This window comes from Saccoglossus kowalevskii, chromosome 21 (assembly GCF_978046115.1).
Source record: "Saccoglossus kowalevskii chromosome 21, keSacKowa6.1, whole genome shotgun sequence".
NCBI lineage: Eukaryota > Metazoa > Hemichordata > Enteropneusta > Harrimaniidae > Saccoglossus > Saccoglossus kowalevskii.
In genome coordinates, this window is record NC_140661.1 from 17,128,557 (window position 1) to 17,200,645 (window position 72,089).

Here is a 72,089-nt window from a genome sequence, read left to right on the forward strand (position 1 = left end):
AAATTTACGTTTTTTATTATTTATTTAAATTACATTACGAAAATAAAATAATTGGATAAAAAAAAAAATAAAAACCTTGCCGATCCCCACTACATTACAACGAATGTTACGTAAATGAATTGCGCCCTTGGACGGCGAGGCAGATCAAAGCCGTGCGTACCAGTCAGTAGAGGGCGATGTCATCAGTCAGATTCTCTCGTTCTGATTCTGAATATTTCAGAGTATTAGGCTATCACTCGCTGATATTTTGTATTTTATGAGCATGGAGTTACTTTTCTTCTGCAAATAATTCAACTAAATTCCTTAATTATGACGCGTTCTCAAATTTTCAAAGTGGGCACCTATTAAAAGAGAACACCGATACTCTCGTCACGTTCGCAGCGCAAGTACAACATTTGTGTTGATAAACATTGATTTTGCTACAATCCAATTCGCTTTTCTAATTAAATCACAACTTGCACTAATTATCGCCGGTGGCACTTAGATACCTTCCAATCATTTTTTTTGGACTTACAAGTCAGTGGGCGTGAGAAATTACGCTGAAATAAAATTTTATTTTTATTTCATTTTCGGCTCCTGTTCATTCGTCGGGTTCGCGAAACAAGGGATAATAAAAGTCTGGCCTTAGCAGTAATATATAACTATGTATTTTAAGTATTCAATAAACCAAAGTGCCACAATGCACCAATGAAAGAAAAAGACCTCATACTTTATAGTCATATAAAAAATATATTTTATTTCAGAACTTACAAATCAAAACGATTAAATATTAAAATTTAAGAAGCATACTAATTAAAGGCATTGACAATATCACATATGTATAACTGCATGAGCTGAAAATAACTGCACTGAACAAAGTACAACTGCAGGCAACTGTGCATAATTGAAACTGGGTTTCGATTGACACAGAATTTCATATGCAATACTGAAGATAGCATATGATTGACCCATTTATGGAGTGCTCTTGAATATAACTGACAACTTTGATGGCTGGTTCTAACATACAAGCCTTCACAGGTACAAAGAATATGGTATTTGTATGTAGGGCCTGAATTTCAGATTTGCGGATAAGACCCAACAAAATGTTGGAAGCAGTAGAATCTGATTATTAACCATAACCTAGGAATAATAACAATTTGTATTATTTAAATGAAGACTCCTACAGTAATGAGGCAATTATTGATATCTCCATAAGTTCAAGCTCTGTATGTGTGCATGTATGCATGTAGTAAATAGACCATTCCTAAAAGTTGCATCGCTCTATGGATGAAGCAGCTGCTGTGATATGACAGAGTTAGTGATGTGTCAATACTGTTTTAACCTGTAGTTGTCTACATTTTTCAAGATTTGTGTATTCTAATTAACAAACAACTACACATTTGCATCGTTTACACTTGCCTTCATCAGAGAAGCACTTCATTACTAGGCACAAACTATTAAAAAGATCTGTTCAGCAACATTGAACTATGACCTCAAAATTCCGATTTAAAAAAGATTGAAACAGACAAGCTTTAATGATATTACACATTGAAATTAACAGTAAAAGTGAGCACATTTAAAATAAACTACTACCTAAGGTAATTTTGTAATTCTGATATGCTGTTTGTAAACTATTCTTTTATTTTTGAAAATCTGGTTAAGGCCTGGGAAACTTTCAGCAAAAAGAAAACATTCTTGCATTAAAAAATCAAAATAAGTATTAACTAAGTAAAATAGCAACTGCAGCTTCTCATCTCGATTGTGGGGCTATAGAGTGCTTTCTCTGCATTCAAAACAAACACTATCATTTTCAAATACAACTTCATACCGATTAGATAACTTAAAACTCAAAATATTGGGGCAAATGTATTTTTTTTTATGGAAATCATGTTAGCCACCTCTATTATAGTATGATTGCAGCTATTAAAAATTGATCATACAACAGTGCTCCAATCTCCTAAATCCTTGCCAGTCACCTATATTTTACATTCTGTTTTGTTTCAAACCATGTGTTTTTTGAAGGAGATAATTATATGTACTATTGAATAAAAATGAAAAAATCATCACCCACAGGCACATGCTAACATGAATCTGAACAAATTATGATTTGTTCATAATGCTATCTTATCAGTTTGTGAAGTGGCTAAACACGTTACCAGTATTATTTAGCTTACAAAAACAATGTATTCGAATCACAGGCAATGAAGTAAAATTGATCCACTTCTAGCATCAGTTGCAATACTACTGAATTTCACAAAGAAAGTGTTTTTTCTGACATGATTGACTGGTGCGTGTTATTATGTGAAAATTGCCAGAAGCTGGTTTGACATTCAGAGTGTTCAACTATATTTTCATGAGGTCAACCAGTTTTCAGAGCGGTTTACAGACAAAAACCATTTTTATTTTTCATCTCTAAGTGGTGAACTGAACATGTACCATTGCGATTGATGTACTGTTACACAGGTTTTCAAACCTTTTATGGACTTTATAAAACCAATTTGTTTATGAATTTAAGAGCTGATTTAGTGACAAACGTATAAAAAGAAACATTTATCAGAAACCACACTGCACATCACATTTAATCGATATGGCACAATTGGTTTCAATCAAAGCCAGATGAAATAATTAGAAATTGCTGAGATTACTAGTTTTCAGACTTTTTCAAATTAAATTAATATTTCTCGTATATCAGACTTTTTCAGATTTTAAAAATTGCAAGAAAGTTAGATTATGACATTTTTAAGACAAGTAAGACTTTCAGTAAAATATAAAACATCTGTACATTAGACCTAGTTAGCTGTTCAAATTGTAGTAATTTTTACAAGTAAAGGAAGCAAGAACTCTTGGATACATCACTGATCACGTGCTGTTAAACACCCCACACAAATGATTTTGTTATTACGTCCACTGATTAATGTGTTGATCAAACCTGGCGAGTAAACACCGGGTACAGTTTAAAACAATATTGCACACAATTTAGTTGACAGTTGATTACATAGTATCTTCTGCACTGTCAGATGTCATAGGTGCTTCCATCTCTTCCTCCTCCTCGTCATCTTGTGGTAGATCAAATGAAATATCAGACTCCACTACATGCGCTGCATACTCGTTGTCTGTGATATGCAGCTCATCACCACTTACAAATTTAGCAAACCTGAAATTAAATTGTCAATTTGCAGGGCTTGGTTGAAAAAGAATTGAAAGATGGTTTACTTTCTGATTAACAAATACAAACTGTATAATTCAGGAAATAATAATTGTGTGGGCAAGGGTATATTTAGCTCAGACAATGTCTTTTCACTATTTTGATAACTGCAACACCAGAAGTTTTCCAGGAGTTTATTGCCTTAGTGTCAAAACTCTTATGACAAGTCATTGTTAGAATTAGTCCCTGTTGGAATTAGGGGAAATTAATTCATGTCAAAATTAATATTATAGACCAAAATCATAGTTAGTAATTGAGAATAAATAAATGGCTGGGTATCATGGACATGTATCTCAACATGTATAATGTTTGCATTAAATTTGAACAAAAACCAATAAATCACTATTTTAAAAAAACAAGGTCATCTTTGATCAGATTATGGAACAAACTGACATGAGCATGTATTACAATATGATGTATATGCCCAATATGAATGAAAATGGTCCCTAAGCTTTGGAGATACTGTAAAGGGGGTAATTATTCACTGTGTTTTAATTTAGCTTATTTCGCTGACTGGAAAAATGCGCTAAATTAAAACACAGTGAATATGTAAAATTTAGCATAGAACACATTATCTAAATGACAAAACCGTGAATTTAAAACCCACTGAATATGCCTGAAATGGTAAATCAGTGAAATTTAAACCCAGTGAAAATTAGTCATTTTACAGTACATTGTATATTAGAATGGCCAAAAAGCAAGACGGCCGCCAGTCGGTCATCTTTGATCCAATTGTAAAATAAATCGTCGCGGACATGTAATCTAAAATGTACAATGTACATACCAAATTTGAAGAAAAATTGACAAAGTATGCATGAGATAAAACGTTTTCAAAAAAGAAAATGGCTATTTTGGATTGTGCATATGTCCCAGATAAAGTACTAGGCACATGAACAGATTTGGTACACAGGATTCATAAATGGACGGACGGACGGACGGACGGACGGCTGGCTGGACAGAGACCAAATTATAAGTACCTAATGGTGATTTCAATAAACTTTGCAGCAGTGATGGCTTTCTATGCTATGCTCATTTTGCGGGACTCGCAGGCATTTTTCCACCTTACAAATTCCAGAACTTTTCAAGCATAGATCCCCTGACAGTATGAACCCCGATACCAACAAATCCCAAATTATGAACATTAAGAAAATCTAAATTTGTACCTTGATGGAGAATCCAACCTTGATATTACTTTCCAAGCATCACAGTCTGGACTTCTGCAATATTGCTTTAATTCTCTTAGAGCTTTTTGTGTTTCTCTGTGAGCTTGAATCATGTACTCCTCTTCTGTGAGCAGCCTGACTCGAGGAGGAAACCAGACTCTCCTTGAGAAAAGAAAAAAACGAATACAAGTTTGAAAAGATGGTGGGCACATTTAAATTTCAGGATCATGGTAAATAAATGCACAATTATTAAAGTGAAAGTCAATATTCAGTATGTGGAAATTAGTGATCAAGGTTGATAAATGGCTTAATAATTGACAAACATGTTATTTGACAGTGCACGGCCAACGGAATGATTTTAAAACACAATATACATCACCTGTTTCACATGCAAGTACTCATGTTTGTTTATGGAAATGTACTGTGCACACCATTTGCACTGTATGTGCACCACGTGTTAACAATAGCATATTTTGTGTGTGGCATCAAGATTTATTTATAAACTTTGCTGTCTAACACAGCAATAATTAATTTCCATTTGATCTGATGCTAAGTGTAAGAGGTCATGAGCTTATTTCACATTACACTCCTAAGCTCATTCATTGGTCAGATTCAATATGAATTGGCAGACATTTTTAGTTTGTGGCTAGATGTAGAGGGGACACAGATTTTTCATGCAGTTGTAAGCACTTGAAATAGTGTATGTAATATCAAAGCAATTGGAATTACGGTTTTTAACAAGAAGTCGAAAATATCACTTTTTACCAAAAATGACAAAAATATTCACCAAAATTAGAGAATTAAAGATATCATTACAAAATGAACAAATCTGAGAGAGATCCACATGTAGTACCTATATATGTAATATCAATGCAATAGGACTTGCGGTTTTTAACAAGAAGTCGAAAATATCACTTTTTACCAAAAATGACAAAAATATTCACCAAAATTAGAGAATTGAAGATATCATCATACAAATGAACAAATTTGAGAGTGGTCCACATGTAGTACCTATATATGTAATATCAAAGCAATTGGATTTGCCGTTTTTAACAAGAAGTCGAAAATATCACTTTTTACCAAAAATATTCACCAAAAATAGAGAATTTGAGATTTTGACATGTAATGAACCAATCTGAGAAAGAACCATCCAAGGTACTTGCATATCGAATTTGAAAACATTCTGACTTGTGGTTTTGAAGAAGAAGTTGAAATTGTAAAGTTGACAACGACGGATGACGACGACAGACGACGGTGGACAATCAGTAATATGAACAGCTCCGCTGTTTCGACTTTGTAGACAGTGAAGCTAAAAATTGCTGTATGCAAATATGTAAGATTATTGGTTTACAAATTACATATAATATATGAATAATTACATATAATTGAACGAGTTTGTTTTAGGCTCATAATCAAATTTATTTTTGCTGTCTTTTACAGAGTTATCAATGTATGTCTGCAATCATTTGAAAATTTGAAGCTGCAGTCAGTGAGCAGAAGTTGCCTTGTCTGACTTTGTCTTGATTTTACTGCAACAATCAGATCTTTTCTTATTTTAATGCGATATTCAATTTATTATGAAATTATATCCAAATCTACCAGTCTGCACCCCCCTGTTGATGAGGTCGGATTTCCAGCACTGTATGATGGGGAAAATACCCCGGAATTCCAACTGTATATGGAGAAACAGAATCTGGAAATCCAGACGAGTATGTAAAAAAAATTCCTGGAAATCCAGGCAGTTATGGCTACTAAATAAAATATGGCCTAGTTTATCTCGCCACATACCGGTTGATGAGGTTGGATTTCCAACAGTATGACTAAAAAAACTTGAAATTCTGACTGTATATGGTAGAAAAATTGGGCCAGTATGAAATAGTTATTACTGAAATTAGATAAGGATGGTGGGACGAATGAGCTCATCAACACCGTGAATCAGGACTAGTTTGGATTTCTATTATCAAATGGCCCATTATATACGACTAAGAATGTGGTGTATATGCGACAGAGTGCATGGCATGATCTTCTTTGCATGTGAAACAAGTGCATGCCCGGAAGAATTACAAGAGTTTGCTGGATGTGTGCCACACAAGTGTGTGACAGGGCCTAAATTTCTGTAAGGGAATACATACTGATTGCTTTCTTGATTCTCTTGAAATAATTCTCTCTCACATAAAATAATAATCATGTTGGTTTCAGGAGCAAAGCCAAACCATTGTTTAAGTCGGAATTCTCAAAGTTGAATTTGAAATCTAATATTGGTTCATCAAATGGAGATGAAAACCTAAACAAACTATCTGTATATTTTCATACAAGTCATTAATACTGTATTTACCCTATATATTTTTTTTTTGCTTAGAACATGTGTCAGTGCTGACCAATCAGCAATATAGGTTATTAATGGTCAATAGTGAAATGAAACTTACCATCGCCGATGGATAGCATGCATAAATGATTTCTTAGGTAGAATTGTCCAGAGCCACAGAGCAATAATAACACTCACTGAGACTTCTGGAATCTGAGTTCCATTGAATATCAGCAACCAAGAACACAGCCATATACTCCATTGTATCAAATTCAACGTCCTTCGCTCTTTTACGGGGCCGTATCGATAACATACCGCAAAACTGATCAGTGCTGCTAATGCTATGTATGCAAATATAACCCTCATGTATGTACTTTCTGGCAGCACTCTGTCAATAATTATCTTTTTCCAAAGCCATGAGAAGAAATAAGCGGAGAATGACCATCCAAATGTAACAAAAACAACAGAAGCCTTCCTCTGTGAAGAGAAGAGTAATATAGTCATGCATAATTTATTTATTATGAATCTAGAAAGAGAGAAAATTGTTTCATTTTATGCGCAATTCTTGTTTAGTGTAACATTTTGTAAATTGTTATGTATCAGGTGATAATCTTTATAAGACATGAGCAACTCCAACTGTCAAAACAAAACCAAATTGTGATTTTACAGAATTACTCTTACGAATCATTAGCTAATTTATGCTAATTATGTGTTGCGTTTAAGTGTGTTGATGAACACGCATTTACAACTGCTGATGGTTTTCAAAATTTTTGGAAATATCATTCTTTTTACTGATATTTTTTTTCAACATAAACTTTATAAGTTACTGTTATTGCACCATGCAAGTAATTTAGTCAGAGGGTTCTCCGAACCCGCCTATTCACATAGTTCATACCCACCATGGACTCCGGTCTGTCAAAATGACTATTTTGAACTATAGGCATTAATCAGCGATTCTGCCAATGATGGAGAGATAAAATCTAGGTCAGGGGAAGTCCTATGACCCCAAGATTTTTTTCTCTTACGACACGAAACACGTGACCAAGGTAATGTGGCGGTGCCATCATCTCCTGATATTCACTCTGGTTCCTTTCTCTCCACACCAAGGACTGAACCAATGCTACGGAAAGAGTGGGTTGGTTGGTTGGGGGGGGGGGGGGGCTAGAGTCTATAGTGGGTATGAACTATGTGAATAGGCGGGTTTGAAGAACCCTCTGCCTAAATTCACTACGTTCAGTTACCCACCATAGACTTCAGTCAGTCAAAATGACTATTTTGAACTGTAGGCCGATAGGTGGTGGGTTTTCCGAGCAAACAGAAAATGATGAAAGTCTTTTTTCCCAATCCGGGATGATACACTCTACAACTACCACTCATCACCTAGCTAAGACCCCAAAAGAGGGTGTTGTCTTATCTTGCCTGTGCTGTCCCCGGAGCAAAAAGCCAAAAATGCTGCTATGGTGACAGGGTTTGGTGTGCCCAGGAAATCTAAATACCGAAACAGTTCTGCATGAGGACATAGGCCGAAAAGCGAGACATGGAAACTTCCAAGGAGTGTTGACGGTAGAGAAATCTGTCCGCAAAGATGCTGAGACCGACTTATAGCCCAGGGACCCTTGTGGTCATTCAGGCTGAGTCAGCAACCAGACTCTGACCCACTATGACGGGACCCAACCTAAAGAGGCCCTCCTCAATGGATTGGGTGTCTCTTAGGTAGTAGTAGTTGATAAAGACATTTTGCGTTCTCCAGAAGCCGGCCCTCAGTATATGTTAGAGGGGGGCGGCTGACGCTAGCGCTGGTAATCGCACACCTCATACTTGGTGTTTCTGCAAGCTCTGTGTTGAGGAAGTTAAAGTATTATAGAGCTCTAATACAGTTGCAGTAATCCACCTGGCGATGGAAGTTGGGGAGGACAGCCTATCCTGCCTGCCTGGAACGTAACACAAAAACATGTACTTGGCACCCCGTCTCGAATCCCTAGTACGGTTTTAGTAACAACTCGAACCGGGCAGAGAAGCAATTCCTCTTGATCCTCCGGGCCGACAATATTTGACAGCCAGGGGAGAACGATCGACTGAGGATCGTGTCCTGGGATTTGGTTCTTGGTAAGAAACCCGATTCGTGTCTTTAGCACAACTTGATTGTCCATAATGGGGGCACACTCGTTCGAGAAAGACAATGCCCCTCGTTCTGACCAACACCTACCTGAGGCGAGGGCCTTCCACGTCAAAAAAATTTAGTGGTGCTGATCGGAGAGGCTCAATACAACTAACAAATCCCAGTTGGGGCTTTCCCTTGTTCGGGGTCTCGGCCTCTGATTATGGAAAGCAGTAAATAGTCTCCCAATCGGCTAGTCCATGGAACGCAGCCGTCCCCCTTTACCCGGTTTGCAAAACAGAAATTTGTGGTACCGGGATCTGGGGAAGCAGCTTTGGGATCAGGTTGGAGGCATTTGGTCTTATCCCTCACACTTTGGGGTCTGATCCCGAAACGACACCGACCAGGTAGCGTTTAGTCCAGCGAATAGTGTTGCATAAGATTTACTCCACCCACCAACGTCCGCCCATCAACACCGTCCGCCCATCAACACCATCCGCGCATCCTGTGCCCCACTCAACACTCGGCTGGACAGGGAGAGACGTGCCAACAGGGTTGCTTTGGATCCAGGCGCCTGTGATCCCATAAGAGTTGAAGCAACTGTAAGTGGTTGCCTTAGGATCGAGGGTGGGGGTATATACATTGTATCACTAGGATCGATGATACTCAGCATCACCCCAACGACGTGGCTCACCGAGGCGCAACGTGTGCCCTGACCTGAGAGCCCTGCCCCGAAATCGGAGGCTTGGCTGCCAGCATCCCCATTGGCATTCAGTGCCTGAGGTCCCAGAGAAGACCCGGTGCAACTAGCCTGAGCCTAGCAACTCACTTTAACAGATTTTTACTGGACGCGCGACCTTGCTATGAAAATACGAGCGACACGGTCAGTCTCAGCAATTTTGCATGGCTCTGAAAAACATCCCAGGCCTCAGAACTCTAGTGAATACTTACGCAAGGCAAAAACCCAAACCTTGCACGCAGTCATGGCAAAATAGCATTTCAGATGCGGGTTATATGCTGGTAAATTCTGATTAAAACCACTGCACAGTTGCCTCGAAAAACGAGGAGACAAAACTGGCGGCGAGCCTCTGGTGCTGTCATTACATCTATCTATTTCTAAATACATTGGTAAAACTTAAAAATGAACACGACATGCAGGAGGGAAGCGAAATACAGTTGGAAAAGGTGACGCAAAGAAACCAACAACGTGGATAAATTGTGTCGCAGTGTTTGTTTTTCTTTGTTACACATGTACATACAATGGGGGAAATCGACATGGGGGTGAAAATAATAAAAAAAACTTATCCTACCAGCCACAGTGTCGGCTACCGTGGCGGCGGTAGCAACTCAAGCCAAAAACTTGGACAGGAAAATGCAGGCTTTCCAGGCAGAGCTGCTAGACTTCATCCCCGTCGGTGAAGAGATAAAGAAAGAGTGAATATGAGGGGATGACGGTCACGTAGTTTGTGGCGTAAGGGAAAAAAATCTTGGGGTCATGGGGCTTCCCCTGACCTAGATTTTATCTCTCCGTCATTGGCAGAATACCAGATTAATGCCTACAGTTCAAAATAGTCATTTTGACTGACCGGAGTCTATGGTGGGTAATTGAACGTAGTGAATTTTTGTAATCCAGTCTGAAATTCTCAGATTACAGTAATAAAAACACTATTGCTGTACAACTTGTTTTTTTCGTGTACCATTTGAACACACACAGAATAATCACATTTAATACACCATAGACCTTACCACAATACCAAATTGTAGCGCATTATGAGATAGCTTTGACCGAATCAAACACAACCTACATTAACTATCCCACAATGCACTAAAATTTAGAATTGGTATATGGCCTATGGTCATGTGATAAAATGTAAAACACATTGTTTGTCTACCTTAAATTCCAATGTGTGCTGAGCACAGACTGTAATTTAAGTATTTTGTGTTTACTTACTGCAGGTACAAACTTTCCAAGGACATAAACAACTATAAGTAGAGAGAGAACAACACCAGCTGACACCCCCGTACTATAGTAGAATAGAGCACTCCTGCATGGAAACATTAAAGATTCGTGTGATTTAAAGGCAATCTAGTGCAAACACCATTAATCCAAGATAGAAAGACAGTGCTACTCTATACCATATTTGCTCTATTTGAGGTGCATCTTAAAAAGAAACACTTATCAGTTGCATTTATTGTATACTTAATTTGAACATAGACACAGCTCTTTTATTTACAGAAGTGCATGTGCTATCTACAAACGAAAGACAGCATTTTTCCTAGTACTCCACCACTTAAACAAGCAGATGAACTACAAATATAGCAAATATGATGAACACATTTTGATTCATTTTACATTTAGAGATAAAGAGACCATTCAAAAAAATGTAATTATTATATAATTTAAATTAAAGGCAGGGTGGAACAGACAGGAAACGCATGCATATATTTTTATACTCACTTGCTAAGCCGGTTTGCTTGAAAAAACAAGATTAACCCTAAAATGAAGAGACCAAGGTACCTTGGATCAATCACTGTGAACAAATAAGAACAAAATAAAATAAGAACAGTGCATGGAAGCAAATGTCACTATGGTGTCCATAAAACTTAGTGATTTTCCACACAAATATAAGTAGATCCCAAATACACGTATATCTCCATACAAAAATAATGTAAACATTATACGCAAGTGTTCCAAATATAGACATCTGTACAGCATTCCATTCACTAAGTGCCTAGGTGCATTGCTAGTAATATCTCATTCCCCATTCAGATTTATAAAACATCCCATAATATGGGATGTCATAGACATCTATGTATCATTCCTCACTAAAAGTATATATGCCTAGATACACTGCTAGTAATATCTTATTATCGATTTAGATTTATGCAAACATCACATACTGGTACCATGGGATGTGATTGACATCTATGTGGTATTTCACTTTCTATAATCTAGGTACAGTGCTAGTAATATCTCTGATTTATGTAGTGTCACATACTGAGATGTCATAAGGCATCTTTTTTCGAAATAAAATGTATTTATTAGCCAGTTTGAAAGGTGCATGCAGGTAATAACTGCAATAAGTAATTGCTAAAGTTATGACATTTTCAAAAAATCAATCAAAGTTATGCTCAAATAAATGACCACAGAGGAAAATTCCAAAGATTGTACACAAGTATTGGTAGGTCTCATACTTATAAATAAATAGAATTCCATACAACATTCCAAGAGTAAATGCAGAAGTTCACACATAACAAATTTAATAAAGTCTGAATGTCCTATCGCATCTATAGAAAATAATCAGAGTGGACAATTTCACAACAAGTTTTTTATCCTAGCTGTTTTGAAAAAAACATTGCCTATTTAAATAACCAGTTGCAGTTGCATGTCATTTGATCCAAATACTCTTGAAACCTATTTCCAAATTATTGTGATATTATAACTATCATATTTCAATGCTTCAAACCTAGTGTTTTAGCAAACTTCTGTTTCAGAACATCAACTATTTTGGCTACACGAGAAATTAATTCACCAAGAAAATATAGTGCTACATTCATTCCATAATCGTGGAAAGTAGTAGGACTCACTTTTATTTACAGGTATCAATATAGATTCAATATGTACAGAAGAAAAGTAAAATAAACATACTTCGTAACTTTGTCTTGATAGTTGTGTTACTGCCCTCCAGTCCAAAGCAGGTCTTGGTAAAAGGGGAGAGTTTCAAGTGTTCTGTTGATGGATGGTACGACGAAACACTTAGCCATAATTGTTTCCACGCTTGTGTCAATGGGTTAGGTGTTCCTTTTAAAATATGTACCATGGTTTCATTCTCGGCTACAATTAGATTATAATTATTGACCCCTGACACTGGGTTGAATGACACCTGTGATATAAAAAAAATGGGTGGCAAAAACTGAACAAAAACAAGTCATTGTCAATGACATAGTCCCTGTATTGATAAATATAGATGCAAAATATATGTATGACCTAATGTGTGACATATGTGCAAAGTTTAAACTTGAACTCAATGGAACTGCATTTGTTTTAGAGAAGATGCTTGCCAGTCAGCCAAAGCATATGTGAGATATGGCTGGATGCATGCATGCATGCTCACACATTGAGGTCAATCCATAAGTTTTCGGACTTTGTTTGAACAGGGATAAACAAGATGGTTTTAAGAAGCTTTCAACCAAATAGAAAAAAAAATATTAATTTTGGTATACTAAATTTCTTCCAATTATTTTTACATGAATAAAATTTTAATTGTCAAAGGAAAAATTAATGAAAAAGACTGGCAAAACATATTACATGTATGCTCCAAGATGTAAAAGCTCCACAAATGTAGGAGAATGCAATTTAGGTTTTTTTTATAAACAGTTCCAGTGTTCTCCCCAGAAAAATGTCTCAGAATAAGGACAGGCTTGCATGGATAAAATTGTGTCTTTATTTTTCAACAAATTTATGTACAAGATTACATAAATCTGCTGCTGTGTGCTTTCTATGTAATGTTGATTCTTCTGACTTTCATGGAAGCCTAGTGGTCTGCAGCATTTGAGAACGCCGTGATTTTCTTTGCTTCCCACTTCTAATGACACATGGCCTTCTTGTGCATCTCCGAGTGTGCGCGTTTATCGATAGCATATTTCGTAATAATTATACATGGCATAGAATTCCACACCAAAGAACTATTTCTGGATGATTTTAAGTTGAATTTTCCATGTATGTGACACAGCATTTCTAAAATATAAGAAATAGTGGCGAATCAATACATGTATTTAAAACATATCATCACGATCAACACGAAAATAAACAAATTGCTGCCATTTTGAAAAGTCGCTAAACTTTATTAAAATCTAAAAAATTGCCACGATAAAATTTACCCAACTATTTCAAAACACAATACTAGTATCAGTTATTTTGATAAATTATCGCCAACAATTTTTGAACTTCCAGAAAGAAAAGGCATTTCCAAAAAAAATGTTTTGATGATCATCAAAAAATGAAGCCATACAAAAGTTCACTAAACTAGGTCAAAATACGCTAAGTAAAACGCTACAAATAAATACTTTTTTTACCTTTGCTATCAGATGTTTCTCTTAGCCACGTATATTTTGTTGTCCATTGTGCATCAAATCCAGACTTTCTTTTCTTTGCACCTTTTGTTGTAACATCATCTTGGACACGTTTAGTACCACAGCCGACAGGGGTACCGGCGATCGCATTGCTGGTGGGTTTATCGCTTGGAACCTGGGGCCCAGCAGAGCGTTCTACGTGGAACCACAATGTAATATATTTCTGCTGCTTGACATCGTTGCTTCTTCCAGCCAAATATGCTACTGAGAAAATGCTCGCGATTACCCCCATTAAATAGGGCGAAAGTGTTTATTGTCAAAGTACAAAGCTGTATTAGTCCATTGTCTTTGCGAAATCACAGTTTCCATTCACACCCGATTTGGCTCACAGTACCGGACGCTGATGACGCTGACTAACAGGTTCGCACATGTATTTACAAGCTAAAACAAAGAGTAACAGAAAATGCCATAGAGTAGCAGGCAATCTCTCAGAGAAGCTGCATAAATAATAGAGTAGCCGCCCCGCTACGCTAAATCGCTTTGGGGAGAACACTGCTATTTTCATTCACTTGATATCAGTATTATGTAGACCACCATCTTGATTCTCCCGCAAAGGATTATGGGTAAAGTACTGTAAAAGGGTTAATTATTCACTGGGTCAACAAGACTGTTGAACACAAGCACCTGTGGACCTTAACCAAGGTTTCCCAAAGTCACTTTCTTTTTTCTTTTTCTTTTTCGCTTTCTTTTTTTTTCATCGTCATTTCGTTAGCAAAATAGAATAAGTTTGGAAAAATAAAATAATTGAAAAGAAAGTTGCGTAAAGTTATCATGGAAGGTAAAAAGAGAGGAGATAGGACGCTACTGTTCTCCCTTGTTCGATGATCGTTTCGAGTTATTTACTTGGTAAACAATTCCGTAATGCGATTATGTGAATAATTAATATTCGGGTCGGCTCAATTCGAACATAACAAATCTTGCTGCACCAGTAAAACTATCAAGCAAGACAGCAACATAACCATAACCCAACATCTTTCCCTATTTGAGTATTTCAATCGCGGACAATAACTGTAAAAATCTTTAAAATAAAATGAAAAATATGTATTTATATGCTCATATCAGAAAACCGACACAACAATAACTGTTCGTGATCACACCAGGGTTCTAACATCGCACCACCTTCCATATGATCACACACACAAGGTATTTATAAGTATATTTGTTGTGTCGAGGCGGTAACAAAATGGCGAAACTATTGCGAAAAAATCTCGTTTTTTTCACCATTGCATATCACCGCATACAAACAAGACAAAGCTTACCTGAAAGTGCCTGACATAAAGTCCCACTTGAGCTTTTTAAATACCTGGGAGACAACCGGGTGTGTAGTTTTTTTGTCTTTAAAAATGGAACAAGTTTACGTGCAGAGATCGAGCAGTGTATCATCCGCTCACGCTGGAAAACAACTGACGAGTGTTTCGTTTCTGGTGTCAGACCTTGTCAATAACCTATGACGTCACGTGAACCTTTCTGCGCATACACTCTTCCGTCTCATCGATGATGCGCAGTGCCACTCGTGGCGGTGATTTTTTTTTTCCAGTCACGAAAAATGTGACTTCATCCCATTTCGCTGAGTAAATAAGCGGTACTGGTGACGGGGTAAAACGAAATATATACAATAGCAATAAGGCGATATTGTCAGCTTGAAACAAAAGAAATAAATCGGATTAAAAGTCATCCTATCTCCTCTCTTTTTACCTTCCATGACAGTTATGACTCATGTTTTTCCGACTAACGCTTGACTGACAATAATGCTGACATGGAACGTAGGATAAACACACATTGTTTGCGACAGGAAGCTTATCACCCTTTATGGTAGAATCGTCAACAACAGATAAACATTATGCAAATATCCATGAAACGGAAGTTGCAGTTATTTGTGTTACATGTAGCATTTAAAACACTAATTTGAGCAGCGTCTTTCCGAAATTTTGATCTTTTGAAAAGCCGGGATGATGTATCAGGGTGAAAAGTAACCGTTTTATGAATTTTTGAAAAATCTAGAAAAAAATGAAAATTTCTCTTTTGGCTACCTTAAATGCTGTCCAAAAGTTTCGTGAAGCATACTGACATGTAGTTGAAACACCCTCTGCTACGAAACACCGGGCAAGACCTAGCAATCATTGCTGAAGCTGAATTCAAATTTATTTAGTAAGTAAAATTAAATACCTACATACATACCTCCACACTACCAAAAATATAAGCATATTTGGAGAGTGTACTAGTATCACCCGGATAGCAGTATACAACAAATTCATTATCACCAACAGTGATTTCTTTATTCAGCTCAAGTACTTTAACTACGGATTAGATAGAAAGTTATTTACAATAAACCGTAAAATTATGTATGTTACACAGATATCATTCGAATATCGTTTGAAATAAATAGAACACGTGACACCTCTCACCAGCTCCTTGTACTCACGCAAACACACACATGTGCTATTTCCGTGTATTGAATACGTTGGCAATGATTGAAAACACCAGAAAGGGACAAGTTTAAATGTTTGTATTAACACAACATAAACGGAACAATCTCACAGTGAATATATGTTTATAGACGACTTGGGCCACACCCACATCGGGGTGTCGTACTTAGCAGAGCAGTCGCTTCGCTGCTATCTATTGAAAGTAAGCCTCAAAGACCCGTTGGATTCATGTATGATTTATCACGTGAAACTTTTTTCGTTTACAAAAGTAATTCAAATACAGGTTCTACGTTATATTTCGGCGTACCAGGCTCTGGTAATGACCATTTAAATACTCACACTTTTTCCCGTTATGTTGAAATTCGGCAAACGAATTGTAAAAACTGCAAAGTATGACGGAAACAGACAGCAGCCTGCAGACAGCTAGCGCCATCTTTGTTGTGTGTTGGCTGGTTATTTCTTAGCTCCTAAACCGCAATTGAAAACAAAATCAACGTTGTAGGTCATCGTTGGCGGTGTTTAAGGAATTGAAAAATGTTACAAAAAGGCCAATAATAACATCCAACATTCCTGTGTTGTATTTATTAATTCTACATGTATTTACTTTCTGGGGGGAAATCACTGGCAGCTCTCAGATAGTATGGCGTTATAATTACTGGGCGTCTGATGATACCTTATAATAAAATAAAAAAGTCACGTTTTCTGGTTTGTAATATCATCATGCGTTCACTGTGATATGTGCTTCTGTTTACCACGGCGACCTTGACAATTTTCTATACCCAATCTGATTAAAATAAGTTCCTGTTTTTTTATATAATTATAGTTATTTTTGACGTTAAGTAAGTATTAACATAAATAATAATAAATCAAATAAAATAAATAATAAAAATTATTAATAATAATAATAAATATTGTTTTTAAGTTGCCGGAAATGACCAAACCTTGACAAAATTGCGATTTTTGAAACCTTTTTTCATTTGTTCCTATGGTAAATTGGTTTCGTTGTATCCCAAAATGTTACGTATGGTCAACAAATTATATGTTGTTACAGAATGGGTGCTTATAGTTGTTCTAAATTCTGTAACGATTACATTTTGTTATAAATGAATGCTTCAAAGTGAATTATGATAAAAAGCGTTCCTAAAGGAATTAAATTGTTACCTGTTCTCTGACACTGATTCTTCAAAAAAATATTTCATAATGGGTAACACCTATAAACAGAAAAATAATCATAATTACTTAAAGCGAACCTAAATGCGGCCTTAATTTATAGTTGTGTATATTCTAAACTGTATTCGAAATAATATTGCAGTGGTTTAATTTTGTTTTAATTATAACTGTAGCTTGGATAGGCATTTGAAGTGCTTGCAATTAAACACCATGGAGGCCATTCATGGAGGGGAATAAATAAGGCACGAACATATTTAACATCCGGGTACTTTTCAAAGCTATGACGTTTTAGTATCTGATCGCATTCGTATACGCTATTGTACATAGCCGTTCATGCTGCCAAGCACTGTGTACTACTAGTATAAACTCAACTTGTATATGCACAATGTGCTTTTTAAAACTTGGGTTAGAGCCTTATGCGTTTGAACCACAGTATTCTGAGAGTGAAAGCCCAATTACGTTGAAGTACCGTACTTCCCCGATCGTAAGCCCCTCCCGAGTATGAAGCCCATCCCTATATTTTTACTTGGTATTTATCGAGTTGAGAGCATTCACGATTATAAGAGTGTTTTTACTGGGCGTCGACGATATTCTTTAAAATATGTGTGTAAAAGGTGTGTTTCATTTCATAATAATCGTGATTGGCATGGTAGTTTGGTTCATGCTTTTAGTTTTATGAGAAAACTCGCATTAAATTCAGAGTGTATGGCGAACGTACACAACGTGGTTCGCATCCTTTCTATTCTGTCATTTACTCAGGATGAACCCCGATGTTGCAATTCTGGAGTAATCCATATTTCTTTGAGAGTAGCTTTCGAAAAGACAAAAATGTGATCGTTAAGTCGTGTACCTGGTTATTGGGCATGGTTTACTTTGAGACTACCATGAAAGGCCTAGGGTTTGAACGATGAGACATGTTGGCGACCGAGAAAGGTGTTTAAATTCTTCCTCCACACTCAGTTTACCCACGGTTACTATTAACCGTCGTTTATATTTCGGAAATTGCGAATCGCCAGTTTTTATGGAAAAAATCATCGTTTTTTCGTTGCAATCAGTGCTACAGATCGCATTTTAACATTGCGGTAATTCACTTCCGCATTGCGTTAAAAAATCATCGTCAATAATCGGAAAATTTCATCATTACGACACATCATTTTGATTGGTTAATGAAATTGAAGACATGACCTGTTATGTCAAAGGAAGTTGTTCCAGGTCAAATCGTGCTAAAAAACCTCATGGTGGAAAATTGCTTTACGTCGAGAGTTTGGGTACGATCGAAAACATACCAAAACGAAGATAATGATAAATGCCTTCGTCCACTGTTTTCTCACAGACCCTACTCATTATTTCACCGTAAATTCAGACGCTATGTAAATCGTATTGTAATAAAATGTGTGTGTTTTTTATGAACATGTTTGTTTCTTCATTGTAAGTGTCGTTCAAATCAATGACGCATTTTTTTTTCAAAAATAAGTATTATTTTCCCGAGCCCGGCGTGGTGAACGAATAATTTTTTTGGATAATATTTCGTTGTTTGCAAGATGGTTACAGTGTTTAACTCCAAAACAAAATCATCATGTTTTCTGAGTTGGTCCTCGAGTACAAGCTCACCCCTTACTTTTCCCTTACGCGTTCATGCCTCCGGGCTTATGATCAGGGAAGTACGGTATACTGTGAAGATTCAGATCAGTCCAGTGTGAGTGATGAGAGTATAGCGTCGACGATGCCCCTTGTTCGGATGATAGTTTTATTTCAAATTACACGGAAGTCTGTGAACAATCTGCTTGGTGTTCCTGTGACAATTGTCCCATGATTTGCCAGTGCAGCCCCGTGAATACATGGACGAAAATGTTTCCACCACCACCTACGAACTCAAGATTGCATACTCCAGCATCCATACTTTGAATAATTTGCACGTCGCACAGTGCAGTACTGGAAACAGCATTTATTAGACAGTTAGACAAAAAACAAAACAAAATGCCTGTCTCGATCAATCGCACATCTATAATGTTTGTATGTTGATACGCTTGTAAATAACATTAACGTAAAAGTCGAAACAACCTAGACTATAAGTCAATTCACCTGTCCAGCCAACTATGGCTCCCTAAGTTGCTTATATTTAATCAGATACTATTTCGTCATCATGCTTTGTTACCTTACCTGTTTAGACCTCATGAGGGCGTTTTTATTATGGCAAGATGGCGCAAACGGAAGTCCTTCGCAGGTTTATGGTTTCTCATATTTAAATCATCATAACTCTGAAGATAATCATTTTTTTTTATCATTTTTTTCAAATTTATAATCAATATACATAACTTGATAAATACAAACACCAAAATAGGCTCTATTTAGTTCCCCTTTAACTTTGTTTAATTGCTACTACTATCTTTATTACTCTACCCACTAATGGTGATTTAAGAATCAATGAAAGCAGCAACATCTTTATTCGAGCCACGTTTTCTTCTAGTAAAACTGAAATATTATAAAAGTATTTATTAAATTGTTCGACAATTAAAAACTATTATTACAATTGTCTTTCAACATTGCCATATGAACCATTTGTTTTGGCTATCAAATAATATTCGATTGAATATGAGGTTATTACGAGTATACCTCAAAGTATGCACGAAGACAGTACTGTGTACCAGCTGGAGTATCGACCGACGCGCAGCAGCGTTCTGTCTGAGTGCATACTTTGAGGTATTCTCGGGATAACCTTATTATTATACATCTTTTTCCTTCCAAAGATACATAGGAATGCCGAAATAAAAAGTTTAGAACAGAATTAGGGAACTTCTTTGTGTGGAGTACAGTTAAACCCGATGGCAGCCATGTTTGTTTGTGTTATGAGAGGACTCTTACGCGAGTAATGATTCCATATTTGGAATTCGCATTTCCTTATATGGTAGGATGAAAATACCCGTAAAATACCACAAAATTACGGCATGCTGTAACTTATGGCGTTACGTTGACAGTTGTATAATAATAATTATTACTAGTAAATTCTGTCTCTCAGTATGCTATTTCTAATTTAGGTTGTAGGCATAGTGAAAGAAAATGTCATTGTTAAGTAGTGATATTATTGATTATCACGTTACTTGCTCTATACTCAGGCTGGTTGCCGTATTCGGCGGATATTACGAACGCGTATTGATATGTATATTAGATAAATGAAGGTGATTATGTGTATTATGTGACGTCCGTTCTTAATTATTCACAATCCGTGCGCGGCCATGGATTTATTCCTTATATGCCAGCCTACATGAAATCGACTACAGTTGTAATCTTGTGGGGGGGGGGTAATCGTTGTTTTGTTAAAACTTTATCATCCAAATTCAGTTAAGTCTATGTGCATATATTATCTCTTTTAAATTGATGTCATAAATCATGCATTTGTCGTGTTTGAGAGAAAAGTACAATATCCTGGTAATATGTCTATTTTTGAAACAGGTGGATGAACATCAATGAGACATGTTTGTGATGAATAAAATACTGGTTGTTTTATATCTATTATTGTCTCATCTATCTGAGTGTTTACAATAATTAAAGACATATATAATTATATTAAAAAAAAGGATAACAACCGCTTGTTTGTTGGGTGAGCAACTTTCATAATTCGTACCATCACAAATGTGTGTTTTTTAAACAATCGCTTTGTTGACTAGATGATGTTTAGGTCTATCCAATTGTAAGAGTTTACAAAACAAGAACAAATAAAAACAATAAATGTGCCAGTCTATTTAAACAAGAGGTTTGTCTTCAATTGTTAATTTCTGATACCTACATGCGTCGATGATAATGCCGGATATGCAAATGTCGGTGAATAGTGTAGTTCAGATGCGACTTGGCGTCTTTTTAGCAAACTACCGGAGTAACATAAACATTTTGTTTTCAATAAACAATAAAAGTCAAATTATATATAAAAGTTCTCGTCATGTCTGAAAATATGTTTGCTCATGAAATACAGTGAAAAAATAGTATGTTGTTATTAAGAGATTATTTTTCATTCGACATTCTTTATCTCTTGACACTGATTACTCAGAATCCAGGACCACACCCGATTTACGATACCATTGATTTAAATATCTGAAAATTGTTTAGACCACCAAAAATATCTATTTAAATAATAGAGCGCAGTGATTCAAACAAGTGTATTTTTTTAAATATATTGAACATTTTCCCTGGGCTACGCATGTAAGTCGAAGGCCGTAAAATTATTTCTTCAGTCAAACACTTTTACACAATGAAATGTAAATACATTGATGGCTGAGACAGTAAATTTATCATGTTAGCCAGCCATTGTTAAACAAAAGAATTTCAACACATAGATTCGCAATGTGAGCCGAGTTATATTCTACAATGTAACACGTCCATGGCAGTGTTAGTAATAAAAAAATGAAGCATAATTGCAATGTTTTGGAGAAAGCATACTCACTAGTGGGGTAGATTGCACGTGGCACAGCGCTTGGCAGTTACGTCAAGTAAAAACTGCGTTGTTTAACACTATCAGGGGATTTTTGTGTAAATATTTGTATAGCATGTTCAATCAAAATGTGTAATTTTAAATAGAGCTGGCATTAAATGGGAAGACATTGTACGTTTCCACCTGACAAGGCGGCTATGTGAATACGTGACACGGAAGTTGTCGTGAACTTGCATCACAGTGATTCGGTTAAGCAAATGAACTTCAGAAATACTTGACGTACGCACAAAAACAAAACACTCAACGAGATTGAAATTAAATCTAATATTTATTTTAAAACATTAGTTGTATTAGATATAAACACTTCTTTTCATTATTATCACCGTATCACATTTCTTTCTATTTTTCTTCATAGTTCTTCATTTTTAAATTTGCTTATTTAATTTTTCAAAGTGAATTAATTTTGCGCTAGTGTGCAAGCCTTCTATGAAACTACTAGTTCAAATATAAATTCATAATACAATGTAATCATATTATTTCAATTTAATTACATCTTATATGCTGCAAGATAACAGACAATGAAGAACTTTAGGGGATAATGAATGTGCTCATCACATAAAGTCCACCACAGTGTATTTGGCGTATTTACGAATTACCACCCACAATATATTAATAAATGAATATTAAAACAGGTGGGTCGATGAACGCCTATCAAACTGAGTTGTTTATGACTAACAGGAAATACAGGTACTTATTTTTATCACGTTGTATATATTGCATATCTTTTCGAGTGAGTACATAATTATATTCATCTTTATTGTATAGCGTTATTCTAAAGTATTGTGTTGTTATCCTGATACCCATATGTTTCCAATCATCTGATAGAAACCCATTGTATTTTATATGAAGTGAGATTGAATGTGATAATTTACCTAACTGTTTATAAAAACAAGGAATGTGTCTTTAATTGTGTATGTTCTATTTTATAATTCACCTATAAAGATGGCGGGTATGAAAGTACAACTGTTGGAAAAAATAGACTCCCATAATTTCAGTGGTATTTTTCAGAAGGGTGTTATTAATATAGTACCACGCTTACGTTTTGGGTTCACTTAGATTTTTTTACAAAACCGCTGCACCACACGTACAAGGTCAAAGTTGAGTATATCACCTCACATGAAATGCAAATGTTCGCAACTGCCCACTATTGTGTGGGCGCAACTTCTTGAGTATAACAATGTGCTAGAGGAAAATACGCAAATGTTGAACGAAACGTTCACGTATCGGTTTATAATGGGATGGCCTGTTAACACACGGTTGCCAAACATTAACCGCCTCACGCCAATAGATAAATTATTAGTTGATTATTTAAGTAATATAATCTTTTGTTATCATTTCAGATTTTGCATCATCAAGGTAGCTGGGCTACTGATTGTCTGTATAGGCATCATTTGTGTAAGTACCCGGTTTGTTTAACATAATTCATCGATATTGTAATGTTATATATAGCTTTCTAATTTCTGATAATTCTGTAAAATTGGAAACACAATTCTCCGTCACGGCCATAGATGCAAAATACGTATCTTAATTAGTATAATCAATTAGTATCAACAATAACTGTTATAACGATGTTCTTATTGTTTAGTACATTTTCAAAAGTTGTGAATACACCAAGATGCGGTAAATTGGTTACATTTGAACTGCCCGAGTAGTCTAGCGTGGGTTTGTTGTTACTATGTCAGCCGTATTCAGAACTTTGGTAAATTATAATCGTGTGTTCTTGTGTGATTCCCCGTAGTAAATTATAATAAGTCGCCCCTGAACTTTTGAGTTATCAATTTTCCAAATTTCCATTGCAACCAGATCAAGTATTTTTCCCATTCTTTACACTCTGAATTTTGTCTTTTCATAGTTCAAAACTTTCGTTGACTATTACAATTTCGGAACTCTGTCTAATGGCTACTTACTAAAAAAATCATATTAAAACGTTTTTTCTTTGTTTTTATTGAAACAACTACCTGGATGATTAATCGTTCATATTCTAATTCTGTTTTCCTTACATACCAGCACCAGTTCTATAGTTGCTGCAGAAACTGGTGAGTTTGCATTTTCAAATATTGATATATTAAGCATGTAATCACATTATATTTTTCAACCCTTATGATTATAACTGTAAGGCCGTCGCTGATTGGCTCATGAAAGTATTCTTCGTGTAATTAGGTGTTCTTATGCTGATTCGTGGGAATCTGAAAAACGCATATGCTGTATATTTAAAATCACATGATTTTAAGGTTTATTTAAAAAAAAAAGAATTGCATTTTTACGTATCGAATAATATTATAAAATCGTGCTAATATATAACATTGTACAGTGTACATTGTTCTGTTCGATATGGACTCATAGCGACGTATACAACGCGTGTGAAATACATTGTTTATTTACATGAAATTAGAACACGCGCTGCGCGACGACCACCGCGCTTTAACATGTTATTAATATACATCTGTCTCCGTAACGCCATAACGTTACATCGTGTCGTAATTTTGCGGTATTGTACTGTTTTTTTGCAATTCCAAATATGGAACGATTACGCGCGTAAGCGTCTCTAATAATAAAAACAAACATGGCAGCCACAAGGGTGTGACAGTACCCATACAAAGAAGTTTGCTGATTCTGTTCTAAACTTATTGGATTTCGGTATTCCCATGATGTATCCTTGAGATGAAAAGTCGTACAATAATAATGTTATCACGAGGATACCGCAAAGTTGAACGATACTCCCGCTGTTACAGTACTGTCTTCGTGCATACTTTGCGTAATAATTTCATAGTCTTACATTATTTTTACAGTAGTGTGTATGTCCATCAAGGCGTAAACATGTTCCTCCGTTGAATAACAGAGAGTTTTATGAAACAATACGCAATGTACATAATGTGCCACATGTAAACATACTATTAACTTTTTTTTATAAATTATTGCCAACCACAAATTCAAATAAAGAATCTATCGTGATTCGAGTCAATACATGAGCTTTGCAAATTAGCAACATCGAAAGAATGTTACCCATGAATAAAAAAAATAATTGCTTGGAAGGAAAACATAAAATTTGTTTGTTCCTTAGCATGTAAAAATGTTAAAGCGCGGTGGTCGTCGCGCATCGCGTGTTCGAATTTCATGTAAATAAACAATGTATTTTACACGCGTTGTATACGTCGCTATGAGTCCCATATCGAACAGGACGCGGCACAACGACTGCCGCCCTTAATATTGAATGTCTAGTAATTATTCCCTGTTTATATTTACAGCTTAGAGCCACCATTGCAGTTGGTTGACACAAAAATAGTTGCTGGAAACTTCGCGAGAAGTCCTATAATTTTAAATACATGAAACTTTTAGTTATATATAATTCCATATAATTTGTTACAATTTACTTGGACGTATGAATTATTATATTATTAACACCGAGAGCATGTAAACACATAAAAAATACTCCATATAATAAAGTCTGTATGATTTTTTTTATAAGAGATGAAATCGTATGTATTATTGTACAGCTTTTTAAACTCGTCGTATTCCGCCAGTCAATAGGCAGTCTGAGACCCGATTCGCTGCACATCATACACATACGCATGCGCACTGGACCATGATATAATAATGAAAACTAAACTTGAAAGGAATGTCGATGACGTATGCTTACGTGAATGTGGATCAATAAATGTATTCGATTAGTTATCAAACATGCGAACATGAATGAACTGGTTAATGTTTTCACAGAGGGAAAATCATTAACCCTTTTTGACCGAAGTCCTTAATCGTTCATAAAAAATGTCAAAGCCAAAAGCCAACTATTGTCTATATATGAATATGTATATATGTGTATTATCTCTAATCCAGCAATCTGTGAAGTCGTTTACGAATTATATAGATACAAATATTATGCCGAACGCCGAAAATATAGTTATTCCCTATCCACAGTAAATCAAAACATATGGGAAAATGATCGGACTCCTCCCACCTAAACAATTGTTTTAAACGACCAAATTCAGTTTTTTTTCTTACAATATAACACCAAATACCTGGCCGGATACGAACGTGAAGTAGCCACTATTTAAGTCCCTGTACTATCTTCTTTTCCCGGTGCGGCAAATACACAGATTCGCGGCCACAGTTACTGAACTCAGATTCAAACGACGCCCTCTCTGTTGGAATCAAGTCATGTTTGTAGACATAATCAATCGGTTATGTTTCTGTACGACCGTTATGGTCACCTCTAATTATAACACCGCTGTTGTGATACTGGCGACTATTAGCGACTATTTCGTCGTTTAGGATGTTGTCTGCAGTACAGCTTGACGGTACGGTTGGTCGATTAACTGTTGTTTACAGCACGTGTGTAATACAAGTCCACCCACGTACACAGAATGTTAACAGATGTTCTGGTTATATGCTCAATATGCAAATTCGAGTGACTTTATACATAATCGAAATATCACCAGGATGGTGCCTGAACTGTAACGATTTAATATTATACCACCAGAAAATAAGCAGCATTTGATACCATCAATATTGTTGGTTCTTTACCTCTTAGTTACATTTCACTCGCAGCTAACGACTATCACTAATTCTATTATTTAAGAATGTGTTCCCCATATTATGAAAAAAAAAAGATATGAATAAACTCCCAAATTATTAATTTTCAGTCTTATATATTATAATAAAGGTGTTAATATAGACTGTTGGCAGTTCTCAAACCTAATTTGTTAGTATATAGCCGACTTCTTTCCAGGAAGTAGCGAGACTGGGGTGCAAAAATACTCCTGTGCTCTGTTATAGCTGAAAATACAAACATGTCAATTTGCTGATAGTCGATAGAAGGGAATTTTATTGTTGTGACAACGATTTGTGCACCAAGAAGCATAGTATCACGCCTGCAAGTTTACGTTACACCCCAAAACGACACGCGGTGAAACCCAATGGATGTAATGTCGCGTGAGGGCGTTTAAAGGCGTTACAGTCTGAGGACTGGGTCCGGAGATGAGGCGGATGTGTGCGCTTCTTTAGATGCACCTACATTGTGCAAGTGATAGGTAAGGTCTCGCCCGACCTACAGCTGACGCACTTTCCTTGTTCCGCGACCCCCCCCACCCCCCCACTCCCCAATATATGGTGTTTTCTCAGTTTGTAGGTAGAGAGCGCGTTCGACAAATCAGGTTGCTTCAACTGCCATATGGGCGGGAATGACAGGACTAATATGACAATGACATATTACGTTGTTCAACTGCATGTCATAGCAACAAAATGGTATGCGACGGAATTGCAATTTAAATACTCAAATGACATGAATGACGCGGCGTGGCGTCAAATGACATGACGTGCTATCAAATGACATATTTATAACTTTGACAGGAACACAAAGAGTAGAACATGCTTTGACATTTAATCCCATAATTTATCATACTATTTGACGCCACGACATATCATTTCAAGATGCTAGATTTGAGTATTTATATTGCTGCAATTTTAATTCACGTTGTGTTGTTTTATCTAACGCTATATTATTCCACCATGATGCCCCATGGCTTTTAGGACTTACGCATTTTGAAAGTTGTTCATTCTGAACTGGCCCCCAAAGTGGTGTTTAACACTATCATAGTCCTTTGTGTTTCTATGAAAACAAGTTCGAGTACCCCTGTTTCTGTTTTTTTTTTTTTTTTCATTTATTTGATGGTACCTTCATTCATCAAAATACAATGATTGAGTAGTTTGTATGAAAGGCCATTTTAAACGAATGTTATCAAAGATCAAATTATCTCTGGAAATTAAACTTGCTGTTGTTAACAACTATCGCTGGTTGAGAGTGCATAACAGGCAACAAATTTGACGCTGTTGAAGTGTGGCTAAATCCGGAAAGTACAATTTCGTCGTTAACGGTGATGAGAAGAGCGCCCCCATTTAAAATATAAAGCATAAGCATAAACATAGTGTGTGATATAATGAGGTCATATTTATAGCGATAAACGTTCTATGACCTTTGAAACCAAGAGGTCAAATCACTGCCGTTGACAATTGTTTTCGGGCGTGTTACCGCTGTTGTATCTTGAAAACAACGCTTTGGTGGCTTGTGGAGGATGGACCCTGCGGAAAGTAAAGCTTTCTCGTCATACAGGAGCCGCTACGTGGCACTAAGTATTAAGGAGGTATTGGCAGCGTTACCGATGCAGAGTTCGGATCGTTTACTCGACGTATGCTGTGGATCAGGTGAACTCACCAAAGCGTTGGCTGACCAGCTACAGACGGGACGTGTAACAGGTTAGGCAAAAATGTATCCATTTTTTTAAAGGCAATATGACACTGATGCATGATATCGACACGTCAACAATACTAGTCCTTAGTGTATGGTATTTTTGGGTCACCCAACGCCCGTTTTTCCAAATTAAACTTCCACTATCAGGCATTTCAGAACAGCTTGGTCTTATGTAGGTCGTGTCGGAAAATTCAATGTTTACGACTTGAATATATTAAAGTTATTCAAGAAAGGCACTGACCGTAACCGGCATTCCTTTGTGTTCAAAAACACCCTTCAGCATGCTACGCACATTTGATTTCACACACTTTTGACCTACCAATTTCGTCCCACTTCATTTTTCGTCGTGAAATGGTTGTTTGTGAAACGCCAAATTGGAATACAAAATCGAAGAGAACCAATCCACACAAGTCTTCCATAAAAAGTGTCTCTTAACTTAAAGCTAAATCTGTTAAATATATTTAAAATGTGCCCTGAATTGGAATTGGAATAGGCAGTTAAGGCGTTTTCGAGTTATGTGTTAGAACCTGACTGTTTTTTTCTTATCTGGATTACCTCAAAAGCTACCTTCTCACTCGTCCAAAAAACACAGGTGTTAACACTGTTTTTTGTTACGCAATAATAGATAATCTGCTGAATTGTCCTGTCTGCTCGCGTTCTCACTTAGTAAAAACACCGGTATTTGAGGATTTGAATTCTTGTTAAATTTGGTGACCAGCTGCAGTTTAGTATGATCGAAAACATGAACAGTCTTCAAATAGACAGAAGATCAATGGATCAAGACCGAATATACGTGATTCCGGCGTTTCATAATAAATGCTTTCTATTAATAATTTAACTTTAAATTAGTATTCATGAGATATGTCTACGTCATAACCTCGTAAAAGCTATCATCGATGGCGGAGCTACGTCACAAGACGTTCCACGTTGCTAAGACGCGCACCACTGTACCATGTATTTCTATGGGCTCTACACAAGCTGCTGAGGAACGCGAAACGCCGAGCGAACGCTGGTGAAAATTCGAGAAAAAAACAGGAACTCAGCTTTGAAGTAATCCTGAAGAATCAAATTTATATGCGTTACACAGGCAGGGGTAATCTTATTACACTGTTCAGGGGAGTCTCAACAACCATCCCAAAGTACCGTTTTCTGAAAGTTTTCGGCCTTTGTTTTCACCGTGATGGTTGCCATGCGCTGAAAATGCCCGGATGTCCGCCCCCCCGAGAATTAGCATATTGTGTTCGCAGTGCTCATGCTTTGAGCCCTTTTTTTCCGAATTCTACAACACATGCAATTGCAGTTTACGTTTTATAAGGTTTGTCAATAAAACCTCATTTTTGGTGCTGAACTTTTTGTGAGTATATTTACACCAGCTAACAAGCCACGCCAACCCATCGACTATTCAAATTAGAAAGGATTTGTACACACACCTACCATGCTATACGCTATAATATGCAATTACAATTCTGGTTTCATAACTCTGGATTTCGTTTTAAATATAATATTGCAAATATAATATTGCAAAGAACAGAAAATGTTTGGCTCTGAATTTATATGTATTATATATATTTTTTTTCTGTGTACAATTCTAGAACCTAATACATTAAAACAGGTCATATGTTTGTCATTAAAAATGTTTGGGTTTAGTACCATGTAGCCCTTCGAGACTACCGTTTGAAAGTGTTAATCTTTAACTGCAGCACATTGCCGTCGGGGAAGGCGGTCGACTCCAGCGTGAAACAATTTTAATGCCACGGGGGGAACACTGGGAGTAGAATTCCAGTAAATAAAATTAAATTCCAAGAAGGCGGAAAAACTTTCACCCCCATAGACTACACTCCAAACAAGTGCGACAATATATATCGACAAGACCTGTATGTGGTCTCAATGATTTGCATATTCCAGGGGAAACGTCGTCACTTCTGAAAGTAAACTGGCTCTCTGCAATGGATGGGTACGCTGATTTGTGCATTTGCAAACTGCAGAATATTTATAATACTACAATGTAGGCGTATTATACCGCGGCTTTCTTCTGGTGACCACCAGGTGTCGCAAATATGCCTGGATGTTTATAACGTTAGATCACCGAAAGTATCTCTGCCACCGAACTCCGCACAGTTTGATACGCGTTTACTTATCATCACTGCACAAAGCAGCTTTGCATAGAACTCATTTGAATATGTTCGAACTACAAGACCCTGTCTGTTAACAAAGTTATACGAAAGTCACTTGAGTTACTTTTATCACTTTAATAAGACGTTTCACGCCCTGACCCCGAATACAATGTTCAGTAATTAGAATCAAATATGCAAGACTTGCTTTAGAAAAGTGCAACCCTTTCCTAGATGCTACTAAAGCATTAGATTGTATAATAAATGACTAACTTTATAAACTTACTAGAACCTTTGTGTTAGACGCGGAACATCGAACCCATTCAAGCCAGAAAAAGTATTGACATATTCAGCAGAATACAAGATGAACGAAAATGTTAGAAAACCCCTTTCAGTGAAATTAGTCTTTAATGTTTCTTTCCCAACTATGTACGTGAACAGAACGTTTTTTTTTCCATGTTTTAGTGTATCACGTACGCCATTTCACGACAATAACATTACCTTGCAAAACATATCCCGCGATAATTAATATATAGTTCGGATGTCACATACGTTGTATTTCACTTTTTGTATTTCGGTTTCAAATGAAACAACCGCGGAAAAATGGCCGTGCGTAGTGAGGTGATTGACCACAAAATTGAAGGCTGCCTGTGGTAAAGGTACTATTGCGCAAAGCGCAAAGACCTATGGGAAGGAGATTGCTCTACCACCACACACCGCCATTTTGTGGTGAAACACCACAAGACTTTTACTACGTCTATCATTTGCGTATTTTTGTTATTAGAGGCCTCTAGTGTTGATTTATTCCTCCTAGTAAACAAGTTTTAAAATATTTTATCGATATCTGATAACGATTTTTCTGTAAATGCACTGTTAAGGATGACATAGTTATAATTTAGAAAAGAAAATAATTTCATCGCGGAATAACGGTTACTAAGGTGATACTCGGTTCATCAAACTGACCGTCCTGTCGATTGCCATGCAAAGAAATATAAACAAACGAAAACACTAGGTAGTATTAACGACTAAATCCTCCTACTGTCACACAGTTTGTGTTACAGAAAGAAAAAAAGAAGCTTCTACAGCCAAAACAAAGTCAGCTTGGACATTCAGATGTGAGACATGACAAAATAAACGGTGCCAGTGATAGATTTCGAGTATGAAAGAACAAAATAAACGCAATCAAAGGCGCCGACCACGCGCGTTGGAAATAGATGTAAATAGAACGCATTGCGACGAGTAATCTCGCCTGCATCAGTCTTTCACTCACGCAAACGCACACACATGCTATTTCCGTATATTGAATACGTTGGCAACGGAAGGACAAGTTTAAATCATCTTTGTATTAACACAACTTGAAAGCAACAGTGTGACACTGAATATATGTTTATCAATTATTAAACTAAACATTCAATGCAGCAAACTGCGACGGTTAAGACGAAAAGACAAGGCTAAGACGAAAAACAGGTGACATAGTACGATTATGATCGTCTACTACACGCCCGGGAACTACACGTTCAAGTGTCCAGCTTCCAAATACAAAACATGATTAGTATCAGCAATAATTTCTAGTATTGCCTGGATAATTACGTATTATTAGTTGACATCAGACATATCCCTGTACAGGATTTTTTTTTAACAATGTCTCAAATTTCAGAAAGAATATTCAAATAAGTTGGGATGAATATGAATTGAATATCCATCTTTTGAAAAATCAGCTAAACAGTTTACCACCACGGTTGTGGTGAATTGGCGAGGTATCAACGAAGACGACCGGACGTCTCCGGTCATGAGCTGGCTGGTTTGAATTTATCCACTTTTACAGTGATGAATATTGCGTTCGAGTTGAGTTACTAGTAATTACAAGCCTGATTTACATTTTTTTGTGGTGTTTTTCGTCAATGTATTAAATATAAGTGCGTTGGGAAATAGCATTATTATATTGCGCGAGTGAAAGACGCTGGTAAGACTGTGTCACAACGCGTTCTATTTATTTCCAACGCGCGTGGTCGGCGCCTCTGATTGCGTTTTTTTTTGTATTTTTATTTTCGAAATGTATCACTGCCTGCGTTTTTTTTGTTATGTCTCGCAACTGAACGCCCAAGCTGACCTTGTTTTGGCTGTAACTCTCTGTAAACAACGCGTACACATTCGTCGGGTTCGAAAATCGAACACTTGCATGGCAATGTTTTGGTGAGCGTCTTTGAAAGTAGTGCCACTGTGACGTATCGACCAATCAACGACAAGCATATGATCGCGTGGTGGCAGAGATATATTCGTGGAATAGAACCCTGCCTGGGAGATTGCACAGTGAGCACTCTCCTTCCCAGAGTTCCTTGCGGTTAGATCACCGAAAGTATATATTCGTGGAATAGACGACTTTCCCGGAAGTCGAAGAATCGGCTTTTCGCATGCGCGCGCATGCGAAATTGGGGTGTAACGTAAACTTGCACGCGTGATATTGTGCTCCTGGGTGTACCAATCGACGTAACAAAAATAAAATTCTTTACTATTGACTATCAGCAAACTGACATGGTTGTATTTTCCGCCATGACAAAGCAGGAGTATTTTTGCACCCCAGTTTTGCTACTTCCGGGAAAGTGGTCTATACCGTTCGGCCGGCGAGGGCGCTACTACGCCTACATGTCAGGCTACTCGTGGCTCGGGACTTTTACAAAGTAAAACATTATTGTTTTGGTCTATATTCTTGCAAACCCTAGTCTCGAAGGGCTACAGGTTACTAAATCCAAACATTTTTAATGTAACATTTTTTAGACGACACATAAAGGAAGTTCGCACCAGTGTTTTGTCTTTATCGCTTTGACTGGTTAGAACAACTTTAAAACATACACGACTTCTCGGAGTGCAGTTAAATAAAAATCTATGTTTATATCTAATCTGCAAAAACAACAGTAGCATCCTGTGTTTACAAGAAAAAGTCCAATAATAATATCTAAAATATATATGAATGTTTTACAAATTATGTAAAAAAACAACAACAATCTATTAATTAATTAAGTAAGCGTTGCAGTGCCCAATACTCTCGTCATTCCGATATAAACTATCCACGAACGTCTTGGTAAACGAGACGTGACAACACACAGACTTGCACATACTATCAATCGCTGATATGCCACAGTGGTCATGCCGGAAGCACCATCTAGATATTTTCATGTATGTCGCGCCCTCTAGCGGCGACAAGCTCCAGTTTCGTATAAATTACCAATGTGTTTGTTCTTATACTTACACTTATACCTATACTTATATTCTTATACTTATTCGATTTATATTTATCTACAGCAATTGATATCAATCCGCAAATGGTAGAAATTGCCGAATCCGCGAACACCTCACCCAACATAACATTTGCTGTAGCTGACGCCGGTAACGCCGATACATTTCTCAGCACCTGGAAGAACTCTTATGATAAAGTACTGTGTTATTATTCACTTTACCTCATTAAAGACTGGGAGGCAGTCACATTAAAAGGAATATATGAATGCTTAAAACCAGGAGGAATCGCGTTTTTGAACACGTTGGCGGCGTCTACCCACGTATTTCAGATAGGAAAAGACGGCTTGCATTTTCCAAAATGGAAACAGTATTTTGAGGTGAGCACGCTGTCATTGTCATCACTACAGTTTACATGCATATCATATCACACGTATTTGCTTGCTTACTTCCTTGTATGATTGCTTCCTTCCTTCCTTGTCTACTTGTTTTCTTCGTTCCGCCCGACCATTCCTCTCTCACTCCCTCTACACCACATATAAATATGCAATTAAAGAAAATGCCAGTGTGCTAAAGTGTGCTCAGCGAGTCATGACAAGTGCCTACCACTAATTGGGTCAAGATTTGCTTTAACGAGCAACTAATGATTACTCGTGATCTAACTTTGATCATGATGATTTATCTCAAAAACAAATGACTGATATGAAGTTCCAGATAGTGGCGAAGTGTGTATTCAAACAGCTTTTCTCATTAGTCGCGCTTGATATTTACGCGAAGTAAACACCGTTATATGTTTCATAAAGAAATCCAGGTTATATAAATGCCCTTGAACTTGACTTGAACCACATTTTGTCCTCGCCAAAAACGCAAATGAGAATCGGAAACTGGGAATTGTGTATCTATGAACACTATGCTAGTACTTATATTAGTGTTTCTGTTACCAGGATTATGAATATCCGATGCATGGTGTCACTAAAGACTACTTCAAGGAGGCCTTGGAAAAAGTTGGCTTTAAGATTAAATCTTTTCAGTTTAGTGTGAGAAGTCTGGATGCTGATAATGACCAAACAGCTAGAAGTACGTTAAGTATCTTTCCATATCAATGTACAAATAGCAAAATACGAACAGATTGTGTTTATTTAGTTTGTTTTACTTCTACAATGTATTACGTTGGGTGCACAGACTTGAAACATTGTACAGGTATAACAATCAACGCTCACCAGCGATCGTAAGGTATTTACATACACCTAACTCCCGCACTCGGCTAGTACCGAGAGACTTCGCTACATCCCCCTTTCTAAACACGCCAGTGACCAGTGTTGGGAGGAGGGGGCGTCGGCCTCCAAATCAAGTTGAAACCCTTTCTGTATTTGTATCGATGCTACACATTCGCCTGTCTTCCTTTGAACCGTTTCTCTCGTAAGTCCATCTTCCTCGGCGATCGTTCGCAAGAGGTGAATAACCTCCATATGAGTGTCTTCGTCTACACGCTTTGGCATAATAGTAACAAAATTGTATCGACAACGATGAGTTCAAAATTGGAAATTGCATTCAAAACTAAACTGTTCTCACGAAGGTAATTGCATTATAAGCTAGGGGCGTTTTTAAATATTTTATCAACGTGGTTTATTATTTTCGCGAAACGTTAAAAATAGAATCTATAAAATGAACGAGCATATAACGAGCGAGCGAGTGTCCGATATCAACAATGAATGAAACATTATTGTTTGATGAATGTTTGACTGGACGCTTGCAAGTTGTAGTAGTTGAATTCATCTGAAACCCTGGTCCGTTGTTTTGGTTAACTTTCGCGTAGGCGTATGAAACTTTATCGCGTCTACAACGAACACTGGAATGTCTAGGAAAGTTTCTCTCAGGATGTTGCAAAGTCCATCGGGCGCGGGTGTTAGGTGTATGTAAATATCATGCATTCGCTGTAAATTACTAGCTCCATGGTATGATTCAAACATAAACTGTGATACTATATTGTGTCTGATTATATACCACGTGGTGTTGCCAACTATTGAAATGCCGCGTTCTCTTCAGTAGATCCGTACCGGCAGATCATTTGTCCGCCGACAATCGGGCAGTGCTTGGCGTCAGTGCACGAACAGACGGAAATGTGCACATGATCAGCAATCTCCTATTTTTTTTTTTAAATTACTGTACATCATAAACCCGCAAATAAACCACCAAGTTCGTTCATGAATATTTCATGTGTAAGTGTAAGTGTCATCGGCGCGCTAACCATACGTCGTATTCATCTCAAGCGTACCTCTGCAGTTTTTAGTAATGTATTTTAGACATTGCGGGTTGTCATAGGTCACATTAATTCGAACAACCCCCTATACCATTACTAGTATAATTCTTATTGCCGTCCGTCTTTTATTTCCTAAATAATATTCACATGCTGAGTTTTGAATTATTATTGTACAGATGTTGTTCACTAGCAGATATTAATGTTCTGTCACGCTGTTTTTTTTCAGACATATTTAGACCTTTCACGTCGCAGAGTAACTGTGTTCCAGCTGAGAAGAGGGAGCAATATAGGGAAGAGTTTTTCCAATACTTCAAAAAACAATCCAAAGATACGGATGACGGCACTATGCGATGGGAACTTGAGGTGATCACTGTCGTTGTCGAGAAGTGAAATCGGACATGATGCAGACGTTCTCACTAACCTAATACTACCAAGTAGTGATAGTCGTTTCACGTGTTTTTTTTAAAGGGCGGTAGTCGTCGCGCCACGCATGCGCGAGTTATATGGGTCTCATATAAATAAAGATGGCGACTTTGACTGTTGCGCAGACCAACGAGTACAAACTGAGTCGTTTCCAAGCTTTAATTAGATATTTTCAGGTGTTTCGAAGGTATCGAAGGAGTCACCGGCGGTAATTAGTGCAAGTCGCGCCCAGGTCAAACCTCATACTTGTGATTTCAATTAGAAGAGATCATTGGATTGTGGGACTCAGAAAGTCAATGTTTATCAACACAAATGTCGCACATGCGCAGCACGACGACTACCGCCCTTTAACTTTAACGTGTGTTTTACTTTTTCCCCGGTACTCGTATAGGGATAGTATCTTCTTGCAGGATTACACAGCTACAGTAACCGGTTCTTGCTTTTATTTGCGTTATTTGTCTTCGTATAATTTCAAATTAAAAACTACTACTTAACCAAGAGCTATGGGTGAACCAGAATTGTAATTGTATATTACAGATTATGAAACGTTGGAAGTGTTTACAAATCTTTTTCAATTTGAGCAGTCGCTGGGTTAGTGTGGTTTGTCAGCTTGAGTATATATCTGGTTAGCGTCGCTTATGCGTGGGCTTCGGATACGTACACAACTTGCATAAAAGCTGGCTGTGATGAGGCATTGGTTGTGGAATATGAAAAAAAAGGGGTTGAAGCATGCGCACTGCATACGCAATATGCGAATGACCTTTAACGATGTTACATGTACGACATATCTCATAAATATTATTTGAAGACTGTACACGCTTTCTGGCATACTAAACAGGCCACCAAAATTATAAAAGTGTTGGCAGGCGTTGATGGGTTTCGATTGTATACAGCGCCACTAGTGGCTGTTCCCGGCTTCATGCGTCAAGACTATTCGTCCCCGTTTTATCATTGTAGCCCACACGAGTCGTACGAATGGTCTGAAGTAACTAGTACTAATGACATAATAACAATTACTATTACTAAATAAACGCTTATTATAATTATTATTTTGGTGTGCGGAAGAGAAATTCATGATGATGGATGAGAAATTGTTAAGGTGTTGAATAAAATCTACATGCAAAGCTACATAAAAATGCAACAGTGTGTGCATTTGATATCTATATCTAGCCTCATCTCACACATGCTTAAATCGATCACGTTCAAACTTTTCACCATACCGGAACCGGATCCCAGACTTTGTTCACACTCTGTATATACATTGAACGCAATAGGGTCTCGATGCACGTCGTGTTATTTTTCAGACCAAGTTCAAAATGGACGACAGGCATTTGAAACCAAAAATTGTCATTCCAGCTCAGCAGCCAATCGGTTTCAAATACCCCGGCTTAGTGTTCTAGGTTCTTCGTGTAATTAGGTGTTCGTGTGTAAGGAATTTTCCCACAGAAAAACGCCGAATTCGGCCGAATTTTGTTATCGGTTGGCTTAATATAACCCCAACGGATCGTATTTTTGTGAAAGATTGGTATTTTTGTCCTGATTTGTAGAAATCTGAAAAACGCGTTTCACAACTTGTCTTTTATTTAGTTTTATGCAGCATTCAAGATGGCGGGCCCCATATAGTAAATATCGTATTTCTTTTATTATCACGTGTTCGCCAGCTGACTGTGATATCAGACATCATAGCGGACCCACTCAAAAGTATTGTTGTTTCCATTAAAGAAAAAAATGACGGTCGATATCGCCTCGGTAATCATGCGATGTTACCGCGTTATTCATATTACTCGAGTTTCACTTGTACAACAACGGACCAATATAATCACGTGATACTACTACTCCCAGTTCGTGCCTGACGCACGCCATCAACAGCTCATGTGGTTTATCTTAGTCGCTATATAACAACAAATAAAGTACTAACAAAAGACAACAGAAAGGCGAACATTATGACGTAATATATAGACCAGGAACTGGTATGTTGTCTACTACTAGTAGTGTTGTATGTATTTTAAGTTGAAACTACCGAACATAATTTCAGATATAGAGTTAACCTAGCTAATTTGACATATAATTGTAGGTGCTTTTTTTTTACTCTATTTACATGCACCCGAGCAAAATGTTGATCTGAGTGGTGTATGCATGCGTAGATCAGAGGCCAAAATGACTTGTTTGTTTCATAAATAATCGAACGTGTGCTACACGACCACCGCACTCCTTGTTAAGTACGCACGTATATATAGAAAGCAACTATCACTCTCGATATCTTAGCAACTGATATGTGTACCGCATCAGTAATAAATTGACCACTGTAATATACATTTAATAATGAACGTGGTTGTATGCCAACTATAACGTGGTTATGGCTATGGAAATATGAATCACTCCCAGTATTTGACATATTGGCTACGCATTTCTTTCATATGCTTTCAATATATCGAAACAGTATATCAAAGCAAGATCTGTTGCAGTCAGTATTGTTTTATCCATGACTCATTGGTAACATGAACTTTGAATTTCATAACTGTTGACTGTCAGAAGACAGAGGCGGATCTAGGATCCTGGAATAGGGGGGGGGGGGGGGCGATAAGTTGGCCTAAGGCCAAGTTCGCGAGCGCCGATGGCGCGAAGCCCTGTTGGTTGTTAAAAATAGGGGGGCCGCAGACACTCTCGGCCCTCATCTAAATCCGCCAATGGAAGACCTAAATGTTTATTTCTTCTCAATGTAATATTCGGCATGGCAGACCAACGACTGCTTCGATCTTATTAAATGCACCCTCAACTATCAAACAGTTTCATATTTGTCGTTATCGGGAGAGGGCGTAATTTATGATTTCGACAAGAAATAATTGCTTCACTGAACATATAATATACATCGTCATACTGTTAGATCAGTGGGAAAACAAATATACATTTGTTGCATGTCTAAACGCATTGTCAAGCGAGCGGGGGATTGGAGCGTTTACAGTCGAGCGAGCGGGTGACTGTGGTCTGTTCAATCCCACAACTACGTAATTCACTTTTTTATTCGTCATGTACATTTCGGCGCAAAGAAAGTTATTACGGTGTTTCATGAATATCTGTTTCACAGCACAATATGTTTTCCATCACGCAATATGTGTATCGCAACGAGATACCACAACATATTATGTTTTAAATCTCTCAATATGACCCCATGTAATCGTGACGTGTGTAGAACGTGAACGTTTATTATTATTATTATGTATGTTAACAGACTTTAGGGAAATGAGTTTATTATTTTGGCACATAGGGGTGCTTTTGCTTGCCACGGCTACGGAAGCCATTAAAGAAAAACACAGCAAACAGAACAGCTTCTCGAAAAAGGTATACTAAATATTTCACGAACAGATTTTTTTTAGATGCTATACTACTCTGCAGTTCCTCCATTTAGTCAGCCAGATAGTTTTTAAGTATTCTTATATATACATTTTAAATTTATCTGTCATTCCCGATATGTTATGCGTGACTACTGCCTGAACTATCACTGCATCGGAGTAAACTGTATTATTATACAACTATCACTGTAACGCCATAAGTAACATCGTGCCGTAATTCGCGGTATTGTACGGGGTATTTTTTCCTTTCCATATGTCATTCTAAATATAGAATGATTACCCATGCAAGCGTCATCTAATAATAAAAACAAACATGGCTGTCACATTGGTTTGACCGGATCCCGCACAACGAAGTTCGCTGATTCTGTTCTAAACTTTTGGCATTCCCATGATGTATCCTTGGAAGGAAAAGATGTATAATAATAAGGTTATTACAAGGATACCTCAATGTACGCACTCAGACAGTACGCCGTCCATCTTCTTTCGCAATATGTAATTTGACTTGCACTATGTACTTCCTGTCGTATTATATGTGTTACTCATTTTTTGCCACGTAATTTGTTTGTTTCTTGTTATTACTGTATACTATGAGAATTGTAACAGTACATAAATGTTGTCAATTTCGAGTTCCAGACAGTTCATTATCTCTCATCGCTCGTTGCTTGAGGCATGAATTTGAGTCTATGTTTGCTTTTAGGACGTTGTACACATGCGAGTGAGTACGAATTCTTCAAAATAATATGACACGAAACACGAGATAGAAAATCATAACACCATAACTTCAAACTAATCCTGAATATAAATGTTACTTGGTTTAATATATTGTCCTGGAGTTTTCTTCTGATTTAATAAGATATGTTTGATGAAAATGGGTTCAGTTGAAAATGCACCACAACAATTGCCATCTACGATAACCCGATTATTTTTATTGTGACGTTCAAAAACCACACAATGCACGATACTTGTATTATCTGATTACATTACGTCAACCACGCCCAGAGATTGCATAGATCAATAACATTCAACTGATTCTGTTGTTGGCATAATTGAGTACACGTGTTTCAAAAATTTGTCTCCACATTATTCACAAAACAATTTAATATTCAAGATAAAGATATTAAAAGGCGACTTGTGCCTCAATTGTTGGTATTGTATCTATATGACGGGCGGCCAGAGCATGGGATTTTCCTACCCAGGTTAGCCGACTACAAATGACTTTGGGGAAACGGTGTGAAGCACACAACGATGTTACAAGTACTGAAGTACACACACCTCTAATTTATCTCAAATCAAACAAAAAACAAACGCTATCACACGGTGATAATTAATTTATTTGTTACATCAACTTACAGAGAAAGTGCAATATAACTACGAAGAGGATGCATTCATGAATTTCTATTATAGACAATATAGAATGGCTTTCATGCAACTGCTTTTTTGTCTACCAGCTGCATTTAAAGCTCTAAGCTGTAAAGATAAACAAAAGAAATAATTAGTTTATATACGGTATTACTAAATTTAGGCTTAGATTGCTACATGCAACTCATTAAAATCATTTTTTTATTTACAAAAACTTAAAATCAGGCGATTCTAAATCTACAAATTTTTTTAGATTATGTATTCATAGTTATCCTTGCAGGTTAAATGGCTTTCTCATACATATTAATATATGTTAATTTATTTTAGATTGTTGTTTTGCATTTTATTACCTGGGCAGCAGAATCTGACTTCATAGTCATAGCATTCGTTATCTGGTTGATCTGCCCGTAAACAAACGAATCCTTCTTCTGGCGAATAGTCTGAGAATATTTCACCTGTATCTTCTGCTGCAACACCATCTACCGTCTGCGCTTGTACACCAGTAGGATCAGAGCACATATCGTTTCCAAGATGATCTACAAAAAATGATGTTGTTTCATAATCTCCCAAACCACTCGGACCATCATGATTAAACCAATTAGTCCACCATCCTGAACACTCTGTGTGAAGAAGGTAGAAAACGTTATATTTGAATGTGCCAGTTTAATGTCACAGTGTAAATTAATGAGGCAGTGTAACAATTCGGAAAATTGTTTACAAAATTGTGTTACTATTGTTTTCTGCAAAATGAAAAATTACTAGTGCAATACATTCATTGCAATTGAGGATAAGGATGTGTGTTGCACAATCATAAGGGCTGGAGAACGTTGCAATTATGCCTTTTGTGGGCAGGTGGAATCTACCAAATATGAAACTTCAACAATAAGGTGGTACTCAACATTTTGCGGGCGCTGTGCATAATTAGAATGAATTAGATAAAACATGCACGTGCAGGAAACATATTTCAATCTTATCGATGTTATATTTGGACTTCAAATGATTATATTCAACTTCATTTCTCTTTTGGAATAAGTTCCCATGATTATCTTTTAAATGTTCAAATAAATTAACTCACCATCTTGAGCAGCAGTACCCAGTAAATGGGTTTGCTAATGAGAGGGGGAAAAAAGAATAAAAATCAATGACGCACTAAATGAGTCTAATTTTGTTCAGTTCTTTTTTCATGTTGTATTATATGCTGAAATAAATATACTAGCAGTGAAATATTTGGGTAGATTTAATGACATGACATCCACCGCTTCAGAAAACAATTTAAATTATCGAACGGTTTTGTAGATAACTGACACACCAAAATATAACACGCCAATACAGTATGAAAATGTTAAAGAATAGGTATTTATATAGTTTACAGATACTCTTAATCAAATGGTTAACCGTAAGTTTGCGATATTTTACGGAGTATTTTCATCCTACCATATTAGGAAATGCGAATTCCAAAAATGGAATGATTACGCGCGTAAACGTCCTCTAATGGATGCCATCGGGGTTTGCTATTTTAGGTTCATGTGTAACTGAAGGAAAACTTAGGCTACAAATCGTATTATATGTAACCGATATGTCGCTGAGTCATATTATGACATCCGGGTACTTACACAGATGATGCCGACGTAGATAACCAGTAATCCAGCAAAATTCATGATGCAAAATTCTTGAATAAAAACACAAGCTTATATTAGTAAAATAATTACTTTAATTTAATCATTGATCGAGATGTATTGCATACAATATTGAGAATATAAAAATATTAGTACATCGATCAACCGTGAGTATAATAGTACCACTAAATTTCGCTACAAACAGCAAATATGCTGATTATCAACATTCTCTGGCTGTGTCAATAACATCTAAAAGACGTAAGTTTCTTTTTTGCCGATATAAGTACATACATTACTGAAAATATTATAATATGATATGAATGCTTCAATTGTTGCAATGAACATATTCTCGACATGTTGTTAATGAAAATAGCCTTTCTTACAATACGTAGTAGAGGTAGAAATTACTATTTTGCTTGTCCTATGTTTACTTGTTACGTAACAGCGTTGTCTACGCGTCGCTACACCCCATGAAGCATATCGCTAGTTTATTTTGATCAGTTGCTTATACTTTAGACTGCACTGACTTCTAGAGTGTATTCTATATTTTATGGAATTTTTTTTTAGTTTCTTTTTGTATGTTTAAAAAAACGTTTGCTTTATTGCACGGGCAAACCGTTCACCCTTCCCCAGGGTGCACTCAGAATGTGGCGGGTGCACATATGCACATTCGTAATTAAATGATGTGGGAGTGGGAGACAAGACAAGTCAACTGTTATTATATTCTAAAAAACAAACACACACCAAGTCGTTTATCATACCTCATAATATTTTCTAAAGAACGATATTATGTGGATTTTAGTCCAGGGAACCTAAATATATCAAATGATGTTACAATTAAAAATCATCATAAACTCATGTACGGGGGACAATGACTAAACTAAAGATGGTAGATACTTTGTAGGAACGATTGATATACGAAATTAGGCCACGCTTTCAAACACCAATACTTTATTCGCAATATATGAAACAAGTCAAAGTGGACGATTATATTTGTATTTTTACGAACTTGAATACACAGAAGGAGCGAAGGGTATGCTGTGCCAGGTTTACACGGCATCATTATATCGAAAGCGAACTATTACATCTCCCTCGAATTATTGTCTCTTGTGCGGTTACCCCGCTGGGCCCAACGAAAGAAAAGTTTCTTTCGGTTCGTTCATAACCGAACAGCGTAGTCTCCTGGGGCAGTGGGGTTATTTTGTTCATTGTGGTGTAAATCTTGCGATCACTCATGGCGGGCGAAATAAAGTAACCGGCAATAACAATCGATCTCCAACGAATCAACAATTACACAAAATGACGCTGAGCTTTCTATTCAGCAGAATATACAAAGTAGTTTACAAACAGTGTCAACTGCCGATTCGCAGTGATTCAATAAAAAAGTAATTTGAAGAAAGCGATAAATGTTCTGATTTCGACCCCATTCGTTTCTACGGAGGTCGGGCAATGTCAGGGCCAAGTTGTCTTGGATCTCAACCCCGTGTATCAGAATAAAATCGGTTCGAGATAAAATGCTGTCGTATAAACGAGTTAAGAGGTAATGAATTGTTTCACAATCATGTGCGATGACAGCAATTATTAGAAACAACATTTTGAAATGTAGTGAAAAGCAAACGGTCCCATAAAGACACTACGATTATCTGCCAATACATTTGTGATATTATGAATATTCAAAACAAATAATAGAAAGCATTCCCGCAAGAAACACAAAATAAATATCAATGTGCTACATAAAATGTTATGTGATGAACACACGGAACAAGGAAAACAAATATTACTCACTGGTCCAGGAACTCAGGCGAAGTGTGTCTACCAGTCAGCAGCGATACGATATTCGGACTGAACACTGTACAACACTTATATTGGCTTAGATATACCGGTATTTTGTAAGATTGCGTGCGTGAACCATGAAGAATGAAATAACATTTATGTTCATCCATCTGTTTCAAAACTGAATGCATTGTGATTCCCATTATTTCTATTCGTAACACACAAAAAGAAATGCATTCATTGTAACAGCTACATTTAGACAAATCATTGTAATTGTGATGGTATTCAGGAAGCTCTGGAAAACACGATAACAATTGTAGTAGTGGTTAAATGGGCGATTTACTAACAAGCGGAACTGACATATTTACTTGACAGGTCATATCGCGAGATGTGAGTAACACAACGTGGAATAGAATAGAATAGCGTAGTTTAAATGAGAAAAAATGCATATGATTCACCAATATTATCCACGCCTTAATGGAGGACACTCAATATGTGGACTTAATAATAATAAAATAAAACAATCAGGAATGTAGAAAACTGCCCGATTGAAAATAAATTGGACAGTGTTTTTGTTGCAAAGTGTCTACAATTACTGATCAATAACCAGAATTCAGTCAAAAGTGTTTCTTTTGTAGTGAACGTCATTCGAAGTGTAACTCACTAGATATTTGCTCTTGTGGAAAGACGCACGATTCGAACCACGTTGCTTTTATCTAGAAAGCAGACACTCGACTGATTGAGTTAGTAGGTGATCAGTGAGTAGATGTAACGAGTCGCCCGTGATTACACACGCTTGTTTTAGGTGCACAATGTACATTCGTGTCGTTTTTCCTTGATCTAATCATCAGCTTGGTGTTTTCCTGCATACCAATGCACCGATTTATAGAAACTTTACTGAAAACTGGTGAAATTGTCTATAATAGAAAATATTAAACGCGCCGTAATCGTTGTATAACTGTTAGTAAACATACGCGGAAATATATCATGCTTTAACTAATACTTAACGTACGTCATCATATTGACCATATTCTTGCCAATGTCTGATGCTCGTAATAATGCGAATTTGGCGAGCTTTAGGTGTTTTTTTTGCAGCCCCATATCGTGAGTTGTGTGTTGTCACAGTTTACGTAACTCCTTTTGTATAGAAGGAAAATAAACAATGAATGGGAAAATGACCCGTTGAAATTGAACTTGATTCATATACATATCATACTAAAGCTCGCGGAAAATCTTTACTTTGAATTCACGATGTCGCTGCTTAAAACTGTACCATTTTAAAATAATGAATGAAACGTTGTGTTCTTGTGTAAATGTGTACTGTTTGGTACTAAAAAAAGAGTACTTTCCTAGTAACTTTGAAAAAAACTAATTACGACGGACGTTTTCTGACACCGCGACTTATCGAGGGTCGGGACATACCGAGGGGTCTTGTGAAAACGGAGTTCATGCATTGACAATGGAGAAAAAGCACAAATACACACACATGTATTTGTAGTACGTTTTCTATATTGAAAAGCATCAAAGCGTCAAAACCTTATCGAGGTCATTATTGTCGGATAATTGTCTGTTCAGTCTCTTGGTCAACTTCGAAACAAATTTTCTCAGCTTTTCTTCATTCTTTACCTACCCACGAATAGTGGACACTTCGACTGCTAAATCACGTGCCACTCTCGACTTGGTTTCATCTTTTTTGACACAGTCGATCGCTGCGAATTGTTTCCGTACGGACAGACTGTATAGCTTCCTATTGGACATGCTGCTCAGTTGAGAACTAGAACAGAGTAATAAATTCAACTCACTGTAGTTCATATTCACTAGACAAACATAGCATTTTCAACCAAAACTGCAATTCAATTATATATTTAAAAAACGGATCTTTTTTTCTTGTGGCAAGGATGGAACAGGTACAATAGTTTTTTTTTCTAATCTGATCATCAGCCAGTCTGCACAAAGGGAGTTATATAACACATGCACGCTAGCCACGATAGGGTTTGTAGAAAATTCTTCAAAACTGGTGAAATCGACTATAGAAACTAGTCACGGTAAAACAGTTAACCATCAAGTTATTTCAACGCCTATCAATTAAACCGAATTATTTTAATAAAAGTACAATAACAATAAAACAATACGGTTCATTCCGGTAAGCGTCAGTGGATTAATTCTCAGTTAACTCAGACATGGTATTTCTAGAACAAATAGTTTTGTTCTGATAATTTGTAATTTTGCTTAATTTGAAAGCATTCCTGCTAGTTTTTGTGGTTTAAAATTAAACCTAAAACTGTTACGGCATCGTTACCTACATATTTGTATGGTTGGAAAACACTATTTCTGTTCATTTCACATGTATTTTAATTTTTGTCAGCAGCTATAGCTTTTTAAACTCGTACAATCAGTACAACAACATACGGGATCAACAACACAGTTTACAAGTGCAGTTAGGATGTTAAGAATTGTTATATCAACGACTTAAAATCGTTCAGGCAATCAATGTACAATTATTATTTGTGATACCAATGAGTCGTGATGACATGAACCGGGTCACGTGTACATTGAAGATAAGTATAATTTATTACTCATTCGATGAGATACTGATAACAGATATGTACTGTCATAAACGAGACAATAATAGTACTAAAATTACCAGTATGTTTCTGTTTTCATAATAAACAACCTGATTGACGTCCGCTCTCATTTTTTACGGAAATCAATACATTGCCATTAAATATCAGACACTAATTTAATATCAAACACTAATAGTGTATGATATATGCATGATACAAAGACAATCGCTGATATTATACATATAAGCACATGCGATAAAATTATATAAAACCAATTACTAAATTAAGATTAAAAGCTGTAATTTAGTAGAATACTAAAAAATTAAATATGTGGTATGGATCAAAAATTGTATGTATGTATGAAAATATACAAATATATTGAGTAATCGCCATCTTGGTCGTCGTCAAATTATAAAAGTTAGTTTTACTCTCTAAACCTCTCCATGCTAGTTTTAAAATCCATCCACGACTAAATAACATACCCGGGGATATTTCCAACTAGTCAATTATATTTATTGATAGTGTTGCCATCTGTCACGGTAGTCTCAGCGGATGCGCATGCTCGGTGAATCTATTAGTCCGCTTCGTAATACTCATTGTATGTGTTCTATGTGCCTTAATTAAATAAATCTAGTTTAGGGAATAATTAAAATAAAATGTATATTTTGAAATATTCTTCAGTTGAATTTTGAACTATAAAATATTGCTAATTATCATACCATTGCTGTTAGTTCTGTCTTCTTAATGGGGAATGTGTCCCAATGTGTTGAACGTTCGTTTGACATTGGACAATATGTATATCGTAAAGTGAATAGATCGATTAGTCTTTAAACTCAAACATTATGTTTTCTTTACTTGTTGGACTGAAAGGAATTAATTGATTGCGCATGTCCGTTCGATACGTCTCGTGAAATCACTATAGTTTTGCTTCACACATGTAAACCGATACGTAAATAAAATTCAAGGTCCTGAGTCAAATATGAAATCTATTCTGTAGTCGTCCTAATATTGATACCGACTGGGTATATCATTGTAGTACACTCACTAAATGTGATGGAAAGTAGACCATCGATATGGAAAGTAATCATTAATTCAACTGCCTTATTCTTGAATTTAACTTAATAAAAACAATATGGGCCATTAGATTTACGTCACTGTTTGTGGTCTTAAAAATGCATCATCATCATCCAATTTTACTGAAATTTATCACAGGCAGAATCTAAGCTTGGAAAATAATATTTTAGGCAGAAATTTTGTTCTAATAACCAGTTAAATAGGAGAGCACATTTATATTAAACATCTCATTTTTAAGCTCGCAATATCGGATGATTTCTTCATTATATAGGTTAGGTATCTGATTAACACGAATATTCATTACAAAAGCAGTTGTGAGGTTCTGGGAAGGAAAAAAAATATTTTAATATTGTTCAATTAACACACTCGGGATCTGTAATGTCGATTTAACGTGTCATTCCACGTCGTCGCGGGTCGCGTGTATAGTAAAGATAAATAGAATGACGTTTTTATTCGACGGGAAACTAAAAACGGATATTGATTGTCTACAGCGAGCCAAAAATGGAAATCGAAATACCAGTATTTTGTTCATCATAAACAACCGATTTTGACTGACGTTCGTTCACCTTTTTTCAAAACGGATATTGTAGCAAAACCGTTGTTTATTAGATGATTTAAATCTAAATAATTAGATCAATATACAGTGACACGACATTGTGTCATTTGTTAGTGTCTGGTATGTTTACTCTTGATACAGGAACAATACTATTTGTTTATTATCATATTATCATACCAATCGAAGTGAACACTTAGCTGTAGAATAACAGTTTCACGGAAAACACAATCCAGAAAATATTGCCAGTTGTTGTTAAGTGTCGATCTATAGTATATGTAACAAGTTGGTAGACGGCACAAAATGGAAACCAACTAGCCCTATTTTTACTATGTATACCGTTCAATGTCAGTCAAACCACTGCATGTTGGGGACGAGGTTTGTTGATTCTGCAAGTGCGACATATTTGCGTTAATGTAAAACGCTGTTTACCAAAGCAAATTAAATAATAAAATTACACTTAAACGAAAGATTTTGTTTCAAGATCGAAGACATTTTAAAACTGAAATTATACCAAATATGATGCATTGGACTACAGTTTCGATCGAAATATTTGTAAACAATAAGGGCGCCACGACGCGTTCTGACAGGCCTGGACCTGAAGCCTGTTTTTTTTAACAAAGACGTTAAATTTTTTCTTGGGTTTCAATGAAATTCAATCAACTGGAAACTATATGTTGTCCCGTGTGTCATTAGTTATTTTCCCCGTATATGACATGCTTTTCAGATTCACGCTGAAGTAAGACACATTTTTTTGTGAACAATATACTTTTTGTTTTAATTGCAGTGGAAATAGATTCAAATACAAACTGAACTATATAATTAACATTGATTTGTTCTATATTCTATTTTAATTGACTGTATATCCGCTACTGAATGATTTTACTTCTGCAATCCTGTCTGCGAATGATTCGGGGATTGGCCACGCTTGAAGTACACAATGAATAACGATGATGACGTGCATGAAATTGACTAAGCTTTTTTTTCTAAAGTTCCACACACACAAGTAGATACATAAATTGGGCCATACCATAACTTCAGGTTAGGGAATTAGGGCAAAGCAAAAACGGAGGTAAAGTATACAGTATCGATGTCCTATTGTTGTCCTATAGTTTTCTGTTAGGCTCCTCAAATCTTAGCATTGACGACACTTCAGCTACACCCACATCAAATCCATAGAGCTTCTAACGCTTCTAATATGACCGATTCGGGTAGCTATAATAGTGCTCATTTACCACCACCGGTTGCAAACTCACTTCAACTCCATGTAAAGAAGTATGTCTTCTCATACTCCGGCCGCACGAGGCGTACAGACTTGCCACGTTCACCGCACAACTCACATGAATTACAAAACAAACACCACAATAGGCTTGGTTTAGGCTTGGCTCAGCATCAGACAAATTTTATTATTAAACCTTACAATAACAAATTAGAAAAAACTAGACTAATTTCACTACAACAGAAACAATGTCCCACTTTTTCACAGAACTACAACAACCTGGAACAACTAATTAAAATTGGATATCGTAAAATTAATATTATATTTTACCCAGTAGTAAGATTCCCTTACACACATCTTACGCTTTCATACTGAGCAACTCGCAGTAAAAACAAACGAAAACACTGTAATTCGAGCTTTTTTTAAAACAAACCAGATATTTAATACATGCAGATTGCTTACTGAGTTTTAATTCTAATTCATCTACACATATATTTGATATGACGAATTACATCATTAATATGAACGGGTTTTTAATAAATATTCACACTAATTATTTGAAATACATGTAATATAATGTATATACCTAAATATTCGATGTGAAATGCGTTTCATCGCGTTACAACGTATAAAGAGGGCGCTACTACAGTCATTTGCGATTGGTCTAGTAACCAGCGAGTGAACCGTTAGCTGTAACCAAAGGTACTGACACAATCTCTGATTGAGTGTAAGTTCCGTCCCTAGAAAACAACGTAGTTCATCATTAAATTGTATGAGATTCATTTTATTTCAAAACTAAGATAGATTGTTATATTCTTGTTTTACAGAAGAAAAAAAGATGGTAATTATTTTCTGCAGACTTAAAACTGACGTATTTGCTATTCTAATTCACGTCAGATCTGTACTCAGCGTCTCAGGATCCCAAATACATATCATTTTCACACAAACAAACAATAATAATAGTACTATTAGTGTAATGATTATCAATTTATATAATTTGATTAATTGTTGTCCAATCCAATTAAATTGATTAACCGATTATTATTCAGGATAACAGAATGTACGGAAACAGAAATGAATCGACTGGTATAAATGTATATCGTAATGCCAACGATGACAACAATACTGAAATATACAGTGCATAGGGGAAATGAGATGTTTGTATGTGCGTGTTGTTATTAATGTCCCAATTGTAAAAAATGTTTTTTTCTTGTACATTTGTTTCGACAACTGCACCTCCCACCCCTCACTGCCAGGACTGTTGTCGAAGCTGGGAAATCATAGTATATAATGAAATATCAGTAGTTGATTCAATAATTTTATCTAAGACATTATATAGCAATGTTTCACGTCTTGTGATTATAGATTCAGTACCCCAAGCTTCAAGAGGCAGTTGTCCATTTTGGCAGAGGAATCTGTGTTGGTGTGTAAAATATAAAAAAAATGTTCCTACTGCCATTGATGCCCATGACATAAGTCCACAGGCTTTAGCAAGAGTTGGTCTGCGAGACTTCTGGTCTCGTGTATTGGTTGACCCGGCCCACATGAACTCTTTATGTAATTCCAGTTCGATGCAAACTATCAATGGACCATGGTAACTCTCACAACATTTCATCGAGATTTCGTATTTCTGATGTGTCGGTCTTATTTCAATTTCGTTAATTTGCGTCTTATTTCAATTTCGTTAATTTGCGTCAAAAAGTAGCTGAATGTGTTTGTGGGGGTTGCCAACAAATATTTGTTTTTAGAAACTCCTTATATGACGACATGTTTTAATTGGTCTAACCAACACTCCAGGTAGCTGCACAATATTACATACACCTTTTTCTTTTTCATAAAAAACAAAACACAAGTTATTATATCGCATATTTTACTTTTTTTGTTGCATGCTTTATTGATGAAAAATACAGTTTAGATTAGTGCGTACATGAATCGATATATTGCGTTTAAAATGTAAAAAACGGTGATTATAGAGGATGTGTAATAATTATAGAATATGATGCATTTCATTTGTTATTGTAGCGAGTATAGAACGTCTTACTATGTTCTACGTCTTACAACTGTGTCAACCCACCGTCTATAAAGAAAAACATAAGATAATGTTATTATTGAAAATGAAAAGTACCTGATTGACTGTCATTTTTTAACGTTTCGTTATGTACACGGCAATACAATCACATTTATTATATATTACAACATTTACCATGCTGCTAAGTTTATACACAATGTGTATATTATTTCCCCTGAGAATAATGATGTTGACATTTAGTTTAATAAAATAATATCTGTTTTGACCAAGATAAGTATGTTTTACAAAAACTACTTATGTCAATAAGACTACTAAATGTCTGCCTCTTATCTGTATATCCAACGATGATTCATTTATAGTTCAGAATATACTCTGAATATATAATATAAATCTATATATAATCTGGTTTATCTTTCTAAACATGTGGTCGGGTCTGGTGTGACAAATACATTAAATAAACATTTTGTAAACTAAATCACATTCGACGATTTCGCGTCAGGAAAAAATAATTCATATTTTCTGATGCTTTATACAATTGGTCATTTCATATTTCTCTAACATCCTATTTTTCAATAATTACCTGGACAACAGAATCTTGCTTCATAATCAAGACATTCGTTATCTGGTTGATCTGCAATTAGGCAAACAAATCCTACTTCAGGCGAATATTCCGAGAATATTTCACCAGTATCTTCTGCTGCAACGCCATCTATGGTCCGCGCTTCGACGATAGTAGGATTAGAACACATATAATTCCCAAGGTGTTTTACAAATATGGATGTTTTTTCGTAATCGCCCAAACCATCAGCGTTATCGTAATCAAACCACTGAGTCCATTGACCAGTACACTCTGTGTGTAAAATGTATATATTGATATTTTATTCTACAATATTACCATTCGGAGAGGTATTGTATAAATTAGCTGTTAACTAGTTTTTTAAAAATATTTATCTTATCTTATGTTAGTCCAAGGTTTTGAAAAAAATCTACATTTTAGCAACTGCTAGTGGGACCTAAAACAATTTGAAACACATATGCGCACCATACAATCATGACAATATGAGTTTTTTTTTGGGTGTGACATGCTGATAAATTGAAATTTTCAAATTAAGTATACAAATTTCAATTTAAAAAATGTGTATGAGGTAATTACAGGGCAGATTGAGGTGATCCAATACCTGGAATGTATCGGGGAAGGCGGTAGTCAAAATGGTGCGTTCAACTTCACAAGAAACATCTGATCAAAGAAACCTAACGATTTTTCCCCAGAAAATTTAAGCAAGACACATTACCCTTTGCAAAGAAAATATTTAAAAATAAATAGCTGTCATGCGAATACATAAACCATAGGTTATCTTTTTCTTCTCGTTGCTTAAAAACAAAAACTCACCAGCTTCAGCATTACCAATGGTACCCAGTAAATTGGTCTGCTTGCATGAGGGGAAATAAAAATACACAGAATTAATTGATACATTGAAAAATTCCACAATTCCCTTTTACCAGAAATGAAAGTATCATATCTGAAAATTGTTTAGACCACCAAAAATATCTATTTAAATAATAGAGCGCAGCGATTCAAACAGATTTTTCAATTTGTAATGATTCATGTATCCATGGTGAGGTAACCAACTGATATACCATTATTTGTGTCCAATACTAATATAAGTAAATTGGTACGGGGGTAACACCATCTTTGACACACTGTTACCAAAAACAATTCCAAACACACTTGTGTAGTTAAACAGCATAGTAATATTTTGTGAAATGATACCAAACACTAGAACCCTTTTAGGTTAGAACAATTCTTATCAGTTGTCGATCACAAGTTTGATTGTTTGAACATCTTACAGACATTTTATTAAATGGATATAATATCGCATAAAGAATATTCATAGTAAATCACATGGATATATCGGCCTTTTGAATCTTAATACTTGTTATCATCTCTCATATTATAGTATGTCAATCAATGGCGCAGAGACGGTCAAAGTTTGATCATTAGTTTATGCAAATTGCATTCCACTCCAATGGCGTATGCGGGTAAGACGAACCATCCAAACATACCTCACTGCATCGTTTGCCGATATTGGAAGAAAATTGACATCGAAATGTTGAATGTCCAAGTACGGATAGATTTGGCAACTCCCTTACTACGCCAATCAATGTAATATTGTCTATGCAGACCACAAGCATATTTCATTTGTGCGACGCGAGCATCAAAACAAGACCTTATGCAAGTATTTCCATGGCATTTCACAAAAGGTAACCCAGGAGAAAATGAATATATTATGTAAGAAATGTTGTTATAGCTATATGATAAAAAAGTGCCAGTTTTTATTAAATCCTGGTGCTGTCAACACTTTTGAAAACGAACCCAATACCCTGAACATTGTCGCAAAAAAGGTTATTACGATAGAAATTAGTAAGAACAAGTAAGTTGCAGATAAACTAGGGAAATATATTTATCATTTTATTGTATACCTGAAACATAACACATATGATAACTTACAAAGATCATTCCTGCAGCGATAGCTAGTAATCCAGCGAACTTCATGGTGCAAAATTCTGTAATGAAAATATTTTATTATAATATTTTATGGAATAACGAATATGCTTGGATTAAAAAAATATTTGAATATTTGCAATTTGTGATTCATTCAATGCGATTTTATTTTTTTCAAATGAACAAATTAGTAAATATATAATGATAACTATTAGTTGACAAATCAGAAAAATTTGTTATCAACAATAACGAAAAATAAATAAAATATTTGAATTTGTGTAATGACACATTTCCGTACTGATAATAATTCCATCAAAAACATTTTTATTTTCTAGAACAAATATTCGAAAGATTTCACGACAAGAGAAACATTAACCACATTGTCTTGACGAGATACATAAATCAATATAACAAGACGCATCAATTGGCTCAAATAATATTAGCTCTGAATATTAATATCCTGTGTAATGAATGATTCATCTGTTTTATGTTAATAGCTGTAAACATAATCGTTAGTTATTGAGCCCATTTCCCTCTCGTAAAATACACATTTCAAAGTTGCAGGAAACAACTAAGCAAGGTAATCAAGGTAATATGATCTCCCAATGATAGATTGATGGATTTATATATTGTTCTTTGTAATAGTCCATTCTCGATTTCCAAAAACAAGTTAGTGTTCATCCGGACCCAATAAAACCAGAACAGTAACCACGTTTTAATAAATATTTACTTATTCAACAAATTTTGGAAAAATGCGCTAATCCCTTGGATTTTTCGAAACACCATATATTAGTTTTTGACATTCACTTTGTGTATCGATATGCTTTTGTTGTTGTGGCGCATAACAGACAATTGGAAAATAATATACATGCATAATTACGCCTAATAGTATATCCTCATAAACGACGATTATCTAAACAATATCCGATTCAAGTGCTTATTGGTTTATTAAACTTGGCACAAACATTTATCATCTTAGATTATTATGTGCCACATACTCAATGGGAAGGCTTTTTTTTAATAAACTAATAGATGAAAAAAAAAGAAAATTTACTGATTTTTGTACATGCACATAATTTCGGATGCTGGGGGGAACATGCTAAAATACATGAGGTTTTCGTTATAAATTTGGTAATTTATGACTCACAATTATGAAATTACGTGACAAACCTACGGGCATATGACCACCTATAAGTTTCTCAGTCAATATACTGGTGATTCCGACTAACATAAATAACTATTAAACATATATTGTTTTCCACAAGCAACACATCATTACAATAGGCAGCATTGGTAACTGTAAGGCGATGTACGTGAAAATATGATGGAAGGAAATTATTACTCACTCGTTTAGGAACTTAAACGAACGCTCATATACCAGTCAGCAACGACAGAATGCTCAAACAAAAAATGGCATCGCACTTATATTCTTTTAGCTATACCAGCATGTTGTAAGTTTCCAATGGTGAATGAAACAATTTGGACATTAAAAACAAACGAATATATTTCAACTGGTATTATTTTTGTCGTCGCATGTGAAAAATGTATTCAGTGATACGAACTTATTAAATGTAATGGTACTTGCTTAATGACAATGCGAACACAGTGGCAAGTGATATATATATATATATATATATATATATATATATATATATATATATAGTCTAGATGTGGGAGTCGATTATTCCAAAACAAAAGTGCTCAATACAATGTATCTGTAGAGCGGATAAATGCGGTAATAGAGGAATTAATACACAACTACATGAATAATGAAACTCGACAGCACTGTTTCGTAAGGTACAAGTACCTCACTCATCAGGAGCGTTATGTTTAATTCACTGCACCAACGAGCATACATATACTTCGCAAATTAACATATTAATTAAAATAAAAAACATACAGGTTTAAGTGTTACATAATAAGTCTTTTGATCTGTGTCGGCATGATGATACAAGTTCATTTCTTTTGTTTAGTGTGGAGTGGTGAGGTCTAAAAATTATTATAACTTTTTCCTTCAAACATAGAATGCTGGAGCTACTGTACGGACTACCACGAGTAGAAATTGTCCATGTTATTCTGTGCTCAATATTTTTTTCTTTCAGTGACCAAACATGTTTACTTAGTTCTGTCGCATTTCTAGAGGCCTGGTTACGAAATGAGGCAGTGTGGTTTCTGTACATTGTTTTGAATTCATTTCCAGTGAGACCGACGTACGTTTCGCTAGTTTGTTTGTCTAAGCGCGTAACATCCGCTTGGTATATCACGCCGGACTGCAAACACTTCCCGTCCAGTGGACATGCCGTTTTTTTTCTGACAATTGCATAGTTTGTTGACTTTCGTTTTATCAGTTGTGGTGCTCTTATCAGTCGCGAGTTGCCGTTTGTTTTTACTGTTGATGGTATATTTTATATTGTTCATACAGGTATAGCTGACTTTGATGGTATTTCGGTTGAATATTTTCCTGAGATTATTGCCAGTTATATATATATATATATATATATATATATGCATTGACAATACTCGTTTAGTCATTTAGTTAGGTATTATTCGAAAAAAAACTGAATAGTAAGGCAGATCATATTGTAACAGGTAAATAACAAAAAGAAGACATTGTACAACGTTGTTGAATTGAGTGAATTCCGAGTGCCACGTCAGTCCACCAATATGTAGTCGAGTTTTCGTATGTACAATATTGATATAGATTTAATATGGCAATTCATTAGGGATTACTCACATCTACCTGAACCATCTATAAGTAGACACTATTACCAAAATTTAAACAATCTTACATAATAATATGTGTAGAAAGGTTTCATATTGAACACGTATATATTATGACGAAGGCAATAGTGAGAGTATGTACGTTTTTTATTTTCCTCTTCTCTTGATTGATTGCATTTTATCGAAATGCCATATTTTATCCAAATCGGCATATTATCCACCCACCATCCCGAATCAGACAGTTGTCCAAATCAATTATTGTTTTTTTTATTGCGTGTACCTCTCATAGGTGTCATATAAGCGATGTTATATAATTCAGAAATATCATTAAATATAACTTAGATAGAAATGAACATTAATACCAATATTAGATTGAACTTTAATATGCAGAGCATATAAATAATAGTTCCATCAAAACCAAAGTAAGTTCGTGTTAACATTTTGAAATATCATTAACATGAGATTTAATTACTCATAATATAAGTTGTAAAGTGGCGCAGAAAATTATATAATTTATCAGAGTAAATATAGAAGCCTGCAAATCTAAAAATGAAAAACATTTATATTTCATATATTAGAGAATACTATTAAAATTAATAATTTTTCACTCAATACCACAAAATCATTCTAACAAATGTGACGGAAAAACATCTGGGATTTCTAAACATTCTTGGCTGCATATCACCAGGAAAATTAGCGGTCTTAACGTAAAATAAGGTGTTACTAGAAACCATTCAAGACTATTTACTTTTTACTCGAGACCAATAAGGTCGAACATTACGACGTTGCGCATGCTCGGTCAGACTACTCATCTGCTTCGTAATAAACGATGTATATGTGTAGCCATTTGGGTAATAATAATTTCTAATGTGGATTGGAAAATAAACACACCAAAAATTAAAAATTCCACTCACTTAAACATAAACAATAAAACACTGTTATAATTTTCCTTTGCCTCTCGTATTGTATAATTTATACTGCAATCGAGTAGTACACCCCTTGCTTCACCACATTTAATAACAAAGCCACATTTTAGTTGAATTGTGGTGTATTGTATAGCAGTGGTGACTACGTCATAATGCAACAAATGCTGAGAAATACCGGAGTACGTGTGACGTTTTTTTTTTAAATAAAGACCATGGAGGCCCATTGTGGCAGACTACACTTCTAAACCAGAAAATACAACTGTTTCAGACTTCATTCGTTTTTTCTATATTAAACATTACATTTGCATTACTAGTAAAATTGAAGAAACAAATTGTTAGCATATGTCACGTGGTACTGCAATAGTGTGGCGATAATTACTGTAAACCGATACATGAACGTTTCGTTCAAGGTTAGTGTATGTATGATCTAGCATTGTTATACTCAAGAGGTTGCTCCCACAGCATAGTGGACAGTAGACTGTTGATAGTCCTCGGGCCTAATGTAATTGTGTTTCCTAGACTTTTGAACGCCGAAGTCGTATGATGGAAAATGCGAAAAATTTCACGTGAGGGACTTTAGACCTGAAATAAATATATATTAACATAATGTATGCAAATTTATTCTAAATTACCACTTGAATACGTTGGTTTTCACGTTATTTACACAATGAATATGTTACCAATATTTACGAGAGTTTAGATTCCAAATAAATTTATCTCAGGGTAGGGAACGAGGGGATACCGTTGACTTCCGATTTCATACAAGTGTGCACATAGTAACGACATACAATAGAACACCAAGCGAGACACAGGTCAAATAGGTTTAAATCTATATATATTCGTGGTAACAAGTAAACATTAACAACAACAAAGTTGTATATAAATAAACAAAATAATGTTACTATATCCAAATAGTCCACAATAATAATGCCTTAATCTACACAGCAATACTGTCTGTTATGACCCTTAACCTAACGTCTCTATGCCAATACTGTCGCTACGTCGGTAGTGCTAAACGATGGGTAGTCTGTCACGTCGCGTTTAGTCAGCGGTACTATCACGCTCAACTACAACGCCTATGTTATATTGCAAGAGCCCTGCTCGGCAACTGTAACCCCTAGACTAATCTATTCTCAAAGTATCTCCAAATACTCAAATAAAAACCCAACAACCAATACACTAACACTATGCTTCAGGTATTACTATTAACACCACATAGAACCAATCACTAGCCTAAGTATTAACAACCCTTAATTCTCATTGGTCAATCCCTGACTGAACCAAACACATTACAACAATAGGTATCACAATACAGTTTGCGTCAATATTGTCAACACTCTGACAATCATCTGAATAATAATGATAAAATACAGTGCAATCAAACAACTACTTAACTATGCATGTACTTAACACAACAATAATATAACTTGCAACGCAGTTGCACAAGAGTCACGCATTAAACCAAACCAGTTCATATGTCTCAGACTGTCACAGTCAAGAACACAGTTCTCTGTTGGATACTGGACGGAATGTCTCTATCACTACACAGCGGTATCATACAACAAACTCTGTATACCCGTGGACGGTTTGCAGTTCAATGTTCTCTTCATATACAGCACACACTCTCAGGCGATAAAGGTTCTTCGACACAGCGTTGAAAATCTCAAAGTGTTTCTGTCAAATGGAAAATCGGCCATAGCTTCCGCTGTACCTTATGGTTTTGCAGTTTCACAAATCAATGCACAATATTCACAGACCTGTAACACGTCTGCGCAATAAATCAAGTTCATCACAATAATTCGAATGTCACGATAATCGGATGACATGGAATAACGCAGCAACCATGTTTATATTCGAATCGATGAAAGGAATGAGTCGCCAGTTGACTCACATACATAAATACGGCAGTACAATGATGTATCGTCGATCGACACACTCTACATGTGCGCAGCCATCTTTGTTATAATGTTGTCATCTCACAAATCGCGTGATCGAGATTTGTATTCACGCGCGTATGCGTACGCGTAGTGTTAACTCACGATTTCTGAAAAGGAGCTGCAGAAACATCAATTCTGGTCGGATTAAGTCGACATTTGCATCGGCAGAGTCTCTGTTCTCTTTTCTCATCAGAATGTAGCTCTGAGATCAAATCCGGACACAATACGTCCAACACCAGCCAAATCTTTCAGCAGCCCATCTCCGGCATGTCCCAGTACGCCGCCATCATGAAGTAAAAGGGACGACTCCCTAAGATAACGCAGAATATTTTCCCGCGCTCACAATACCCATCAAATTACATTAGCATCTAGCAAAACAGAACAAATCAAGACCGCGCTAGGCAGTCATAGAAAGGGAAAATCACCAGATATATGCCAATGCATGTATCAATTGGGTATCGCCCTCTAGGCACCATTCCTAACACATGGTATTATGATTTCGTAAGATCTATAAATATCCCACACAAAGTGTAATCTCTGGTACATGTTCTGACACGTCTGCTTTCGCTTTCAATCAAGGGCTGAACCAACAGCGTTCTAACGGAGGGTTCTCCAACTAGCTAAATCACACAAAATAAGATCACCAAATCCTACAGTAAATTCGACATGGTTACACACTCCCCCAAGTTGGTAAAGGGGTGGAAATCGCAAAGCACTCATGCGATGCGATAGGCACACCAACCAACTTCTCTAACTACTAAAAACAACAACTATATACAATATCTACGGCATCATCGATCTTCAACAATTGCTAGGAGACTTTACTCCCATGAGGTATATCATACTTACTAACACTACATTCAGGTAGAGGTGAACACAAAAAAACATCACACTTCTACGAAGATTACTCCAATCCAAAAGATCGTCATTCCATCACAGTGACTGCGCCATCGGGTCTGTCCATAGCTGCATCGGTGTGTCAACGATCTGCTTCGGTCACGTGGCGAATAGGCCAATCCAAAACAAAAATCAACACCAATGACTATAGAATTTATCAGAGTTACCCCATCCCAGTGGTCAGGGCCCTGGCGAGATCGGGACTCCCCCATACCTCTTAAGATCGCTGTGCATTGCACACTAAGGGACAAGGCTAGCCTCCCCCAAATCTACCAGACTACTCTAGCTGCTCCCAGAGTGCCCCCACTATCCGCGCACCACACCGCACACCCAGGTCTACAGACTTGAACGGCACAAGTCAGCGCTGGTAACCTCATCTCTTCATCAAACCATCAGTCACTGCCACCTCATGTGTGTCTCGGCTGAATAATCACGCACACACCACCTCACACCAATAACTATAGGAACGCTGATCACATCATTTCTGCACCAGTACCATCAAAGTAGGGTTGAAGCGTCAACGCAGTCGTGAGCCCGCTCCTATCGCGAAACACGACAATTAATCGCGCATACCCGGAACATATAAGTGGGCGATACTCGGTTACACACAGCAACACCTCCTCCAACAGCACTGAGCACTGCCCAATAATGGGCTCTGCCTCACTTACTTACCGTGCGGCAAACGTATTATCCATCAGGACCATCAGCTTCCTCGATACTACTCTATACTCACTCATTAACGCAGAACCACTTACCTTCCACAACAACGTGGGGCTGTTCCCTTCTCCAGAACTATAGGACTACACTCACCGACCCCATACCCTACGAGTGGCAACCCTCCCCTGCCGCGTGACCCTATTCCGCGGACGGGGATGGCTCAGCCCGGTGACTGGCGATTTAATGTGGGCAGGGGCGTCACTAGTCTCCCTGTGACATGGATGCTACCCATGTTCGCCTACCCACTGCCTCCGTCGCCCTTACATCTTTCTTTCGTACAACTTCGAAATAACCCCAAGCAGTGTCTTCACTAATGTATCATCATCCCCTGGATGGTGTTTCTGTTTGTGATCTGTTCGCTGGCTACACCCCTGGCTCCAACCATATCTCCGAGGTGCTCTCCTTACTCTCTTCGACTTCCGCACGAACAGTGGGCGTGGTTCTTCTCTAGTGTCAAAGAACTCGTCTGCCTCACTCTCTGCAGGTCCTTCAGAATCATCCGTTTCATCTTTCGCAGACTCTTCTGAACTCTCTGCCTCTCGCGGTGATGTCGGCATCACAGTTGCCTCTGCCTCAACATGGGGAACTTCATTCACTTCGGATGCGCTTGTTCTCTCTCTTGTAGACTCAATCTCTACTACTGATGACTCCGGTTGCTCAGATTGCGAAACCACTCTGACTTCGTCAGTATTGTCATCCATTACTTCTATCACCTCTGGCTCCGGTTGTCTCTCAACCTTCGGGGAGCATATACGCGGACTAAAGGGGTCGACCTTCGGGTCAAGGGCCCCCATCATATATTCTCCATCACTGTCTGAGCTCCATTCCTCTGGAGTTGCAGCACGTGGCACCTCCCTCTTCACCCTAAGCTTACGGCTGGGTCTCGGCTTTGGTTCTGCCAGACTCACAGGAGTCGGTCGAGGGGAATCGTAGCAATGCTTGAGCAGATTCCTGTGCAACGTCCTCTCCTTGCCGCTATGTTCCTGTTTCACTACGTAAACAGGCAAGTCAGGGTTCGGTATACTCAGTACTCTGTAGGGTTCTTGCTCCCATCTGTCCGCTATCTTGGTCTTGCCACGCAAGTTCACGTTCTTGACCAGTACTCGGTCACCAATGCTCAACACAGCATCTCTTACTCGCCGGTCATACCGTTGCTTGCTACTTGACGCAGTCTTCCCAATGGCCTTAGACGCCTGGTCATATGCGTAACGCAGACGCTCACGCATGTCTTCCACGTACTTTGTCATGGAGCTCGGGATTTCGTCAGTCGGTCTCAATCCCATGCACACGTCCATTGCCTACCGTGGTTCCTGCCTGAACATCAAATAATGTGGGGAGAATCCCGTTGCGTCATTCCTCGTAGAATTGTACGCATGAACAAGGGGTGCCACGTACGTCTTCCAATCATGCTTCTTCTCGTTATCCAACGTGCCAAGCATGTTCAGCAGAGTGCGGTTGAACCGTTCGCAAGTCCCATTCCCCGGGGGGTGGTAGGGCGTGGTGTGTGACTTCTCGATACTCGCGAGCTGGCACAGCTCCCTAATGACCTTCGACTCAAAGTTGCGCCCTTGGTCTGAGTGCAACCTTTGAGGGAAACCAAACGTCATCAAAAGGCTGTCATGCAAATGTTTAGCCGTTGTCCTCGCTGTCTGATTTCTGGTCGGTATCGCGATCGCGAATCTCGTAAAGTGATCAGTAATCACAAGGACGTCCTTAATCCCGCCTTTGGATTCCTCCAGGGACAAGAAGTCCATACACACCAGTTCCATTGGTTGTTTCGTCACAATGTTCACCATCGCAGCTCTAGTCTTGGCACCAGCCGGGTCCTTCCTTCTGGTACATCGCTCACAAGTGCGTAGTCTCTCCCTCACATCCTGGATCATCAAGGGCCAGTAGAAACGCGCGCGAAGCAAGTCAAGTGTTCGATCCAGGCCCAGATGACCGACATCATCATGTGCTCCCCTCATTGCCATCTCCCGGTAATTACGGGGCAACACCAACTGGCACTGTTTCTTTCCATTAGGACCCGCTCGCGTCTGGTGTAAGACTCCGTCTCTGAAACACAGACGTTCCCACTCGCGCAGTCCAAGCTGCACGCCAATGGGTTCACATCTTTTCTCCTGTTTAGTCAGGCGCTTCCCAGCATACTTGAGGCAACGTAGTCTTTCCACCACTGGGTCTTGTTTCTGTAGGCGCTCCCAGTCCTTAAAAGTCAACGTCGGTAGCGTCGACCCCTCAGGACACTCAGGAGGAGGCTCAGTCAGTGTCTCTGGCACTGCTCTCACCGTCACAGCTATCGCTTCGACCCAGGGTGTCTGTTCACCCAAGTGCGGTTGACCTACCGCTCTGATCTCTTCTAGTCCCATCTTGACGCTCCCGTTGAATCTGTCATCGGTTTCTTTAAGTGCTGAAGTCTGTGGGTGAGGCCTCCTGGATAGCCCGTCAGCATCACCATTCCTCTTGCCAGGCTGGTAACTAATAGTCATTTCATAGTTAGCCAAGGCAGCCCACCACCTGTGTCCAGCCGCATCTAGTTTCGCGGTCGTGGCCGCATACGTGAGTGGGTTGTTATCAGTCAGCACATCTACGTGGTTACCATACAGATACTCGTGGAACTTCTCTGTTACTGCCCATTTCAAGGCCAAGAACTCTAACTTGTGTGCGGGGTAGTTCTTTTCGCTCTTTGATAGTCCTCTGCTCGCATAGGCAATCGGTCTCAGCACGCTCTTACCATCGACTTCCTGCATCTGATATAGTGCAGCGCCAAGTCCAGACGTACTGGCATCAGTGTGCAACTCGAACGACTTACTGTAGTCTGCATATGCCAACACTGGCGGGCTGGTTAGTTTGGCAATTATCGTCTCGAATGCCTGCTGAGTCTTATGTGTCCACTCGAATGGCGGCGGCCTCTTCGAAGCACCATTCTTGTTACGCTTCGTAGGGAACCCTGCCGTCAACTCATTCAATGGCTTTGCTATCGACGAATACCCGGGCACGTACCTTCGGTAGTATCCGGCAAAACCCAGAAATGTCCTTAGCTCATGAACATTCGATGGCACGGGCCAGGTCCTTAACGTACTCGTCTTGCCTGGATCGGTCTCCACTCCATCTTCTGACACCACGTGACCTAGGTAGCTAACCTTGTCACGGAAAAATTGACACTTGGTGTGCTTGATCTTCAGGTCGTACTCATTCAGTCTCTGGAACACTCTTTCCAACCGTTCTAGGTGTTCTTCGAACGTCTTGGAGAAAACGATAATATCGTCCAAGTACGCCAAACATATGTTCATGTTCAAGTCGCCCATGCATTTCTCTATTGTGCGTTGAAACGTAGCCCCGGCGTTTTTCAAACCAAACGGCATGGCTAAGCTCTCATAGAAGCCAAGCGGCGTAGTGAACGCAGTCTTCGGTATGTCTTCTTCAGCCATGGCAATCTGCCAATAGCCGCTCTTCAAGTCAATAGACGAAAACCATTTCGCCCCATGCAGTGCATCCAGAGTCTCTTCTATGCGTGGAATAGCATAGGCGTCTCCAATGGTGGCACTGTTCAGCTTGCGATAATCGACGCACATCCGCACCGCACCATCTTTCTTCTTAACCAAGACGATAGGCGATGCCCAAGGGCTGTGGGATTCTCGAATAATACCACTGTCCATCATGCCTTGGAGCAGTCGGCGTACCTCATCGTACAACATTGGAGGTATGCGTCTATGTGGCTGACGTATTGGAGTCTCGTTGTCCAAGTTGATCTTGTGTCTCTCTACTGTGCACCTACCCAAGTCGTTATCGTCCTTGGAGAACGTTCGCTGATTGCGGTCGAACATCTCCTTCACCAATCGCATCTGACTTCCAGTGGTATGTGACAAAGCCATGTCAAACTCCAATCCTCCACTGACGAACGCTCGCTTCTCTGACTCTGGGGTAGTCTCTGAGTCTGCCACAGCATGGCCTGGGTCAACGTACTGTATCGCGCATGCCGTGCCAATAATATCACCAGACCTCACAGTAATTGGCCTTGGCGTCTCGTTCCAGATGACCACGGGCACTTTAGAACTCTTCCTGCCGCATTCTACGGTCACCACCATAGGTTCTACTTTCCATCCGCGCCGTGCACTCTGGCGTTCATCTGGCTCTATTTCCACAGTGATCCTATCACCAATAGGTCCAGCTCGCAACCTTCCAGTAACGGTAGTCACTTTACACGGTGGTACTACCACGGGTCGTTCAAGGTGCGCCCTAACCAGTCCCACATGCCCTGTCTTACCAAGAAACTTGGCACGTGCGTGCAACATATTCATAATAAAACGTCCTGTTTCGTTCCGAGGGGATTCACCCTGGTAGGATTCCAACCAGTTCATGCCGGCTACCACCGGTGTCTCGGATGTGAAAGAATTGTCCTGCATCACCAGTGCTTCCACCAGTTTCTTACCACAACCCCTGAAGGCCTCTGGCATTGACACTTCAACTTCAACCATTCCAAGGTATGGCAACACAGTGTCAGTCACTCCATATATCTGTAAGAAATCAAGATTCGTCAGAGGGATCTTACCCAACTTGTTCTCCCAGAAACTTTTACCTATCAAGGTAACCTGAGATCCAGTGTCTAACATACATACACAGGGTTCTCCATTCACTAACGTACGTGCCTTCACGAGGGTACCCAAGACTCTGTTGCCAACTGGTTGACAGCGTTCATTACCATAGCGAGTCTGGGTATGTCGCACGCATGTTTTCCTACGGGGGCGGGCTTTTACACCATTGGACTTACCTCTGTCTGCGCTGGGAGCGGGTGGTCGGGCACCTGGGCTACATACCTTGGGATTAGGGCAACCCCTAGCAAAATGACCAACCTCTCCGCAGTTGTAACATTCAAGATCTCTGTGACCACGACCCGCTCTTTCATCTCGCGAGGGATTCAAGTACCTACCAGAATTCTGTCTTCTTCCATTGTCCATTGTCCATTGTCCACTGTCCATTGGTCACCTCAAGCTCTCTGACCTTCCTCTCTAACATTCTGATCGCATCCACATGCGGTCCACTGGCCAGAGCACTTGACAGGGGTTGCACTGTGGCAACAGGGGTCTGACCAAGTGTACTTACCTGATCCTGCAACCCTCTGATCAGCGTCCTATTCTCTTCATTGCTCTTGACCAGCTCCTCATTCTGTCTTGTCATCATATGTATGGCTTCAGTCATCATTGTGATCTGCTTATCAGCTTTCGAGGGGGCTTCGTGCCCACCACCATTACTCGTTTCTGCACCTATCGTAGAGGTAGGGTGTGCTCTGGCTTTCCTGGTAGGAGCTTGTGGGCTAGTTTCCATTTGGCCGAGGTCAATCTCTGCAGTCCTGGCTGCAACCAACAGCTCCGCAAATGATACAGTCTCGTTGTATGCGTGCCTCACCTCAGCCTCACCCCATACCTAGCGGCACTCTCATCTTCATGCTGATGAGCACTGTAGAAATTTCTCATGGCCACATCCCTTGATTCTATCTTACCGTATACGACTTCTAATGCTGCTAAAATCACGGTCAGCGTGTCAGCCCGAGCATCGTACACCAACTTGGCCGCATGGCTCTTCAGAGATTTCTTCACCTGCTGTACCAAAACCAAATCAGAATACATCTTGGTCTTGGCGAGCCCACTTACCTCTTGTTTCCAAAGTTCATAAGTGATGTCTTCTGTGCCGCTGCCTTCACCGGCGAAGGGGGATATACGCGGCAACGCATACGAGTTCAACGGCAAGCGAGTCGGACTGCGATCTCTAGGACGCACCAACGGGGTGCTTGCGCTCACGGGGTCACCGAATCGGGTTTCGCGCTCAGTCGCCGCTAGCTTTCCTTCGAGTAGTTCTACTTTACGCAGCAATTCCATCTGCTCAGCGTTTCACACCTGCAAGCGATCTAACTCAGAGCGTAACCTGTGCTGCTCGCGTAGCGCCTCACGCACTTCCGCCTTATTGTCTTCATGTTTCGCCTCACCGCGGAAACTCATCTCGTCGCCGGCAACTTTGTCTTTCGGCCTAACAGCATCGCCACCAATCCCACCATACACGGGTAAACCTCCCCCTAACCCAGCACTGGGGACATTGAAAGGGGTATGCATAGATCCATTAATGCCCGTCCGTCTCCCTCGGCCACGCCCCAGGGAAATACCTCTAGGGGTCTCAGCATTCACCCCAAGACCCCCCAACAGTCCCTTTGGGTCAGGCGTTACCTTTTCTATCGGGGTAACTGGAGTGTTTTCTCTTCCCTCTGCCATGTTCGTTCTGTATTGTCGCTGACACACACCACAGCCAGTGAGGAACAATCTTGTAGCGATAACCAGTCACTGCGACTTCACAACGGTCGCCCTGAAAGACACAAAGTTTTCTAAAAAAATATTTAAAACAATGTCCAATTATAATTCGATACCTCTAAGCTGCCGAAAAAAACTTGAAGATCGATATCACCTATATCACTATGAATTGACATACAACGATGTCTCCAAAAAAAAATATATCCAAACGTCTGTGGTCAAGCCTGTGTTCCACAGTCTGTTACGGCACTACTTGCATGAACGTCAACAAACGCGCAGTTTCGAATATTCCCTAGCCCTAACGTTGGGCGCCAATTTGTTACCAATATTTACGAGAGTTTAGATTCCAAATAAATTTATCTCAGGGTAGGGAACGAGGGGATACCGTTGACTTCCGATTTCATACAAGTGTGCACATAGTAACGACATACAATAGAACACCAAGCGAGACACAGGTCAAATAGGTTTAAATCTATATATATTCGTGGTAACAAGTAAACATTAACAACAACAAAGTTGTACATAAATAAACAAAATAATGTTACTATATCCAAATAGTCCACAATAATAATGCCTTAATCTACACAGCAATACTGTCTGTTATGACCCTTAACCTAACGTCTCTATGCCAATACTGTCGCTACGTCGGTAGTGCTAAACGATGGGTAGTCTGTCACGTCGCGTTTAGTCAGCGGTACTATCACGCTCAACTACAACGCCTATGTTATATTGCAAGAGCCCTGCTCGGCAACTGTAACCCCTAGACTAATCTATTCTCAAAGTATCTCCAAATACTCAAATAAAAACCCAACAACCAATACACTAACACTATGCTTCAGGTATTACTATTAACACCACATAGAACCAATCACTAGCCTAAGTATTAACAACCCGTAATTCTCATTGGTCAATCCCTGACTGAACCAAACACATTACAACAATAGGTATCACAATACAGTTTGCGTCAATATTGTCAACACTCTGACAATCATCTGAATAATAATGATAAAATACAGTGCAATCAAACAACTACTTAACTATGCATGTACTTAACACAACAATAATATAACTTGCAACGCAGTTGCACAAGAGTCGCGCATTAAACCAAACCAGTTCATATGTCTCAGACTGTCACAGTCAAGAACACAGTTCTCTGTTGGATACTGGACGGAATGTCTCTATCACTACACAGCGGTATCATACAACAAACTCTGTATACCCGTGGACGGTTTGCAGTTCAATGTTCTCTTCATATACAGCACACACTCTCAGGCGATAAAGGTTCGACACAGCGTTGAAAATCTCAAAGTGTTTCTGTCAAATGGAAAATCGGCCATAGCTTCCGCTGTACCTTATGGTTTTGCAGTTTCACAAATCAATGCACAATATTCACAGACCTGTAACACGTCTGCGCAATAAATCAAGTTCATCACAATAATTCGAATGTCACGATAATCAGATGACATGGAATAACGCAGCAACCATGTTTATATTCGAATCGATGAAAGGAATGAGTCGCCAGTTGACTCACATACATAAATACGGCAGTACAATGATGTATCGTCGATCGTCACACTCTACATGTGCGCAGCCATCTTTGTTATAATGTTGTCATCTCACAAATCGCGTGATCGTAGATTTGTATTCACGCGCGTATGCGTACGCGTAGTGTTAACTCACGATTTCTGAAAAGGAGCTGCAGAAACATCAATTCTGGTCGGATTAACTCGACATTTGCATCGGCAGAGTCTCTGTTCTCTTTTCTCATCAGAATGTAGCTCTGAGATCAAATCCGGACACAATACGTCCAACACCAGCCAAATCTTTCAGCAGCCCATCTCCGGCATGTCCCAGTACGCCGCCATCATGAAGTAAAAGGGACGACTCCCTAAGATAACGCAGAATATTTTCCCGCGCTCACAATACCCATCAAATTACATTAGCATCTAGCAAATCAGAACAAATCAAGACCGCGCTAGGCAGTCATAGAAAGGGAAAATCACCAGATATATGCCAATGCATGTATCAATTGGGTATCGCCCTCTAGGCACCATTCCTAACACATGGTATTATGATTTCGTAAGATCTATAAATATCCCACACAAAGTGTAATCTCTGGTACATGTTCTGACACGTCTGCTTCCGCTTTCAATCAAGGGCTGAACCAACAGCGTTCTAACGGAGGGTTCTCCAACTAGCTAAATCACACAAAATAAGATCACCAAATCCTACAGTAAATTCGACATGGTTACAAATACAATCATTTTTGCAAGAAATATCATGTTAGTCTAAATGTTCCAGCACTTTTATAATGCATTCGTCAAGATTTGTTTGTGTCTAATATCAAAAACTGCTGTGCAAAGTGTCGCGATCACGTGTAGTTCAATACAGTCAAAACAAACTTCGCGTAAGTCGTGGGCGATCCAAGCAACCAGCGACCCCTGACCCTTTTCACGATTGGCTAAGATGAAATGATGGACATCTGCGCGACTATTCATTTGCGTATGAAAGTACCCGGATCTGGTAATAAATCTTACCAGTGAATTGCAGCACCGGACAGTCGGTCGTACCTAAGGGCACTCCATACTTCCTGTCCCGGCGTTCGCAATTATTCACGCCTATTACGTTTATACACTATATTTATTAATAATATTAAACAGATTAATATTGAGTACGACCGACTGTCGACAGTCTAAGTGGACAGCTGTTTGTGCTGCGAACATTTGCATGTCATGTTGTCCAATGATTCGTTATGTGTAGCTATATAATGTGTTGCTAAACATGGACCACATAAACCCATGATGTGATATTTTCAACATTGAAATTGTACGTGTGGTGCAGCGAGTTTTTAACCATAAACAACAAAATAAATGAACCTAATAAACGGCGTTCCCACGAAAACCAAAACATGAGTGTAAACCTTGCACGGACAAAAAAAAACGTCAGGAGAGGCAATAGTGACACTCAATGCTCAGAACTGTCGTCTGCCACAAAAAAAAATTAAAAAAGTGTAAACCCATATTAATATCTTATTTCTGAGAACTACCATTGAAATTATAGGAATTTAATTATTGTTTCCAACTGTTGTACCTACACATCCGTTACCTTTATAGACGTAGTCATAAAACATACACAATAAAAGACACATTCATTGTTCTAATAAACAGTTTAGTAGATTGTCACATATAACTGTGAACCCATTCGAGGAGATATGCAATATATACAACGTGACAAAAATAGACAGCAAGTACCAGTATTAAACAAGTGAGTTTTATTGACGTTCATCCACCCGCCTTTTTTTCAATATATTCATTTACTATTGGATTGTAGATGGTAAATAGGCTCGACTATTATGATTTTACGCATTAGTTACCAGCGGTCACCTTAATTACCGCTATCAATAAAAAATGTTTTGTTATATATCAGCAAGATTCGACAATTGTGACATTCGTGATCTCTACACCTTACCATGGTGGTTGAAATTTTCATGCATGACGACATATCTTCGACACCCATAACCAGTCAATCGTATTGAAAGCCGGCGTATGTGCATTTGTGAGGAGATAATATACTTCACTGTAGGAATAGTACCAAAATAGTAGTACAAATAATAAATTCTGAAACGTTATTATTCTTCACTACAGGAATTTCACCCAGGTAGTAGCACATATTATTTAATTGTCAGTAGCTGTTATCAAGCAATATACGATTGGTACCAACATGCGAGCATGTATTATTCAGTTGTAATATAACCCCCTCCCCAATCCACTTTTTTATGTATGCCCATTGTATTATCAGATTCCCCAGGAATATTTTGCAATTTTTGCATAGTGAAGTCATACTTACTTTGCCAGAATGTAGGACATGGATATATTCAATGGGCGGAATACAAAGGAAACCCTAGTGGTGGGTGACCTGCAGGAGTTCAAGCCCATTAGTGACCATTGAGAAATCCCAGAATAGGGGATGGGAGCACAGCTATACACATAATTATACAAAATTACAGGCACATGTATTTTGAACATATACAGATGAAACACAAGTTCGGAATGTGCAACTCAGCAAATGATCCTCACCACTGTAAGCAGACTAGCTAACTCTTAGGAAGACAGTAGATACATTCATTGCTTGAACTGGTATGGTAGTATGTCAATAATACGTGTACGGAATTCCATGGGGTCCAAACCTTTATAAATATACCATTTCTAGTAATGGTGATGTGTCCCCGTTGGATAGCAGACTAACATCCGTCTAGTGCCTCTCCTAATTGCACATAGTATATAGTAAGAACTGCCCAGGGCTCTGACTAGTCTTGCCCACAACT

The 72,089-nt window shown here is 37.8% G+C and overlaps 4 protein-coding genes across 4 annotated transcripts; 1 reads left to right on the forward strand and 3 right to left on the reverse strand.

The window, feature by feature from the left end:
- Positions 1-709: 709 nt before the first annotated feature.
- LOC100369351 (nuclear envelope integral membrane protein 1-like) lies at positions 710-16,778 on the reverse strand. The gene is made up of 8 exons (XM_006825469.3): positions 16,649-16,778; positions 16,062-16,180; positions 12,400-12,634; positions 11,209-11,281; positions 10,702-10,795; positions 6,774-7,129; positions 4,348-4,509; positions 710-3,133 (listed from the first exon to the last, which is right to left on the reverse strand). Exons 1-8 carry the CDS (start codon positions 16,740-16,742, stop codon positions 2,971-2,973), a joined length of 1,296 nt encoding a protein of 431 aa, XP_006825532.1. The 5' UTR covers positions 16,743-16,778; the 3' UTR covers positions 710-2,970.
- Positions 16,779-27,937: 11,159 nt separating this feature from the next.
- On the forward strand, positions 27,938-36,371 carry LOC100368160 (uncharacterized). The gene is made up of 4 exons (XM_002741928.4): positions 27,938-28,211; positions 33,618-33,928; positions 34,493-34,625; positions 36,035-36,371. Exons 1-4 carry the CDS (start codon positions 28,031-28,033, stop codon positions 36,196-36,198), a joined length of 789 nt encoding a protein of 262 aa, XP_002741974.1. The 5' UTR covers positions 27,938-28,030; the 3' UTR covers positions 36,199-36,371.
- A 4,523-nt stretch (positions 36,372-40,894) lies between these two features.
- LOC102802261 (cartilage intermediate layer protein 1-like) lies at positions 40,895-44,450 on the reverse strand. Its single transcript, XM_006825463.3, has 5 exons — positions 44,342-44,450; positions 42,554-42,609; positions 42,016-42,049; positions 41,291-41,560; positions 40,895-41,048 (listed from the first exon to the last, which is right to left on the reverse strand). Exons 2-5 carry the CDS (start codon positions 42,596-42,598, stop codon positions 41,044-41,046), a joined length of 354 nt encoding a protein of 117 aa, XP_006825526.1. The 5' UTR covers positions 42,599-42,609; positions 44,342-44,450; the 3' UTR covers positions 40,895-41,043.
- Positions 44,451-51,592: 7,142 nt separating this feature from the next.
- LOC100368309 (cartilage intermediate layer protein 1-like) lies at positions 51,593-55,695 on the reverse strand. Its single transcript, XM_002741929.4, has 5 exons — positions 55,618-55,695; positions 54,278-54,333; positions 53,159-53,195; positions 52,349-52,618; positions 51,593-51,816 (listed from the first exon to the last, which is right to left on the reverse strand). The coding sequence occupies exons 2-5, from the start codon at positions 54,320-54,322 to the stop codon at positions 51,794-51,796; spliced, it is 375 nt and encodes a 124-aa protein (XP_002741975.1). The 5' UTR covers positions 54,323-54,333; positions 55,618-55,695; the 3' UTR covers positions 51,593-51,793.
- Positions 55,696-72,089: the final 16,394 nt, after the last annotated feature.

What these genes read in the sequence shown, in the direction of transcription:
- LOC100368309 (XM_002741929.4), bottom strand. Translation starts at nt 54,322, where the DNA reads ATGAAGTTCGCTGGATTACTAGCTATCGCTGCAGGAATGATCTTT. An exon ending in CATTGGTAATGCTGAAGCTG is followed by an intron (nt 52,619 to 53,158) that starts GTGAGTTTTTGT and finishes TTTTACACACAG; the next exon opens with AGTGTACTGGTCAATGGACT. An exon ending in AGCAAGATTCTGTTGTCCAG is followed by an intron (nt 51,817 to 52,348) that starts GTAATTATTGAA and finishes TTTTCTTTATAG; the next exon opens with ACGGTGGGTTGACACAGTTG.
- LOC100369351 (XM_006825469.3), bottom strand. Translation starts at nt 16,742, where the DNA reads ATGGCGCTAGCTGTCTGCAGGCTGCTGTCTGTTTCCGTCATACTTTGC. An exon ending in TCAACATAACGGGAAAAAGT is followed by an intron (nt 16,181 to 16,648) that starts GTGAGTATTTAA and finishes TCTAATCCGTAG; the next exon opens with TTAAAGTACTTGAGCTGAAT. An exon ending in CAAGCAAACCGGCTTAGCAA is followed by an intron (nt 10,796 to 11,208) that starts GTGAGTATAAAA and finishes GTTTCCATGCAG; the next exon opens with GAGTGCTCTATTCTACTATA.
- LOC100368160 (XM_002741928.4), top strand. Translation starts at nt 28,031, where the DNA reads ATGGACCCTGCGGAAAGTAAAGCTTTCTCGTCATACAGGAGCCGCTAC. An exon ending in ACAGACGGGACGTGTAACAG is followed by an intron (nt 28,212 to 33,617) that starts GTTAGGCAAAAA and finishes ATTTATCTACAG; the next exon opens with CAATTGATATCAATCCGCAA. An exon ending in AATGGAAACAGTATTTTGAG is followed by an intron (nt 33,929 to 34,492) that starts GTGAGCACGCTG and finishes TTCTGTTACCAG; the next exon opens with GATTATGAATATCCGATGCA.
- LOC102802261 (XM_006825463.3), bottom strand. Translation starts at nt 42,598, where the DNA reads ATGAATTTTGCTGGATTACTGGTTATCTACGTCGGCATCATCTGT. An exon ending in TCTACGTCGGCATCATCTGT is followed by an intron (nt 42,050 to 42,553) that starts GTAAGTACCCGG and finishes CCCTCTCATTAG; the next exon opens with CAAACCCATTTACTGGGTAC. An exon ending in GGGTACTGCTGCTCAAGATG is followed by an intron (nt 41,561 to 42,015) that starts GTGAGTTAATTT and finishes TTCTTCACACAG; the next exon opens with AGTGTTCAGGATGGTGGACT.